This window comes from Anas acuta, chromosome Z, assembly GCF_963932015.1.
Source record: "Anas acuta chromosome Z, bAnaAcu1.1, whole genome shotgun sequence".
Lineage (NCBI taxonomy): Eukaryota > Metazoa > Chordata > Aves > Anseriformes > Anatidae > Anas > Anas acuta.
Genome location: NC_089017.1, coordinates 35,693,528 through 35,765,616, shown reverse-complemented (window position 1 = coordinate 35,765,616; position 72,089 = coordinate 35,693,528). Strand labels below are relative to the sequence as shown.

The 72,089-nt window shown below is 38.5% G+C and overlaps 1 long non-coding RNA gene across 1 annotated transcript; it reads right to left on the bottom strand.

Moving 5' to 3' along the window:
- Positions 1–36,416: 36,416 nt before the first annotated feature.
- On the bottom strand, positions 36,417–50,543 carry LOC137848412 (uncharacterized). Its single transcript, XR_011091331.1, has 3 exons — positions 50,431–50,543; positions 44,910–44,976; positions 36,417–37,793 (listed from the first exon to the last, which is right to left on the bottom strand). It is a non-coding gene; the product is annotated as an uncharacterized lncRNA (long non-coding RNA).
- Between the last annotated feature and the right edge of the window lie 21,546 nt (positions 50,544–72,089).

The following is a 72,089-nucleotide window of genomic DNA, read 5'->3' as shown; positions in this document are numbered from 1 at the left end:
TAACATGAGCAGTAGAGTCTCCTCTGAACAGTAAGATGGGGTATAACATTTCATGTAAGGACCTTCCTACTTTAGGAGACAGGCAGAAAACTCAGACTTCTACAGAGGGCAATGTTCAAGTGAAGACTGGTTGGGGAGGCCTCACAGAGCTTCTGAACTCCTAATCAAACTCTGCAACCCAGGGAATCTGCAACACCAATCCATACTCCTCTATCTGTTTTACTGGTTATTCCCTTCTTGTCCTCTCTCCTCCACCACCACTCCCCAAAAAATAGGAAGTCTGGATGTGTAAACTAGGCAGGAGATTCAATCTGCTCCTGAAAGTCTATGGTATAAAAATAATAATTTCTTTCTGAAAAACAACTGTGATGTGTATTTGCCTTCTAGGTTCTGAGCTTCACAGCTAGATGGGTTCAACTTGTTTCATATTTTCAAGCCTTTTTATTCAGTTACTAGGCTCATGGTATAGACCTGAAAAAATAATAGACAATTTTTAACTTTTTAGAGATGTTTGTACACATTGTGTTAGGAATTTACCCCCTGACTTTGTTCCAACAATTGTCTGTAATGTAAACTCTTGGAAAATTTTAAAGTGTTTTTAACTGAAACAAAATTCAATGTTACACAGCTATCCTATAATGTTACTTTGATGTCTTGATAGGACTGTCAAGGGAAGAAAAAAGAATGCTGAAAACCAGATAAAAATGTAAGCAGTTACGTCATTAAGATATTAACTCAAAATATTAAACAATGCCAGTTGTTTAAGTACAACCTCCACAGAAGAGAAACAGTCAGCGCTATTGGCTTTAGTAATCAGAAACTGGATATCTCACTTGACTAAGGCTTCCTAAAGCCTTTCAAGAATGTCTACAAATAAAATAGAAACAAATAAACAGAAATCTCCTGCCCTGAAAGTCTAACTTTTTTTTCTTCTGTTCTTATACTTTACTTTTGTTTTTGTATTCCTCCTTTTACTCCTTATATTCATCACCATAAATTTCCTTTCACAACTGTCTAGTTTTTTTTTCACTTTTCTGTTCATTACCCTCTCTCTCTCTTCTACCCACCTTTCTTCTTTTCTCTGTAAAGTCTTCCTCTCATTCATTCCTTATCACATTCATGGTAATATCCTCTTTTGCCCAGTCTCATCCCTTTCTTCTCTATCATTCCTCCCTCATAATCTCTTGTGTTTTGGGGAGGGGGAAAAAAGGCAGTTTTTCTTCTTATATTTTCCTCTTTCCTGTAACAAAAAGTCTGACTTTCTTGATCTTTTCCTCACTGGAAACTTTGCTTCAAGCTCTCCTGGGGCCCTTAGTTTCCAGTTCTCCTGGGTCCCTTAGTTTCCAGTAACAACAGGATTAACCCTGGTAAATGTGTCGTGATATTATCCAGCCAGTCCTGTTTCCAACATGCATGAACTAAAATTTGCTTCAGCTCCCTCTCTTCCATTCAAAAACAGCATACAGGGCAAAGCCTGTGGATAAACTACTTTCACAATTTCTTTAATTCCTTTCTTTCCACCGGGCCTGCTCTGCTAGGACCTTCTCTCCTAGGACCTGCTTTGCATTTCAGCCCCCTCTCATTTCTCCCTGCTGGCCCTGCTGCTTCCTCCCTCTCCTCAGGAAACACTTCCCTCTCCTCATGGAAACACCTGCTCACACTTTACTTGCCTGCAGGAAAAAGAGGTGGGGTGAAGGGAGCAATGTGGTGACTACGTGAGTAAGCCATTCCAGATGGCCATTTGTCCCACAGCTACCTACTCACTTTCCTACATTATCATTGCTACTCTTTCCCTGTTTCTCCCCCACATAACTGCTACATTCCAGCTGGAAGTGTATGTCTCAACATGATGACAGTGCAGGTACCAGCCATGTCGTTATGCCAGAGAGGAAACAGGAACACCAAGAAACTATCTTTCCCTATGACAGAAAAAAAGTCCCTCCTGCAAACAAGGTGCTCAGCAAGGTGACAGGCCTTTAGAGAGACTTTTAGTCTTTTACTGAATTTTTAAACCATAGCTATGTTCCTAAAAATCACCCATTGCCATGGGATTTGGTCAACTGATAAAATATCTGGAAGAAATAAGAAACCATATGAATATGTGAAATAGAAATGGGAAAGAATTGGCTTAATTCAAAATGAACTTAAAATTTTTTAGGAGAAAGCCCATCAGGTATAACCTGTCACTGCTACATTTTGCATTTTCTCTCTAAGAAATCAGCACAGCAGATGGTTGTTTGCTGTAATGAAAAAGAAATGGCACACAAATGGTTAATTTTGAGATGGCATGAGAACAGGGAAAGCAAGTCCTCCTAAATGAAGATAATGTGGCCATAGAAAAATGACTACATGAGAACATATACTCAGTCTAAATATTTGCGATTCTAGGAACCTTTTATTGAGTATACAAAATCAACATTGTTAAGACATTCAGCAGCTCTGTCTTCCTTCTTATTGTACTGAGATCAAAAGGCAGCCTGTGTTAGTCATGGGAGATAGAATTTCTCATATCTATCTAGTTAGTTAAATAACCAGAGTGCACTGTATTCATTTTCGCTGTGATCTTAATTTGAAAATATGCCGATGCTCTGCTTTAGTGAGTATTTCCTCATTTTACAAATCAGGTTCAGCACATGGGGCCGATTCTTGTTTCCAGTGAAGTCAAACATCACATTTATCTTTATCTGGATTCAGAACAGACCCCCCATGATGTCATCTGCTTAACTAAGAGAGACAAGAACTTATTATAGGTTCTTGTAATTATTTTTAGAGAAATTCCCAGGGTCATACCTGAGGTGGGCAGACCACCTCTGAACACAATTTTTCTTTAGAAGCAAATTCTAGTTAGCCTTGACCTAATAGCAAAGAAAGAAGGAAAAAATACAAGCAGCTCTTCACTGTGTCCCAGAGCACCTGAGCATACCTTTGCCAGTTGTAATTCAACCGCATATGGTTATGCTGGAGTTGACAGTGGGAAATCTAGTTCATCCCCTCTCCTCATGAGGAACCGAACCACAGCCCAGCGATGATCGCCAAGAAGACTGACTCCCTGGCAGCTGTTTCAGCAAAGGTCAGCAGCTAGGATCCTCTTTACAGAGCAGTTTATGTAACAGCACAGGCCCACCAACTGTGTGGACTGTTCTGTTCCATTCCATTCCTTGCAATGGCTTGGGCTTCTGACACCCATCCTCCACCCATTGACTCTATTGACATCCATCCCTACAAAAACATCCAGAACTGGGAAGAACCACATGGACAGAAAATGGCTGTAGGAGTAGCCCTCATTTAGTTTAACTGATGAGCTGTAAGCACACAAGTCTTGGTATCATTCATATCTAAGCCAGTGGATAAGATACAGCAATCACATTTGTAATTCAGATGTTAAAGTGCATGGGTGTTTTTCACCTTCCTAAGTGCTGCTTTGAACATCTTCAATATTTCAAGTTATCTTTTTAGAATTACATCAGACATCTGCAATAGCTGACTGTTCTTGTTAATTAATTCTTATGTTTAGTGCTCTGCTGTTGTCACCATTTGTTCATGGACTTTTCTTTTCATTATCATAATATTTGTTTATCTGACTAAATTAAGCAAACAATAACATTTTGAAGTACAGTACAGTAAATGCAGCTTCCAACCCAGGCAGAAAAGCATACATGAAAGTCTCTTTAGGAAAACATGTCCCTGCCAAACCACATGCAGTGATGCCTCTAAATGAGTAAATTTAGGTAATTAACACAAAGCCAAGCCAAAAAAATGCAGCAGAAATAAGCTGCCAGGCACCAATTACCTGTACAACTAAAAATGGGGACAAGAATTCACAAAGACTTCTATATAAAGCCTTGGAGGGGGATGCTTAGATTATTTATTTTTTTTTTTTTAATCAAAAGACTCTCTGGTCTGACTTATGGCCAGGTTCTCCTTCTGATTAGGCAAATCAGATGAGAAAAGCAGCAACAAATAAACTAGTTTCAGTGAAGCTAAAGCCTCACAAAACTCTCAGGTCACTCTTTGAAGCCAAACCTGGCTCCTGTGAAAAGGCTTAAAAGTGAAAAAATATTACGCATTCTCCATGCTTATAGCTGAATGGAAGTTTAAAGAACATTCCTTGCCACCTAGGGAAATGGGGGACCCAGGAGAGCCTTTCTGCAATGTGTGTATATGAAATCTATCAGCACAGCAGCAAAATGTAAGTTCACTGTGGTATCTGCTGTGGTGGAGTGTGCTCCAGGCCATTCCTGCAGAGCAGCATAAGAAGAACTGCACAAGTCTCCTCTGATGCATGGTAGCACACTCTTAGCCTGAACAAGTCAGGTTTATGGCAGATTATGCGTTATCAAGATAACAGAAAATATTTCCACTTTTTATTTCCTACTGCATACCAGACCACGGAAGTATCCCTCAAAAGACAAATTCCCTGTTTTATTCAGTGACATCAACCAGACACTAATATCTTGTTCCTAGAAAAAAAAAGCTTGCTCCTGGAAGAATGTCAAATTGGAGGGGCTGTAAGAGAAAATTCCATTGACTTCTCCTATGGCACTAATGGAGAAACCTTAAAATTTCATTCTAAAATGAGGAAGCTCACTCAAACGCTAAAAGAAATGAATATAACTGCTGGCTGGTGATTTTTCTGCTAAATTTAAATAGCTGTACTTACCAAGTCAAAGTTTAACTAATCCTATTGCTTTTTAAACTTTTTAAATTAATATATCAAGTTCTTTTCTTTGTTTTATCCAATGAGGACTCTCCACTAGACTCCAAAAGCCTTTTGCTCTACTCTTCATTTAAATTTACAAATATGAGATGTATAAATAGGCAGAGGAGTCCATTTTATCTGATTCATTCACATTAGATTGGAGGAAATCTGGCTGAAAAAGTCAGAACAAATTTAGTTTGATATCTAATTACATTATTTACATAATAAAGAAAATTATTCCTCATCTTACTGACTTGATCATGGAATAATAAGAGCTCTCCTAGGAGAAATATACACGGAAATCTAGTTCTCCTCTCATTTACCCTAATTCTACATTGATGTAATTCCACTGACCTCAGATAAGTTACTCCAAATTTCCAAACTTAATGTCTTAATGTCAGCATAAATGAGTGGAGCACTGAGAAAAAAAAAAAAAGATTGTTGGGATGAAACTATTATTCACATATTCATATTCAACCCTGAGCAAGTCTTACAGTCTCCTTCTCCTCTAGCAAAACTCAGCAAAATTGACCAATAGTCAATCAGTCTCCCAGGAATTACCAGGATACCTCCATACCACCTTGGAAGTCCAGGCATATGTGCACAGAGAAGTATCAATGAGCAAAAGCCCCTGCTGATTACAATACTGTACCTTGTCTGTGAATCACCAGAATTATTAACTCTGCCTCAGCAGTGAGAGCAAGAGCAAGCAGAGAGACCTTAATGCTACAGAGGACAAATAGGAGTTTAGCACTGAAGAATTATGAGTATAAATTATTTTACTAACACTTTTATTTCTCCATAATTATATTAATTCATTTGCTATTATTCACTGCAATAACACTGATCTCAATGAATACATTTCGTATTAATGCTGCTATAAGAAACACTTCCAAAAGAGTTCCACAGTAATTCAGAATTAGTTAAATGTACCATCAAACCAAAATGTGCTCACTTCATTTTTGTTGTTATTTTCAGGGTCTATTGAAAGCAGATTTCCTTCCAGTCAGCTTTCTTAGACATTCATCAGCCCTGTAGTTTCTAAGTCAGGGTGCACCTGTCATTTAACCTTCATCCTCCTTCCCTTTTCATCCTGATGCATTCGTATTAAACCACAGACAGATAAATGGGCATTGCTTTGGCGACACAAAAGAGCAATCATTAAAGAAACCTCTCATAAGGTATGAGTCAAAGACAGGAAACCTTTACTCTCTTTCCACTCGATCTTCCCTGGCTAGGGGACAGCCTGCAGCAGCATAGTCTTTTTTTTTTTTTTTTTTTTTTTTCCCAAAACATTTTCACCCATTTCTCAGTTGCTTTTGTAAAAGGTAATAACAGGTATACCTTTTGTTACAAGCCAGTAGACAGTCTGCTACTGATTGCTATAATATGATTTGATAGAAGTCTCTTATCAGTTTGAAATGAAATCCAGCATGAGAAAGAATGAAAACAAGAAGGGCATGAAGACAAAAGAGACAGGTACCTTCATATGAGAAACATGACTAATTAATGAAAGGAGATATGCATAGAATTTAACAACTTATCCTAATGACTTTTTTAGAATATAGAGGGATGAGACCAACAAGTTTATGTTTGCATATGCATTTTTGCTGTTTCTTAGGAACAGTTCAGACCTATTTTCTATAACCTCTGTCCCTCCATGGTCATCTGTGCTTGTCAAAATCAGTGAGAAGTTGTTAAGCCATAGCATGACCAATTCTTTGTTCTTGTTATGCCATATTGTCATGGTTTAACCGAGCCGGCAGCTAAACACCACACGGCCATTTGCTCACCTCCCCCCTCCTTCTCTGGGATGGGAGAGAGAAATGGAAAAGTGAAGCCCATGAGTTGAGATAAAGACAGTTTATTAAGACAGAAAAATAATAATAATAACAATAATGATGATAATAGTACTACCACTAATAATAATGTGTACAAACAAGTGATGCACAATGCAATTGCTCACCACCCACTGACCGATGCCCAGCCTAACCCCAAGCAGTCTGGCCCCCCCCCTTGGCTAGCCACCCCTATATATTGTTTAGCATGATGTCAGATGGTATGGAATACCCCTTTGACTAGTTTGGGTCAGCTGTCCTGGGTCTGTCCCCTCCCAGCTCCTGCTGCACCCCCAGCCTGCCTGTCGGCAGGACAGAGGAAGAAGTTGAGACGTCCTTGGCTTGGTATAAGCACTGCTCTGCAACAATTAAAATATCGGGGTGTTATCAGCTCTCTTCTCATCCTAAGCCAAAACATAGCATTCTACCAGCTACTAGGAAGAAAATTAACTCTGTCCTAACTGAAACCAGGACACATAGCTGCTGTTTCTTCTTATATTTTTCTTCATTTGCTTCATTGCGGGTTGTTTTTCTTGTAGGAATCAAAGAAGTTCATGTACCATTAGACTGAGAACCTTTGAAACAATATAGATTGCTGGTCTCAGCACTGTGATAACCTGGGAAATTCCTATGGATTGTATTACGGAGATCAGAATATATACCTTGTGGGATGCAGAACTTGCTTGACACAGTTTCCATTTATAAACCTCAGGCTTGGCCTGACTTGTAAATCAACATGGGTTCTCTGATTCCATATTATCTACACCAGTCTACATAACTGGGCAGATACATTTTTTCCTTGTTCACAAATAAGTAATAAAGACTTACATGTTATTATTCAAGACCAGTAATGCCTGTGCTGAAGTCACCAGAGTGACTGGTGAAAAACTACTGGTGAAAAACTCAAATGCAGCAAGGACTGAGCAGAGTTCTTATCAGAGTTAAATTCTGGTCAAATGCAGGAGACCAAAATTTCCAAAGAAAACTACTATATCATGCAATATAAACATGCATTTAAAAGGTCCCCCATACAAAAGCAAGGGGGGTTATTTTCAGAAGCCCATATCCAAAGATCACCAAGTGTAAATTTCTGACGGCTCAAAGCTGAGTCCAAAGAAAATAGCAAACAGCAGATGCTGCTACTGGCACAAGTATATCATAAGCTATGCCTTGCCCCTAGATCTGGGGTGTCCATTACGTCCTTGAACACTGCTCTAGAAAAGGAGTACATAAAGGAAGAGGAACCGAAACAGCAGTATAATTCTGAAATCGATAGCACATAAAATTGTTTGTGCAGAAAAAAATAACATGCTTTAAATCACATAATACCTTGGGCCCAATCCATGGTGATGTAGGTGATTATTGATTTCCACAGAGTTTATGCTGACATATTATTAGCTAAAAGCCTGGTCAAGAACTCAGAAAGGATACTAAAAGTATTAGAATTACCCTGACTGTGGCATTACCAACACCAACACATTCTGATTTATACTGGTGTAAGAGTGAGGAACCCTTGAAAGGAGACATATTATGATCTGGTAGTGAAAAATCATGTGAATACCAGGCATTCTTACTGATGAAAATAAAACTTAGACAAGCAAGAGCATATGCAATTTTGTATGAATTGTCAACACTGTCTTTTGAACAGAGGTAAATAAAAATAAGGTAAAATAACATAACGTTGTACAGGGATAAGGTGAACTGAGTCAAGAAAACCTGGAATTGAATGCCAGGAACAATTTCCTATCACTGAGATCTGGTTAGTCTTGGCCCAGTCATTCCAAACAAGTCTAAATAAAGTTCATGGGTATGATGCTAAGAAAAACTTTGCACCATCAAGAAGATAAACATCTGCATTATCAATGATTTCTAGGATTAGATAAACAGGGTAGTAGCTCAACAGTACTCAGAAAAAAAAAAAAAAAAAAAAAAAAAAAAAAAAAAAAAAGTTGGTACCATGTACTGGATATTAGAGCCAAATTTGCAATAAGATGCATTCAAAGTAGTAAGTGTTCAAATCCATCTTCTTCTGCACCCATCCAACACAGAACAGTCCCAAAGTATGTACTGCTATAAAGCCTCAAGGATGATCAAGGGTAACTGAGCCTGTTATGTACCTTCATATGTTCTCTCAGATAGGAAAAATTAGCACACACTCATGAGAATGAAAAAAAAAAAAAAAAAAAAAAAGGAAAAAGGAAAAAAAGGAAAAAGGGAAGGGAAGGGAAGGGAAGGGAAGGGAAGGGAAGGGAAGGGAAGGGAAGGGAAGGGAAGGGAAGGGAAGGGAAGGGAAGGGAAGGGAAGGGAAGGGAAGGGAAGGGAAGGGAAGGGAAGGGAAGGGAAGGGAAGGGAAGGGAAGGGAAGGGAAGGGAAGGGAAGGGAAGGGAAGGGAAGGGAAGGGAAGGGAAGGGAAGGGAAGGGAAGGGAAGGGAAGGGAAGGGAAGGGAAGGGAAGGGAAGGGAAGGGAAGGGAAGGGAAGGGAAGGGAAGGGAAGGGAAGGGAAAGAGAGAAAGTTCACCTTTAAAACCAAAGAAGAAATAATGTTTAAAATGTATTAATATTTCATTTCTGACAGATAGTACCAACTTAGACTGTGGTTTAAAAAAAAAAAAAAAGCACATATTCTTGTTCCCTACTATTCATTTAAAGGAGGTAAGGAGGCTTATTAATTTTAGACACACCAAAAAAAGGGTGCTGCAAACGCAGAGATATGCTGGGTATATTAATCAGTGAATCTATTTCTTTTAAAAGCTCCTTTTTAAAGGTACTTAAATCAGAAAGGAAGTAAGCCATCTTGTCATTTGAAGTTTATTGCAGCACCTTATCAGCAGGGAGGTAAAAAGATGTGGGAGAAGAGAATATATAGAGCAAAAGACCAGCATCAATCAATAAATATCTTATTTGTAAGTACAAGGAGAAGCATAGTCCTAGGTTCAGTTTTGAAATCTAACTTCTGTTTTGAGCCAGAATGTGAAAATTAAATATTTTTAAAACTTAGTGCTAGATTCTGCATATACAGTTGGAGGTATATTTGCTAAAAAGGAGTTGAATTCCATTTCTATAGAACTAACAGTGTTTGCTAGGTGTACATGAAAGCATATTAGAGACCATCATCTCTCCTAATAGGAATTTGTGGATATTCCAAGTGATTGCCTTTGATGGAAGTCCTGTTTTAGTGGTGTTAATTTCAGCAAAACAAGCAGCAGCCCAAAAGATGAAAACCTCACTCTTCCTTGCTAGCAAGAACTTTTGTAAATGTGGGTTCTCCTCGCTTCCTCTCTTCTACAAACAAAAAATAGTGACAGTGGAGTTCTTGCAAACACCACTGACCAATATCCATTACATTCTTTGATTTTTAAAAAGTTGAAAATAAATATTGGAATGAATATTTTTTAATTGAAGAGTCCACAAAACAAATATTGGACTTTTCTAAAATTTTGACAGGTAGGTTAAAATAATTTAATAATAATAATAATAATAATAATAATAATAATAATAATAATAATAATAATAATAATAATAATAATAATAATAATAATAACAATAATAATAACAACAATAATAACAATAATAATAATTTTCTGTTATTTTAGTAAAGACAAATGGTGTGAAAGAAAATTGGATCTAAGACACGCAAAATGAATGGTTTCATTACATTTTTACTGTCGTTGCATATGTGCACCTAGTAAATGTTTAAATTAGAAATGTAATCAGTGGCCATAAAAGATTAAGAGATGGTTAGGATTCTTTTTTTTTTCCTTTTTTTTTTGTAAAACATCCAAGAAATAAGTTTGACACTGAGTTTTGAAGAGATTTCTAGGAAGATCAATAGACCAGCTGTGTCAACTTGAAAATATAGACATATACTATTAAGATAGTAATGGCTTTAACTGTTAGTCTATTACAAAGAATGTGTAGAGCTATATATATATATGTATAAATAAAATAACAATAATTTTATACATGATCTGCATTTCTGACCTGAATTGGGAAATACAAGCTGCATTTTTTCCTTCATAGTTCTTCTGATATATGCAGGAATGGATCTTTGCCAGAGTGAGTGTACTTCTGCTGAACATGTGGATCAGCTATAAAAAAAAAAAAAAAAAAATGAGTTTCCATACAGAACTAGCTGTTTCTAACAATAATTCTGCACTTTAAAAGATGCTGGTTTTCTTCAGATTTTTATTCCATTCTTTCATTAATCTTCTGATGCAAGATCTCCTTTCTAGTCAGTACTGACTGAAGTAAAACTATTTCCAACAGCACATAAATATTGGAAGAAGTCCAGGGAAACATCTAAATATGCAGCTTCCTGAGGAAGATGTCACAAGATGTGACACCACTACTTAAATCATGGTACAGGTTTCCAGTGCAGCTTGGAGCAGAAACCTACTAGTAGTTTTGTATTTTGCTGTTTCAGTTATAGATGATCATGGTGCCTATTGTTTATTAAGTTGTGTTAATAAAAATGCACATGGTTCTCTGTAAAATCATAGGGCAAGAAACTTTCCCTGCTTCCAGTTATCTATCTTATTAAGTGGACAACAGTTCACATAAGAGAGACCAATGGTGAGAAAAGAGGTGATAGGTGGACTTACCGCTAGCTTTTGCTGGAGCAAAGAGATAAAGGCAAAGATTGAAACTGGGCATAGGGGTAAGATAACGATAAGTGTTGACAAGAATTAAGTCCCAGAGAATTTTGAAGCAATAGGTATTACAGTAAAGGACAGGTCTGAAAAGCTGCAGTACTGGGGCAATGAAGCAGAAATGGAGGAGCGATCAGACAAATCAAGAAGAGAAGTGTCTTTTTCTTCCTGAAGTGGAAAAGCATGAGAAAATGAGAGGCATTGAAGGAGAGGAATAGTGATAAGGGAGAGGGAATTTGGAGGTGGAAAGATCAAAAGGAGAGATGATCAGCAAAAGACATGGGAACAGATTTTTAGAGTGAAGGTAGGTGTCTAATTTACACTAAAATATCTCTAAATGCATGCCAAGGTCATGCCAGAAACTATAAGATGCAGATGAAAGAAGGTGAGTAGTTAAATCACCTAATTGTTAATTCAGAAAATGAGTCACCCAATGAAAGTGTACTGAACTGAAAAAGTAGGGAAAGTCTTTGCAGGAAAAGCAGGAAATCAGACTTAATCATTATCACAAGAAATACTTATAGATAATGTATTTTTGCCCAGGATTTTCCAGACACAAATACGCACACACTTTCCATTTAACACTTCTATAGTAATTTCAATCCATGGGAAAGTGTACCTATGTACAGAGTAAATCATAACTTTGTTGTACATTGAATTTACAGGCAACATGGACATGCCCAGACCTTCCAGACTTATAGATGCCTAGCTGTAACTACTAAACAGTAGAAAACTCAGAAAATATAGAGCATCCTAAAATCTCCCAAGGTAGAATCACCAGGCAGAAAGAAAAATAAGTCTAGGGAAATCCAGACATGTGGTAGTCTTCTGAATGTCAGATTTATCATTTATACAGATATTGCTGATTACCAAAGTGATTACCAAAGCTTTCCTGTCTATACACAAACTCACTCTGTCACCAGACAATTATTTTACAATACAGTGGTCAAATACTAAGCACACAGGTATACGGTGACCGTGGAAATTTACAGGGTAGCTCACATTTTTAATTGGCAAGCTTGAAATGGGAGTCTGTTTTTGAGACCCAGGCTTTCCTTTCTTTATTAACTGAGAGCAGAAGAGTTACAGACAGCATGATTTTCTTTGATAGGAGGTGCCTGGATGAAAATATACAAATGGAAACTTTTTGACTGGCATAGTACAAATAAATGCCAGGAAAAAAAAAATGTTTTTACATGCCAAAAACAGATTTCAACATATATTTCCATGCCATTCCATGAAAAATCTAGACCATGTTCCATTTCATTAGATAAACGGTTGAAGGTTATTTACATACAAACATTAAAAACATACTAAAAATATACAAACAGGAGCACAGGAATAGACACAAGACTTAGAATCAGTGAGAAATTTAAAAGAAATGTGTTTAAAAACAAGTAAGAAACAGAAGTTCAGAACATGTGAGGTCTGGAAATAATAATTACTGAAGAATTTACTATGAAAATTCTAAAGGTGGGTCATAATAGTGTTGAAAAACAAGGATTTTCTACAAAAAAAATCTATAATATAAAATAGTTGTCTATTAGTTGCTTATAAAAGTGTATAAAATTGTATCCTTAATTAAAAAATTTTGTATGCACAGTAAATTTGCCAGATATATATTCTGTAATTTTTTTTAATTAGACTCTTGCAACATAGACAGTATTATCTGGAGGAAAGAGGAGAATTGTAGAAACAGCATAGAAAACAAAAAAGTAGGTCGAGGGAGGTGATTGTCCCGCTCTACTCTGCGCTGGTGCGGCCTCACCTCGAGTACTGTGTGCAGTTCTGGGCACCACAGTATAAAAAGGACATGAAACTGTTGGAGAGTGTCCAGAGGAGGGCTATGAAGATGGTGAAAGGCCTGGAGGGGAAGACGTACGAGGAACGGCTGAGGGCACTGGGCCTGTTCAGCCCAGAGAAGAGGAGGCTGAGGGGAGACCTCATCGCAGTCTACAACTTCCTCGTAAGGGGGTGTCGAGAGGCAGGAGACCTTTTCTCCATTAACACCAGTGACAGGACCCGCGGGAACGGGGTTAAGCTGAGGCAGGGGAAGTTTAGGCTTGACATCAGGAGGGGGTTCTTCACAGAGAGGGTGGTTGCACACTGGAACAGGCTCCCCAGGGAAGCGGTCACTGCACCGAGCCTGTCTGAATTTAAGAAGAGATTGGACTGTGCGCTTAGTCACATGGTCTGAACTTTTGGGTAGACCTGTGCGGTGTCAAGAGTTGGACTTGATGATCCTTAAGGGTCCCTTCCAACTCAGGATATTCTATGATTCTATGAACACTGATGGATAACAGGTAAAAGGCAATCCACATGATCTCATCATTATAACCTGCCTGATAAGTGCTTTCATGAACACCATAGTGACTGCTTTCATTGTCACTTACAACAATTAACAAAGGGCAGCTTTATTGTATGAAGCTCTTGATTTACATCCTCTTCAGTAGGGGTGCTTATCATTGTAAGGGTGAACACCAGCTCCCAGCTTTACCTTTCTCTATTTTGACATGGTCTTTTTTGCGTGCTTGCTACCTTTTTCAGTTAAGCAAATATAGACTTCCCAAACATATCAAAATGACTCTTTTCCATATTTAGGTAAATGATACTGAAACGATCAGTCGTCAGCTATTTTCAGTGAATATGTAGGTGACATTCCTTTACCAAATAAAAAACTTCATGAGAACTTTGAATAATCAACTTTTTTTTTTTCTATTATTTACATCTAAGGTAAATCCATGTCTAATTCAAGAACACCATTTAAAACATATTCCGCTTTTTCCTAATGAGTTTTTGAGTAACTATGCTACATAGCATTTACTTGTATCTGGTTTTGAACTTTTAATTTAATTTTGAACAGGCTCAAGCTACAAAAGCAGTCTGAATAGAAATTATTCTTGTTCAGAGACCCTAGTTAGATTAGGCAAGGGCATTCTGGCCAACCTTGAAGGATCCTTTTTGAAGATGATTAAAAAAAAAATTCCAGGGAAAAAAAATTGCTTTTTTTTTTTTTTACTATAATCTCACAGAAGTTTCATTTGGGAGCCAGCAACAAGCTCAGTCTTATAAAAGTGGGCTTGCTCTGTTGTGGTAAATGTATTCTATCTCAAACTGCCCTGGAATCATGTTATTTCCAGGAGCAGGTTAGTTAAATTACTCTCTGACTTTCACAGATTTCCACCACTGCCAGAGGAGAGAATCCTTTTCCTTATACCCATCCCAGCTACCTACCTTTCAGAGAGATGTGTCAAAGACCCAGGTGTGTACTCTCTGACAGGACAACATGAGGTTGCACCTACCTATTCAGGTCAAAAATGTCAGTGCCAACTTAACCAAAAAGGGGATTTATTTGTAACTAAGAAGATAGCCTCTACTATGGTTTCTAATCTTTGTGTGCCTATGCAACAGATATAAATGCAGTCTGTTCCTGATGTACTCGAGGACTAGTTTGTCAGGTTAACAGGTGTGGGACAATTGAGCAAGTTGTAGAAATGGAACTTATCAAAGGACATATTGAAGAAAAAGCTCATTTTTCACAAATTATGGGCTTTTTATTGCTGGTAATGCAGAGAAGATTAAAGTGAAGTCTATATTTCAGAAATGGGAAGACCAAATGATTTAAAACCTGTTTTATAATGACCCGCTTTGGAGTGAAGAATCAATTTCTTTTACAGCGAGAATCTGTTAATACCACAGGAGTGAGGAATGTGAAACAAGGAGGAAAAGAAAGAATAGGTCAGATTCTTTCTTATATCTATGATATGATATGACAAATTACAGAGGCTGCTGCTATTGTCTCTGCGTTATTTTTTAAGTAAAGCAATAATTTAAAATATGGAAAGATATCTAACTATCTTTTAATTAACAAGCTACATTTCTTAAAGAAAAGCACTACACTTAATTAATTAAACTGATATTCTACAATACTAAACATGTTCCCCAGTATAGTACCTTATGTCTCATTTTCCTTATGGCAGTACAGGCCAAAACTGTTTATGTCCAAAGCTATTTTATTTGATTTTTGTCCCAGTGCTGGTGATGCAGCAGTCCCATTTTTAAATAAGAGTTTAACAAGTAACAAGTATATCATTCCTTTCAGGCTTCACAGAAGACAGGGACTGGAGCCAGCCACCACTGCAACTTGCAGCCAATTATGCAACGCAGAGCTCTGCCATCCAACACCAAGATTCACATCTTCAACCTCCATAAGCATAACTGCACCATCAAGTTACTGCTGACACTTTTGACACTAGTGGGTGCCTTTCATTAGGAAAGACTATAGAATCATAGAATCACTAAACACCCCCAGGGATGGTGACTCCACCCTGAGCAACACATTCCAATGCCTAACCACTCTTTTTGAGAAGACATTTTTCCTGATTTCCAGCCTGAACTTCCTTTGGTGCAATGTGAGGCCATTCCTTCTTGTCCTATCACTGTGTTCCGACTGTGTTCATCCCAATGGCTCTACAACCCTAAACTCCCCACAATTAGAGCATGATAAATCTTATCCACCAATACACACAAGGCACATCATATAACAAGAAAACAGACTGATAGTTGTTATTCACTGCCTAATTCTGAAGGGTATTTCCTTCAGATTTGTTATGATTTTCACACTGATCTAATCCCACTGGCTTTAATGAAGTTAATTAATTTTCTGTAATCGTTTCACATCTTCATCATCCATTGTTTAATGAATTTATACCAGTTTGAAGAGGAAATCAAGTCTTACCTATGGAAGGCAACTTGAGAAAATCCTAGGCCCACAGACGTCAGATGATACCACAGCAGACATCCATAAGGCATGTAAAACTGATCTTCTGAGGAGCAACAATACCGAACAAAACAGGTTATTTCCACGGGATTATGGGCCTGAGCATAAAGGCAATCAACTAACAGGTTATTTGTCAGATCTGATGAACCTTCTGTAAAGTTCTGCAGGAGGATTAAGGTATTTTTAAGATTTTATATAAATAATAGGTATTACAGAAATATTATACTGCTTCATTACATTCCCTTCTGCTTGCCAGGCATAAGGCAAAACAATAACAAAAGTTGTATAAAGCAATAAAAGTCATCTTTAAGATATTCAAATGACTGGTCTGTCAGAAGGATTGGTCTGTCAGAAGGGTATACTTGTCCCCATGGCAAGCAAAGAAAACTGGACTGCAGTGGCTCTTTCCATTCATAGCATAACTGCAGGGAAAAATAAAAAAATATAAATAAATAAATAAACAACTTTACAGAGTCATGACACTCCAAGAGGTTCATATTAACTCAGCCACTCAACCACAAAACATCAAGGTATCACAAGTGATGTGCATATGTCTTGCTAACTCAAAACAAGTAGCAATTGTACAGAACTTTTGGAACAAACTGAAAAGACAGCATTTAGACAACATTTATATGAAATAAATGAATCCTCTTCCAGGAATACTTCTCCTAACAATGGTGTTAGATGCATATGAACTCCAGAAAATAACTTCCTGTTTTAGAAAAGATATTTATTCCTTTTATGACTTGAGGAACTTTTGCAATTTTGCAGGAACTTCAGCTGTGACAAACAGAGGTAGACATCCTGAAGACAGCACATGAACTCCAAAGAGATTAATTGGAGGTCACCCATGTAAACCTATATAAAAGTCACTATCGCTCAACAAAAATAGATGATGACAATGACAGGTCTGATCTTAATCACACAACAGGACTGAACTTTTTTTTGCATTTCATAGGCATATAAAGGTTACTCCAATTTTACCTGTGTAGTTTTAACCAGTATCTCAGTCTTATCCTCAGACATACTTCTTCATGGTTATGAAACGCTCCAGCAGAAGTGGAAGGAGAAAACGTTAAGACAGAAACAAGAAAAAGTTGCCAGTTGCTTAGAATATAAATTATTTGAATAAATAACATACTTTGAATAGAACAAATTACCAAAATATCACTAATTTAATATTTTCTCTAAGCAATATGACAAGCAATGGCTGAGACTTTATAATGGAGCTCTAGGCAAGGCATGAAAAAAAAATTCTTTTGAAATACAGTTTAATTTTACTTCCAAATTTCCATGCTCCTTGGTGATCTATCACAAGCAAGTATTACACCCAAAACAATAATGCATCATTGAGGATTTCACAGCCAGCCACCAAGGAGCAGCAAGGGACAGGAACAATCATGAACCATGTCACAGCACCTTAACTTATTATGGATTTTGGTTTACTTTGTCGGCTAGGAGGAGAAGACCTTCAATGCTGAAAATCAGCAGATTTACATTAACTTCAAGAGAGATTTGACTGCTTACACCTCTCATAGATGTGGTGCAAAGCAATGTTCAAAGGAAGAATTTCTCCATGAAGGAGAAAGGAGTTTTAAACTGAATAACAGTTTAACTGAATAACAGTAAACTGAATAAAGGCCTTCTCTTCTGACTTTTTCCTTAGTACACCTGGCACCTTCCACTACCAAACACCTACACACACCTGGGTGGCATTTAATGCCAGAAAAAATTCCTAGTCACAGTGAAATGGCATATATATTCTATATATTCTTTGTGTCAATTTACATATCTTGTATTTTCCTCTCACTATCTAGCTGAGATAAAAATTAATGCATAATTAATATATACACAATTGGTCATCTAATCCCTAAGGACGAGCCTCAACAACTTCAGTGGCAAAGAACTGGGATAATTAAAGAAATGAAGAAACTTCTTGTACATGATCTGGTACTGATTTTTCTTATTTTGTGGATATACCAACTTTTTTTTTTTTTTCTGGATTGTCACACCATTTTACAAGCACTAGATCTAATCCAAAGTTCAAGAAAAGACAATAGTTATGAGACAAAAATAATGCAGAAAGACCATAAAGAAATACAAAAGGGTAGAGAAAAAGGGACACAAATATACATATTTGTATGTGAAAAAGAAAGAGGCAAATAAAGACCAGTGCAAAGAAAATTTACAAATTTGGAGGGGAGGGAAGGAAAAGGAAGACAGATTCAGTATGGAAGACTTATGTACTAAATGCTATAGCTTGTCAGTTCCCCAAAGTATAAAAGCTCTCTATGTGTATACAGCACTTAAAAAGTCACAAAAGAAAATACTAAATGAATTCATTGCACTTGCTTTCTTTGATTTTTTTAAGAGTAGATAAATGCTGCTAACAGAGCTCTTTTCATGTTTCAAAATGAATAAATAACACTCTTCCTGCCAACTGTCTTTTTTATTGTGATGTCTGTCTCCTGACTTTTTAAATGCTTTCCTTAAAAATGTTTTCACGCTTTTTTTACACTGAATGTTTTACAATTTTGCCTTCCTAAATTTCACCAGAGACCTGCACATCAAGCCAAATCTCACTGATTTGATAGCTGCTTTTATGTGGCCCAGCGGAACACAATGTGTTAGGATCACTCTTTCTGGGAGGGGAATTTATTAGCAAGCCCCCTCTGCCCAGCTTCTCCTGCAAGGCAATGTGATTAGCCACAGCAGCAAGGAAGTAGTTGGCAGGTGGCTGGAGAAAGATGTAAGGTGTCACTTGGCTTTCTTTGCTTGTGACCTTCACTCACATGACAATGAAAACAAAACCACATCTTTGACACAGTATAATTAGGACCCTTGCATTTCACCAGGTCAGGGAGAGAGACAAAAGAACAATACTTGTTTTGCAGCCCCAGTAATTAGTCCTAGAGGATTTCTCCAACTGCTACTGTTGGCAAGGAGAGCCTAGGAAAAGAGCCACCACTCTTCCTGTACTCACTGACTGTGGAGTCTGCTTCCTGCTTGAAATTCAAATGAGCACATCTCTGACCTTTACTGTCACATTTTTTATTTCGTAGACAGTTTACAAGGCCTCTCCACCATGCAGGTCATGTTTTAGTTTAAACAGAAATACTCTCGTAGGTGTTAGATGCTAGTTAATGATTACACTGAAATCACTCTAATTAGGCTCTGTTGTTACATGCTGCCCTTTGGGGGCTGCTGCTGTTGTCACATAAAGTATTTTGTAGAAAAATAATTGGCCTGAGATCTTCTCTCCCTTATTTTTTTTTTCTTTTTACATTATTGATCTATTCTGTACTTGATCATCAGAAATACTGCACATAACTTTTAGCAATGGCTCTTCCCCCTATGGTTAAAAAAAACAGTGGGGAGGCAGGAAGACTTAAGAGCAGCATGACATTTCTGAAAATTATTAACTACGGTCTGAGGAGGAAAATGTGCATTGTGTTCTTTTTCTAACACGCTATCCTGGCATTTCCATAAGATGTTGGCTCATGGTGCATCCAGGGGAGGTCTGCAGACAGGGAAGGCACTGCTATGCTTCATGCACTGATGGGATGACTGGGATTAGGGAAAGCTGGAGGGAACTTGGGTCTACTGAAGAACTGAAAAACAGGACAGAAAAGAGTACAGTAAGCAGTGAGTGAAAAAAATGCAAATGGAGTGGAGAAGGTTTCACTTCAACCTTTTATATTTGGCAAGGGACATTAATGTCATATGTTGGAATGCTAGAAGGGAATCTCAGCTGTTTCTTCTCTCTCAAACATGTCCTCTTTGGAAAGATAAGTCATGGAAATGCCACTCATTTCTGTGTAGCGTACATTTTTTAAATGTGAAGAGCTTTTGGGTGGGGTCTAGGAAGAGAGAGAGGAAGAGAGAGAAGCTTCCAGCCTGAATTTCAGTAACTCAAATCACCGTGTTATAAGAATGACACCCTAGTTTTAAGAAGCCCAGAATTAGTCAGTCTGAAAAAAAATCTGATAAACACTCTGAAGATGTTAGGTGCCCTTTGAATGCAAGCAAAAATACTATTATTTTATTTAACATGGTTTCCTCTCTCCTTAATTTTGGAATGTTCTATTTTGTGAGGGAGGGCTGGCATTGCAAGCAAAATGTTCCTAGCTCAGGCTGTAGAAATGTAGTCTTTTCTCTACCAGCAATGTCATTTACTGCAAAGATATCAGGACAAAATCTGCAGTATTTGTATGGAAGTAAATCTATAATAACTGTATTTAGGGGAAGAGATTTCTACTTTGCACTGTAGTCATAAAGTAGAATTGGCTGATCACCTGCAAGTATCGTCTTGGCTACTACCACTACCAATCTACAGCCATGGCAATACATCACTAATACCTTTATCACTGCCTAAATGAAGCATCAATAATTCAATTCCCATTTAAAAACAGGAAATTATTCATGCCATCAGCACTCACCATCAATAACAGAAGTAAACCTAACTATCTCATTATCCAATTGCAATGTGTGCAAACAGAACTGCCCGTTGTTGACAATAAATATTTGATAAGTGAGGAAACAGGAAGGATAAACCAAGGATGTATGGAGTGGCCACTTAATAGTTACCACAAGAATTGACCCAGATGGCAATGGTTTACCCTGTTTATACCTCAACTTATTTTCTTTTCATTTCAACAAGAAACTGATCCCAGCTGGGCTGGATGTCATCCATGGATGTAAACCATCTGTTCTCATCCTGTCTTTGTTTATGGTATTAAGTCAAGCTAAATACCCAAGTTCCTATCAATTTCCATAATTCCCATGTTGTTGTTGTTGATTTACATTAGCAGCCAAATTATAACTGTAGGGATCAATTAACAATTCAAAATATTTACTTGATAAGGGTGCTTGAGCATGCTGTGATTTTACCCAGGTTCAGGAAATGCTGTTGGTGATTTCAGTATAGACTTGGTTTTATGGTTACTAGTGGAAGCTAATCAATCTATTCCTGTACCATAGAGTTAGGTTGAATGTGGTATGTTTCATGTATCAGGTATAGGATTTAGCTAGAGATTAGGAGTCAGCTGGTGGAAACAGCAACTAATAATGGATTTGGATGTCCAGGATTCAAGAATCAACTTCTCTCCTACTTACAAGATATTTTACATTTAACCATTTCCATCTGGATATTCACCATCAGTTTGCTCAGAAAATAATAGTTCCTAGCAACATATCACATTTATTACTGAACTAAAATCACCTGGTTGCTGATTCAGGCTATACTCTGATAAGATACACAGATAGCATAATTTTCCAGGAAAAGAGGTAGATCTTTCACACCAGACAACAACAAATCTTAAGTAAGATCAAGGAACATCATTCACATAGCTGAAAAAGTCATGTAGCCTAAGCAAAACCAGGTTCACTGGGGGGGGGGAGTAAGGCTCTTTACCTCCAAGAGCCACAGAAGTTGCCTTGTGCTGAAAACATCCAAATCAGTAAAAACACCTGGAAGCCTATAAAATAAGCCAGCATTGGTTCACCTCACAAGTATTAAGGGTACTTTACAAGATGGAGAGAACAAGAACAGGTGCCACTGGTAAATTAGCAGAAAAGAAAAGGAAAGAAAGGAAAAGAAAAGATTGCTAGTATTTATTTTGCAGGCAATAAAGCGATGCTGTTTCTGAAGGAGCACTGCAAGGTCAATATCTGACTGCTCTATGTGAAGCCTAGATAACTCTTACAGAAGAGGTCAGCCTGACCCAGGGAACTGTATTCTGCCCTGTAAAAATGGCTGGGAGCAGCTGTAATAACAGAGCTTAGGTATGTGTGTACTGTCCACCAAACACATGCTCTGGATGGTGTTATTGTGTTGATAAAATTGTTTACTGAAAGAATAAACCAAACATTTTTAAACATTTAAACATAATTCATTTATGAAATATTCATCTGTCTGAAAAAATTCCATTATAAAATAGTAAATAAAATAAAAACAAATAATTGAATGCAAATAAAACAGAAAATGATAAAGACAAAATAAAGAAGGACAAGTTCCAGCCTGTCTATGTGGAATTACACAACAGTAGGGGAAAAAAGAATATAAACAGATCACCATACCCATAGCACAAAAAACAGCCGTACTCCTTGATCACTGCTCTACAGCACAGCCTAAAAGAACTACGAGCAGTGCATATAGCTTGTACATATATATTGTCCCCCTGCATGTGAGGGTCAGTCAGTGCTGGGTGAAAGCACTTTGGAGAGAAATCAGTGACTCCTAGGGCTGTTTTTCTCACCTTCAGCAGACACTAACGTTTTACTTATGCAATGCTGTTCCCAGAATGTCCTAGTGTTATATATGGAGTGGTCATTTGTGTTGAGAAAATGGTTGATATTAATAAAGAAGGGGGAGATTTGGGAATGTGGCCATGGGGGTTGGAAAACCCCATGATTGAGATAACATTAGACTCTTAACGATGAGGCCATCAGGAATATAAAAGAGTTTGGAGGGAACAAAGAAGGGTGATTCAGGAGACTCCATGCAGTCTTTGGTTTCTTGTTCCCCACCTGGTTCTCTTGTTCTCCAGCCGTTAAGGCATGGATGTTTCTGGGTGTTTGCTGTTGTTGTTACATTCAAAGTTGTTTGACCAATGAAAAGTTGTTTGGAAAAGAACTGCTGTGGAGAGAAGGGTATAAGAGGGGAGCCTGTCCTCAAGATAAAAAAAAAAAAAAAGGCAGCACGATGAAGTTACATCAGTAAAGAAGCAGGAAAAAGTGAAGAGGAACAGGCTGGGAGAATGGAGACCAGGACTATAACAGGCACGTTGAGCGCCTCATGAAACGTTCGGCTAAACTCAGCAAACTGCTCAGAGAAGCTCGTACAGAAAGTCGCTGAAAATGGACGCACTGGAGCTGGAGAGAAGCTTGAGCTGAGAGAAGTGGAGCCGTGCACACAACTGCCCCTCGCTGGTAAGCAGCTGCGCATTATGGGGAATCATACGTCCTTAGGAACAAAGACTGTGCTGGTAACCTTACAGCTTATTCTCCTTATGAACAATCGGACAGTTTATGAGCCTGAAATATGGGACCAAACTGAGGTCAAGGTGTGGGACTCTGCTACTAAAACAGACAAGGTTGCAGTGGGATTGCTCGGCACCTGGCGAGCAGTCTCTGAGGCCTTAAAGAGCCATGTGGAGCCACAGTCACAAACGCGTGGCTTGCCAGGCAGTGAGGGAGCTGCGGGCTCCTTTACTGATCCGACTGCTACGCCATGGGCCCTCTGCTGCTACAGGAAGGCTTTTGCTGTTCCTCCCCCTGGTGACCTGGACGTGCCTTGTGACCCAGGCCTATCGGCCATGAAAAGGGGATGGATATGCTTTGCTTCGATCTAGGAAGAACGGGATACATAAGGCCTGAAGACCGACTTGCTTGACAACTTAAAGTGAGACATACTGTTCAAAAGGAATGGAAAATGGAGACTTGTTTGTAATCAAGAAAAGGAATGGAAAATGGAGATTGTTAAATCATGGAACTTAAAGGTTTGTTTGTTACCTTTTCTGAATGTGCATATGTATAGGCGTACTCGATTTTAGTAAGTTATGGAATTTTAAAGGATTGTTTGTTACCTTTCCTGATTGTACATATGTATAGGCATACTCGCGTTTAGTATGTAAAGCAATGTTCTGTATATTTAGAATGTTTGATGTTCGTGTGTGTGTGTTGGTGGAGCTTAGACTCCCCACACACCCAGTGCTGTTTACTTGCCTTTTATACATTTTATAGCTTTTATACCTTTTATAAATATTTGTTTTATAAATATTACAAAATTCAGACTTAGGTTGAGACTTCATTTATAACATCAGTCTGTGCACCAGTACAGCTGTTCACTTCGATGGTCATAGACTGATACAGAAGAAGTGGCTGTATTTTAATCGTCTTTACCTTTCCTCTTTCCCACTGGTTCTGTCCCCTTTTCACTCAGCTAATGAGTAGGGGAAGGCTTTTTCATGTTCATCTTAGATATTAAGTGACAAGAATAAGTTGTGACAAGAATATGTTGTATAGAATATATATAATATTTAGATATATATAATATAGAATGTAGATATTTAGAATATATATAATATAGAGAATATATGTTATAGGATGTGTGTATATAGAACAAATGTGTTCTCTATAATAGTTCGGACTATTTCTGGGAATACGTGTAAATGAATGAGGCAGAGTGGGAAAGGAGAGCCAAGAGCCCAGGTTGGGTGAAGAGAAGACAACAGAGGTAGGGACCAGGAGGTAAAATATTGAATTTCAAAATAAATAGAAAATTTATATTTCTATAATGTTTTCAACATTATTGCATGCACATATTTTTACGTGCAGTAGGAATAAGGACTGGATTCCTCAATGGAAAGTAGGAGAGAACTGCATAAGCTGACACTAAACTGTGATCAAGCCACCCTGTCAAGACCATGTAGTACCTAAAATTGGACATGCACAACAAATGTGGACATTACTGGTTCTGCTGCAAATAAAGGCATTGAATAAGTCAGATGACAGAAGCTGGGCTGAAATGTGATGCAGGCTGCACTCAGAAAAAATAAATAAATAAAATTGTAAAAACAAAAAATTGAACTAAGAATATGAAAGAAATAGTCAAAACATTAGAAACAGAAAAGAAAATTAGGCAAGCTCATGCCTAATGTCATCTATCATAATTCTGTCGATGCATTAACATGAGTAGCTAGAAAACAGCAGTGCCTTTTAACCGTTTGTGAAAACCATAGTGATCTACATCTATCCTGTGTAGACACAGTGTTGCTAGAAGGAAGCAGACCTTTTCAGATCAACAGCAGAAGGTGTTGGATGTGTTGGATATGTGTCAAATGATAACCCTATTTTTATTGAATCTGTTGGGGGTGAGAGGCTATACGTTCAAAATTAATATTTCAGCATATTCAGTCTTATTCAGGGGAATATATTTCCAGTTATTAACAAGCTTGTTTACTATAATGTTTATATTTTTTCCCCACAATGAATATAGACCATGTTAATTTTTTAAAACATAAAGTAAAACTGCTGGTGTTTTCCAGCATTTACCACCTCAAGATATATATAATCATGCAACTTTTAATTTTATTTAAAATTAAAATTTTAGAAGGAAGTAAAATTCCCAGATCCCAAATCAATATTTTTATAACCTCCTTTTCTTCCTCTTCTGTCCTTTCTTTCATTTATTTTCAGTCTTTGCCAAATGTAGATTATTGCTAATCTCTTTGGTTAGCACCAATTTCCTTCTGCTCAAACCTGTCCTAGCCACCAGCTTTTTGTACATCTCTTTTTCTTTCCACTCCTGACAAAGACAAGCACCGACTTAGACAGCCTTGGCAAGTTGCTAATGCTGTGGATTAGTGTGTTCTGCTCTAAGTGAAATCAGGTTCTCTGCCCTTTGGGGATAGCACAGACATCAGGTTTAATTTCATTTTCTGATATTTTAGCAGTCATGTCGGGACTCCTGCAGACAACTGAGAATGAAACGCCTTTTTGACAACAGTCTTCAGCACATACCAGGAAAGGACATGTATATGATTTTATATGAGAGAGAGGAAGTCTGAGACTATCAAACACCTAGATGATACAACTAAATCAAACATCAAAGTGACAGATCTCAAATATAACTGGATATGTACTTGATACGCTTTACAGTGTTTCCTTTTATTATTTTCCATTTTGACCACATTCAGAGGGACAATTTAATTCAGTGCATTTGTCCAGAAGTGAAATTGCTACTTTTTATCTTCCTAAAATGCAAATGCGTAGTAAAGCTAAAAAAATTAATTGTATCATCTCAGGGGAGGGAAGGGGATTCTTACATTTTAGGGGTCTTTTCCCATGCCATTTCCCCCAGTCAATATAAATCTACCTACCCATCTCAAACATCTGGTGCAGCATATTATATATATAAACACCTGCTGGTGTTTCATTTCAAAGCTGGTTAAATTAATATTCTTTCCTTTTCTCCTTCCATCTGAAAATGAGTTGCACTTCAATCTGTTCATAGACTGGGAAAGCAGGGAGGTGATGTAAAAAACAGTCTGAGGTGCTGATGTAAAAATACCTCTTTCCCAAGCTGGTGAACAAGTCTTTACTTTAACCTCTGGCTGGAAAAGATTCAGAGTTTTCTGAATAAATAACAGTAAGCCAAGACAACCATGCCAATATTTAGGGTAACCACTGTGAACTCTATCTCTGCAAACGGATTGAGATTCTCAGATCAATTTTTTTTTGTCTTAGAAAATCTCTGTGCTCTTTCACCTGAAATGCATGTTCACACAGTGAGCTTCTTCACATAAATCCACAAATTTCCCCCTCATCGTAACACACGATTAGGATTAATTAATAAAACACAAATGTAATATCATTACCTGGGATGAGTGTTTTCAACACTCACTACCAAGTAGCACCTGACGAAAACATGCAATACACAGTGTCACACTAAATTATACAGAAGTGGCAATACTAAGTAAGCAGTTGCTTGACTTTTGTATCTTATGACGGGAGAACTACTGGTTTTAACAGGTTGATTTAATAGGCTTCCAAACCAAATGCACTGAAGTCAAAGGTAAAACATTCAATGACCTCAGTAAACTTTGGATGAGACTCTATAAATATGGCTAGGGGAATTGATTCTTCAAAAACAAATGCTTTTGGAGATGTAGCCCCAAAATTAAGACTACCTAAATGTCATTCTTTAGTTTATAGAGAAAAAATAAATAAAAAGGAAACTAAATTAAAAGAAAAAAAAAATTCAAGCAGCCAGGCACAAAATCTGTGATATCAATGCAATCAATCTCTGTATACGCATGATCATAGCAAAAAAATTTCTGTGGGCAATAATCTTCCTAAAAGAAAGTATCATCAAGAAAAACAGCTGCTTACTAGTAAAATGACAGATGAAAAAGCCTAAAGATCACTGGGAAAACAGATTTCTGTGCTTTGGATCATAACCTCTTCTCTGGGAAATACTAGGATATAATCAAAGAAGATGTATGTGAAAAATAAAAGAACAAAACCCATGCATGTCTGCTAACCCAAACTTCTCTCTTTATGCACTTCAGCTCTTCCCAGTGACTGCCACAATGGTTTGGTGGTATGGCAACTCAACCCATGATGCAGGTGTGGGAATGAAAATGTTTTTGCAGAGTTACATGGTTTAGAGGAAAGGAATGTGGTATGAGATATGCTTACAGTGATAAGAAAGCTTAGCAGGCACCTTGTAAAATGCAGACAACCAGACTCCTTAGAACAATTAGATGAAAATCATGGTGTTAAGTCAAGTCAGACGAATGAAGAAACTTTACCACTTCAAGCAGTAAAAAGTCAAAAGAAATTTGAAATTTAACAGACCGGCAACTGAAGGCCATACATTGTTTGTGAAGCATCAGATAGATTGTGAACCTGGATTACCCACTCTGTGGGGAAAAAGGGGAGGGTCCCATCATCAAAAAGTATATAAACTGTGTTTTGGAACTAGTAGGTGCACTCTCCTGCTTGTGGGGCACCCGCCATTGCAATCATGAATAAATTACTACTTCACTGAGATCTTCGCCTGAGCCTAAGTTATTGGACTCTAAGAATAAGCTGTGGAAGATCACCATCGACTGCAGCTGTTGCCTCTGAATTGTAGACAACTGGTTTTCTGGTTAAAATTCCCATTTCTGTGTGTCTGCACAGGCTGGACTGCAAGAGGTCCTGTGCTTGGTGGGTCAGATGTGCTGTGATGTGCGTTTTCCTGCTGATGGTGATGGGGGGAGGACTGCAACGAGGTGTTGGAGTGTCCCCTGGCACAAAAATTTGATGCCCAATTAGGTTTAGAAATAGTGACAAAGAGTTGATGCCCAATTAGGTTTAGATAAAGCTCTTCTCTGTAAACCTCAATTACCTGTGATGCCTTATGACATTCAGCGTTTACAAAGTATAATTACACAATAGTGTCTGACATTTAACGTCTATGGATAATTTAAAAGACTTCTACTTCAAAAGGGCTGCTCATGAGCAACAGTAATCACTTCAATTAGCTTGGCACCATTACAATGTAACAGGACCATTTGACTGCCTATTAGAACCAGCCAAGCTCTTCAAGTGTGTTAATTTAGCAGTCATTGCTAATTTCTGGGCTTTGCTGCATTTGCATAGGAAAACATAGCCTTGTTAGCCAGAAAGGGAGTTTCATTCCTGCAGCAACTTCCCATTCTTAGTGAGGTTTTTATGATGTTTTTGTTTTCAGCCAGAAACATATTTCAAACAGTGAACTATTGAGAGAAAGAGGTTTTTGTTTCACCAAGGGAGTTTTTCAGAATCTATGTCCAAATTATTAATATAGCTTTCAAACTTTTTTTAAGCCGCTCAAGACAAAACAGATCCCTAGGATAAAAAAATAATAATAATAATATAAAAAAAATCTCCATCCCTATCATTTCTGCTTTATACAGTATTAAAGAATTTGTCCCAAGGGACTGTCTGATTTCTTAGGGTTTTCCCCTGATCTCATTGAGTCATCTATAAAAATTACTGTCAAGTCAGGGTTCTCATCTTGTATTATCAGAACCAGGAATAGACAGAGTATTACATCACCACTGTCATTTCTTTCTTTTCAACCAACACTTAATATATTGCAGGATATTCTGCACAAGCAGGAAATCTCTGTAAACTGGAAGAGTTCTCCAGGGACCAGTCATACCAGTTTATTAATTCCCTTTAAACCACTGGGACAAACCAGAAGACCAAAGTGGAAAGAAAAGTCAGGATTATTTCTGCCTGTAGCTGAAATTATGTAAATAAGTTTAACTACTGGCAACCAGTAAGAGCTAAAGGTTCAAACCATTTAAAGCATCAGTTCACAAAAATAAATAAATAAATAAATAAATAAATAAGTGAAAAGATAGTATCAGGTGTAACTGTCCTCATAAACAGTCCCAGCACAGATGAGGCACATGAATATAAATTGAACTATCCATTTATTACTTGAAAGACTTCAACAGCAGGTGGCCAGTATGTGCAACCCTGCCATTAACTCAAGTGTGTCTTGTCTGTGGTTTAAGGGAATTTCATAATATCATCACTGATTTCAGATGCAGTGATGCTAGATTTTTTTAAACGCTACTGAGGCACCATTTGAGTAAGATGTTATATGTGGCCTTTATCTGTATTTTTAAATAATTCTACAAAACCAGTGAACAAGGTGAAATACCATAAAGCAAAAACCCTAAAAAGAGGCAGACTCTGACAAAAAGATAGCTAAAGCAAAAAGCATCCCAGCTCAACTAATTCAGGGGAGTGGGAAGGGGGTCTGGATATTACTACCATTTCCGTGAAGATAGTAGTAGTACAAAGCAAATTTGTACCACATAAATATCACTGAAATCTGCTCATCTGAAAAGCACAATGGAATTACAGTGGACACCAATCTGAATGCAAACAAAAGCATGTGCAGAACAAGAAGGCAAACCACATAGAGACTACATTAGGAGCTTCACAAGAAGATGGAGGAAAATTGGCATTGCTAAGGTTGCAGCTGCAGTTCTGTATTCAATTTTGGTACCGTCCTCTGTATTTTATATATAAGTAACTGGATTTAATAAATAAATAAATAAATAAATCTCAAAGATAAACACTATTAAAGCTTTTAGGTGTGTACCTCTAGCCTGGAATACTTACCAAAAAAAAAAAAAAAGTTTTTCTCATGAGATTTTCTGAACTTCCTGCTTCAAGTTAATGTGTATCATGACAAAATTTTCTTTTCCTTTTTTTTTTCTTTTTTTTATAGAAGCAAAGAAGATTGCCAAAAACATATATGACAAGTCATTCAATTTCCACCAGCTTCCAATGAAGGATTAGCTCTAACCACTTTCACGTGTCAGCAGGAATTCCTTCTTTTGATTCCAGATGGGAATCAAAGGGAATCACACTGGTTTTGAGCTAAAGACTCGATGACTTGAAGAATGAAAGAGTAAAAGACATGTAGTGTGCCTTCCTTTAAAAACTGAGGTGAAGTCACGATCCTATCATGTACTTTCATTTATGTCATAGCACTTGAGTGAGGGGAAGAATTCCTTTAAATCACTTTGGAGTGGCAAGATGAGGAATTCAGGGAAGATTTCATGGAAGAAAAGTTTCCTGTACCATTTTCTATTCATAGCAGTTCACCTTATCAACTAGAGTAAAATTGATTTGGTGGTGTTTGTAGGTTCCAATAAGGTAATATTAATTTCTGTCCATCTTTCAAAGACACCATAAAAGGTTACAGAGGTTCCAGATACATTACAGTTGTAGAGTACAATACATGAAAGTTACCTAATATCATTACGAAGATCAAAGATTTGTTATACCATACCATTTTCATGCACACAAGGTTGCAGCAATATAAAGTTTTTGTCTTTTCCTAAAAATGGTAGGTACTAGCAACTCTCATGACCAGCCTTAAAACACAACTTGACATAAGCTTAATACAGCACCACACAATATTAATCTAGAAATTCCTTCTTATGAAGGAAGTTCTCTGACATCCCAAAGCTGAAGGAATGCTTCCTCTTCTATATTCTGATGGTAAGATGCAAACAGAGGAAAAAGGAACATGATCAGATCCCAGATGATTGATTTCTGCACTGAATGCCCACCAAATATATAAATTAATATATTGGGAGAGCCAGGACTAAAGTAAATTGAAAGAGATGCCACCCCTGATCAGGTCTGGGACTAAACAGTGGAAAATGAACTGCAATGGATATTTTCTTCCAACTCTCCAGCGTAACTAGAAACATAGTTTGCACAAATTACAAGACCTACTTTGAAAAGTATGACAACCACTGAGAGCATTCCAGAACACATTTTCTCTCTCCACTTCCTTCCTTTGCAAAGTAATACAACTCTGTGACAGAAAATATGGAGAGAAAAAAAGAAAAAGAGATCAGTTTTATTGTGCTTTTCATAGGAACAATCAAAGCAATATCTTTTTCTTATTTTAATTCATTAAAAATATATATTATATACACAGTCAAGAAACAAAACTGGTGCATGTCTAAGGAGGAAAGAAAATACCAGCATAAAACTGATTCATCAGCAAAACTTTTATGAGAAAAGGGCATCTGACATATCTGTTCAATATTGGAAATTTTCTTTAATTTACTCACTGTAACAACTCTCACAAACTTGCATCTTTTATAAGAGACAAGGCTCATCAGGACGGCATTTTACAAATTCCTCTACTGCCCTTCTGGCATGTATTTCCACTTATTTCTTACAATAAATCCGCCAGTCTATGATTGCTCTTCTCAGCACAATTTTCATGGAGTCGTATGCTCATTTCAAGGTCATGCTCATTGCACTCCCCTGAGGTAATTTGTTTGGTACAGACAGGGACTCTGCTTTTCTTGGAGTCTTTGTGTTCACATGGCCAGAACCTAATCTCATCTACGTAGCAGCTTTCTCATTCTGCTGTAATTTCCAGACTGACTTCTCAAAGCTCTCTGCAGACTTTATGAACTTATGCCACCTCACCCCTTATTGGCCGTCAGAAGTGGGGAAACTGCAACGGCCAGACTGAGCATCCTGCCTGAGGCTGCACAATAAGTCTGAAAAAGAAGCAAGAAGCAAGCCTGGATCACAAAATCTTATGCTTTGTTGAACGGAATGGAAGAGGTTTTGATAAATCTCTGTATGCATGAACTTTTTACTTCCAGCTTGCTCCATGGGTAAAAGTGGTTCTCTGGGTATTACTTTCAAAGGTTTGTGTGTCTGTAAAAGACATGACAAAAGACCAGGGAGAGACAGCAAGAAAGCCAAATCATTAGACACAGCCAGAGTAGCAATAGCGATGTAACACTGAGAAAAAGCTGACCAAAAAAAAAAAAAAAAAGCAGGATTTGGGGGCAAACTATGGAGAGAAAGGTGACAAAGCTGCAAGCGAATAAACTGTCTCCTGCTGTTCTGTTCCTACTGTACTGAGGGAAACAGAACTTTTCTGTTCAAATACACAGGATTGCAACAAAAGTACCTGGCTCTGTCTTAGGTTTCTCCCATTACTGCTTTTCACAGTCTGACCTTTAGCTATCCAAATGGCAACTACACTCCAATGTAAATCACTGTAATACTAAAAAATATGTGACAAGACAAATTCTTCTCTCACATTTTCATAGGAATGAAGAATGATTTGGGAGGACTGTTGTCTTGGCTCAATGAATCACTTTTTTCCCTATTAGTCTCTCCAGACAACCATTACAGTCTTTTACTCTTGTGTCTCCTTGCTCCAATCATGCCAGCGTATATTCCCTTGAATTGTCTCAGAGTTTGGCATCTCAGAGTTCCAGCCCTCCTCCTCAGGACTCTTCATGACTGCCTCCTCAGGAAACCTTTCAGTTTCTCATTTCTGTACTGTATTCCTTGCCAAACCATTGTACCCTTCAACTCATTTCAGACTAGAACATGGTGGTCTTCAACACTCCAGGTAACCAGGAGATGAACATATTTTATTTCTCCCATCTCAGGGAAGGAGATAACACAATCCTTATTTTCCTTTCTTTTATTCTATTCTCCATCCAAGTAGGGATGGTGCCATTTCCTTCTAGCCAGTGTGTGAAGACAGGCTGTGACCTAAGCCAACACCTCAGCCTCTGACTGTCCACAAGCACTGCCTTTTCACACAGCATAAGCTGATATTACATTTGTTCCTCCTGCACAGCTGACAGACACCAAAATGTTCAAGGGTTCCTGAATTACAGCAGAAACATTGCTGTGAAAGGCATAGCCGTATTTTGTATGCTGAACAATCCTATCCATCCCCAACATGGAGATCAAGAGGAGTGTGTTAGGCAATTGGCACTGGCTGATTGATTGCTGTGGGGTCACATTTAACAGCTGACTGGTCTGATAATGCATGACCTTTTACTTTCAAACGGCTAGCACCAGGAGTATTGAAGGTGAACAGTTTTGCTAAACCCAATTTTCTGTTTCCATAAGTACGTTCTGCATATGGTTAAGGGCAGCCCAGTGACAAGCCACGTGGAAGATTTCACCACCAACCTCCCGTCTGGAGTCCAAACTACATGACTACAGAATTAGCTAAGTGCTAAAACAAAACCTCTCAACCTGGTAATAGCTGGTGTTAATTTACTGACTCCCAGTCTAAGTCTTTTCAGCAGCAGACTGGAGAGAAAAGCTGTCTTGTTCTTGCCTGCAGGGGTGTTTTGATCAGCTGAAACTTTATCTACACTGACAAGGCAGTAGTGAGCAAGTGTCAGAGCATTTTTATTCAGATCACCACCACACCTTAAGAGTGCTTTCTGCATCTCTGGGGGCTACAAAAAAAAAAAAAAAAAAAAAAAAAAAAACCTACAACTACTCACACATCTTTGGCAATGGCTAAACATCTAATAGCCAGGATATACTGTCACATCACCCAAAATTATATGACCTTTTCCCTCTCAAGAAAAGAAAGACCTGAGTCAAAGTCCCTGTGTATGTCTTTGAAGGAGTATGAAGAGGGTAGTGCTTGTGTTTAAGAGCCAGAGGGAGAAGAAAGTAAGACCATTCTACTCCAAGAAAAGAAATAGTTAAGTAAGGAATAAAATATATATGAAGAGAATCAATTTAATTTAATCACCATAAGTAAGTTGTAAAATCACTTCATATCAGATGAAATATTCAATAGGTTTCCCAGCCCTCTCCTGTTCTTTCAGCTGAGAAGACACAGAGCATCTTTGTCAGCAGAGGCAGCTGCTCACGGGGCTGACAGACCTGCCATCTGTCCACAGCTGATCAGCTCATCCCTGATGCAGGTGAACATGCCCTCATCAAACAGTGGGGGAAATCAAAAAACAAATGCACTGACTTTACACCAAACAAACCTGAACCACATTGTATGAGGAGAGACACACAGGTACAAATAACAGGTACTAAACTGAGTACCTGTTTTAGTGCTTTACAGTCAGTCAGCAAAAACCTGCAGGACTGAAACCCCTATCATAAATGCAAATAATTTCTGTGACATCTCTTGTTGAAAGGACTAGAAATCTGAGAGAAACTGACAATACAACTGTATCAATTTAAAAAAAAAAAAAAAAAAAAAAAACAGAGCAAATCAGTACTTCATCACATTGCTATTCTTCCCAGTACACCTTACTGAAGAGCAGCACACAATGAGCTCATTTCTACTTTATAGACTTCTCTCAAGACAGTGAAATTCATAGACCAACCACTTATCAAAAGATCCTAAAATGTACGTCATTTAAGCATCAACATTACATGGCCCTCTAGTCCAGTACATCTTATATGTGTGCAGTGCACTGAATGATTTTAGGTTAGGTCTCACTACACAAGCCACACCACACAAAGTGGGATATTTCAAGGGATTTCAAATCCCTTATTAAGTGAGTATTGCCAAAGTATAAGTTTCAAATGGTATAAACACATTAACTATTTCAGTGTTCTGCTTTATAAAGATGGATAGATAGGTTAAGAACATACTGCACAGTAAGACCTAACATATGATTATTCCAAATTTTTAAAAAGTCTCACACAAGGAGCAGTTGAACTCCTTTACTCGAATAAAACCATTCCTCTCTGTAAACATCTAATATATAATCACAGCTGGGATCCATTCCAGCTGTCATGCTAGGAGATTGACATTTCATGGGATAACGCACATGCTTTTTATCATATGCCAATGGTAAGGAATCATAAAAATACAAATTTACCAAACAGCCAACAAATATATTTAGTAGAATACAATCATATTTAAAATGATACTATTTGTAAAGTTGGTACAACACTAGCCATCTCTGAGGTAAGTTCTTTTATGAAACTCCTTCTGTTTCCCTTCTGGCGGCTTTCTTGATCCATGCTCTCCATCTCTAAAAATATGCAAACAAGTTTGGGATCTAGCTACTACCACAAGCAAAATTTGTGTTTTGACCACCAGTAATGTTTGTCTATACTGGATAGCTTGTGATCCTGTTTAAGAAATACTCAGTTACCAAACACCTCATACTAGGCAAATTTGGTGGCAATTGAAATTCAGTGTTGGTAAGTGCAAGATGGGGACCTTTAAGGAAAAACTTTACATGTAGATATATATGTGTGTGTGTGTGTGTATTTATTTATACACGTATATACATACATTTATATATAGTTATATATATATTTAAAATATATATATTTTTAAAATATATACTATAAATAAATAATGTTATGATATTCTAATAATATATATTTATATATACATTTATGTATATATTTCTTTATTTATGAATATATATACACACAGAGTGATGGACTCCAAGTCCACTCTGAAAAGAAAAGGCCTTGGACTCATACTGGATGGTTTGCTTAAAATGTCATTTCAAGAGTAAGAATCAAGAGCCCTGGAAACCAGGGCAGTGGCAAGGTCCTGGCATCCAGCTGAATGACAAAAATTTAACAGTTTGCTTTCAGGAAGCAACCAAAACCTAACAGCCTGATTGCAATGCTCCCATACAAAGGCATTTTAATTCATTTAGGGCCTGTGTTATCTCACTGGGCCAGAAATAATGGTCCATATAATCTGTTATCCTGCTTCTGATTCTTAGCAGTACTAAATGTAATGTACATGTATGCCATATTCTTCAGCTGCTTGAGATTGGAACTGGGAAGAGCTCAGTTTAATAATTCCTCTGAAGAATGCACTATCATTAGCTGTGGCAGTTCTGCATACTAGTTAGCTATCAGCATCCTACCCTTTTGTGACTCATTTTAACTTTGGTTTCAACACCATCTTACAGCAAAAAGTTCACAGTTTTAATTAATGTTGTATGAAAAGGCATTTCCTTCCCTTTGTTCCTAACCCACTGTAGAATTCAGCTGTAGTGAGTCAACTCCCAGTCTGCATTTTCTAAAACACTGGGTTTTGTCTACATTTCTAAATATATTTTCTAGAATCAGCCCTAGACTTGTGGATCCTAAACCCAATTCATCTAAATTCAGTCATTTTACTCAAGAGAACCAATGGCTTTTCTTCATCCTCTCTCTCTTTTAACCAGTCAAGCATTGCCAAAATAAAGGACAATGAACTCAAAACAGTATTTTTTCCCCATGGATTTTTCCCATTTTTTTTTTCTTTCCCACAGCCTCACCCAGGCCACAAATTAACAATTAAGAGTTCAATTAAAGCAACTCTTTTTTTCTGGAGTGAAATCTATCAACTATAGAACAGCTTATTCCATAAAAGAGACTGCTTGGCTATGTAGACAAGATATTATTTATCCCATAAGAGGGCTTTTTTCTGGTTTAGTTTATACAGGACATTGCAGAACAGGAGAAGCAGGTACATCTTCAGGTAAGGATCAGAGTTTTCCCTAACTCATATCCAAGCTAACAGACAGAGCTCTGTCTGTTTCTGTGAGTATAATATCTTCAACGACCTTCTCACTCTCACCTGGCTGAAGCCAGTTAGGCTGGTAGCAGTTTTTTTACTTTTTGGGCAGCAGTCCTAGTTTTCTTGCTGTACTCCTCAATTAAGTGTATTTTGAGAAAGAGTGTAGGAGGGAATAAACAGAGGGATTTTTTTTCCTTATTTTTGTTGTATCCCATCACTTTCATATGTTCTGAGTTGAATGTAACAAAGTCTTGCTGTTGTGTTTATCACATCTGGATGTTTATAACCATACAGAAATTGACCAGTTTGAGTCCCTACTCTGAGTCTATTTTGCCCATCATGATAACTGTTGAGCAATCTCTCTGTCCTTACCTCAACCCTTGAGCCCTTTCCATCTTATTTTCTCCCTCTGTCTCGTTGAGGAGGGGGAGTGAGAAAGCATCTGTAATGGAGCTTGGCTGCCCACCCCAGTAAAGGCCTCTCATGTCTGGCAACAAAGAGAAATTTCACTGTCCTGAAACAGATTATTAGTCTTCTTTTAATTATGACATGACATACACTTTACAGGCAGAGTCTGCTTCACTTTGCCTGATGCAGAGCTGAAAATACTCAAGAAACTATGTGTGTATAGATATACAGTTGGTATACATATGCAGTACGCATCAACACAAGCAAAGAGGGCCAACTACCCAGAAACTTTTAAAGGCAGCTAGCCCCCCAAAACACCAGCCTCCTGTCAGAAAAGGAAGAGCAGATTATAAAGCCAGAGTAGTCTGCATGAGGGAAAAGGAGCAGAGCATGAAAACTGGGCAGAGGCCCAGCCCATGAGCCACAGCAGACCAGGGCCCTGGCCACCTCAGCCCCTCAGCCACCACGTCAAGCATGTCCTGTTTCCTCAGGCGCTCTTGCCAGGTGAGAGGCATGCAGTGAGTGGTATCACCAGCTCTGCCAAACGGACAGAAAATTAACACGCGTGCTCCCCGTCCAACTCCGGGCAAATAAACCTGCTGCCTGTCAGCTTGCATCCTTGTAGGCGAGAGGCAGCAGCTGGGGCAGCCGCCAGTACACGCTGTATGACAGCACCCTCTCCAGAGGCCTGATATTATTACAGCTCGCACCTCGCCCTTCACGCATTGAATTAACTTGTTCTGACTGCGTGACAGCTCTGACGACTGCCTGCACCGAGGCCAGGAGCCGGGGTCACATGCTGCTGCATGCACAGCCTGTCATCAGCCCCGCTGCTAACACCAGACAAAACCTTGTCAAGGGAGATAAACTCCTCCTGAGACAGAGGTAAGCGACTCAACTCATAGCATGGCTTGTGAGGGCTTTGTTCAGTTCAAAGACAGAATCCTCTGACAGGAGAGCTGGATGCGGGCAGGAAGGTGCGCGTATGTGTATGCATACTGCATGGATGGAGAGGCAGGCAGGCTGGGCTGTCTGAGCTGGGACAGGATTGCTGGCAGGGCTGTGGAAAAGAAAGAGAACAGAAATGAACAGGAAAGAAAACAAGCCACATCCTCCCACTTTATGGTTATATGTTGGAGAAAGCCCTAGCCTAGGAAGAAGCTATGAACTGCTGCAGTGGACAGACCTTTTTGTGGCACAGCCAGTCCAGTCTTGCAGAAAAACAGCCTGATGTTCAGTGCTTATTTCATCCCCATAATTCATGAGCCTACCACCCCATCGTTCATGAGCCAACAGATTAAAAATGAGTTATTTTTAAAGGGAGCTCCTGCAAGGTATTGCCTGCCCTGAATTTTAGTGGACTGTACCCCAAAAGGGAGGGAGCACTATACTTAAGAACAAACACAGGTAAACAAGGAGTTTTTCTCCTCTTGATTTCAATTATAGAAAGTTTCCACACTACCATCTACTCTAATATATTGAGGACCCAATTTTACCCACTGTATTATTTACCACTAAAGTACTAGATGATGGAGACATACCGCTTTATTTTATTTTTTTTTTACTCAAATAAAAATGTTCACCTTAGCAAGCAAGTTTGATCAGGATATATTGAAAACACCTGCTGCAAATAATGTTTACTTTTGGAAGGCATATTTAGTCCAGAGTTGGTCTGGCTGCTTTACATTGCTGCAGTAACACAAAGAAGCTTTTCCCCCCAGGTTAAACTCCTATGTAAATGAAAGTTACAGCTACTGTACATTGCCGGTATAGCACAAAACAGCTGGTTTGTTTTGTTTTGCCCTCCTAGCTTTGCTGACATAAGGAAAAGGGAATATAGGCCTGACACAGGTAACATATTTTTTTTTTTACAAAAATCCTTTTTTTCATGAGCTCTGCAAATGAAATTTATCTATGAAATAGGTTTTATCAGGATCCGTAGAAAAATTAAAGTGGTTCTATATATGTGTGTGTATAGATCTTTATCCTATTGAGAATATTTTTTATAATACAGTAATCAGCTTGCATTAAAACTCGTGTTAAAAAAAAATAAAAATAAAATAAAATAAAATAAAATAAAATAAAATAAAATAAAATAAAATAAAATAATAAATCTTAATATAGCAAACAGGGAACATTTAATATAGCTAACAGGGAAACAGCATCATTCTGAGAGAATTGGTTGTAGGACAGGATTTCTATACCTTTAGTCCCATGGCAGCAATGACCAGATGTTATTGTAACTGGCACACATTCTGGCATTTCCAGACAATAAGTCAAAAGCTCAACAGATTTGAGACCATGGACCTCACTCTAGAAGAAACTTCACCTGTATATGACCAGTTGGACAGTATGGGTTTTTTTGGTCTTGCCTGTGGCATACTGTTCTCTGCAAACATCAGAAGTAAGAGAGCTTTCCAGGTTTTATCTCCTCTGAAAGACCTACTTGTCAATGATCAAATTAATAATAAGGCTCTTTCTGATTATATTTAAAACCATACTCAACAACTGAAATTTTCTGTTAAGTTAAATGAGTTAAAGGCTTTTTTGCCAGTTGGTGGTTTATTACAAGCTTAAAATGCAAGGAAGAATACTAATGTTAATATTAGTCTGCAAGATTACCTGGGCTAAAATGTTGCCAAAAATTATTATAGATAGTAGCAACATGTACAACCCAAAAGCAGGCATCCAACATACCTAAAACCTTGACTGTTTTTCTTTCTTTGTTGGAGCCATATACAACATGTGGTCTTCCAGAAAAGAGCTCAGGAAAACAGTTCCACATTCCATAGCATTCTAATGGCCAACTATAACTTACAAAACAAAGAAAAGTGAGAATTAAACTACTGTCTTATTCTATTCATTCACAGGAAGCCCTTGATTTTCAGAGGAATGTCTGATGAGCAATAAGTCAGGAGCTTCAGAAGTGGAGGAGCCTGTTAGCATAATTTATTTTCTTTTTAAAAACTTTGATTAGCAGGTATTTTGTTCCATGGGCTTAATGAGTTGTGACCCTTTGTTCATCATACCTGTCCAAAAGAAAAAGCATAACTTTGCATTGATTCCTTTCATTTTTATATTTTTTACCCATCTTCTAAAATAAAATACTCCCTTTTGTTTGGAGGAAAAAAAACAATTAAGTCTATATCTACTCATTATGTTCATGTAATGAAATCCCATAATGTGTGCACTTATGTCTGAAAACAGAAAAAGACCAAAACTAACACATCAAGTTTTTCTGTCAGTGTATCACTGAAACGATCAGGATACTCCTGATCCACATTTAGCACTCAGGTGATACAACATACTTGGTCTGTAGGAGACATTTAATATACCTTGATTCACATGGGGCAGTTTGCTCTCCAAGCCACCCATCTTTTTCATCTCTGCTGGCCAGAAGTTGCAAATTGCCCTCAATTATTCAGATTCAGAAATACCTTCTGATTTTACCCTCCAAGAGAACAGCCTCCCTGCCATTGAGCCCTCTGTCATCAGTTCTCTGGTTACAGTGATTTTAAACTGCCTGCAAATAATTAAAGATTTAATTATTGTAAAGTCTTAATACATTATACTGATAGTGTGATAAACCCCCTTGATCAGTGTTTATCTTCTACCTATCATGGTTTCCAGACAGAATAATACCTGTTGCTTTTGGATTTGCAACTTTAGACACTACTGTTGGCTTCAAGCAATTGAAAACTGCAGTAGGGATAGTACAGTGTAACATATTGTCAGTGAACAGAAGCATTGTGTGATAGCCTCCAACAGAGCATTGTGAGTGTACAGGAATGACTGTACACTGCATTTGAAAAAGTCTGCTTCTTATTCCTAACTCCAAAAACGTTGGAATACATTGTAAAAAGAGCTACCCACCTCAAAAAACATGTAGCAATAAGCAAGGAGAAGACAGAGCCAGAACAGCTGACCCCAACTCACCAGGGCAATATCCCATATCATACCAAGGAATGATAAATTGATTTGGGTTGGAAGGCATCTTAATGACCATCTAGTTCCAACTCTACTGCCATAGGCAGGGATATCTTCCACTAGACTGGGTTGCCAAAAGTTAGTTGCTTTCAGTTTTAAATGGCAAATGCCATAGAAACACAGAAAAGGACACATGGCACAGGTGAGATCACCTTGCATGCTAAGCACTAAATCCATGCAGTAAAAAAATCCCATGCAAATCAAAAATAAATAAATAAAGACAAAAAAACACATGATCCTGGCACAGAGGTGGAAAACAACTTCTTGCTTCCGAATCTAATATGCTACACTGCAATGTAAAGGGTGGCTTTATCTTTTCATCTGAAAATTCTAAAGTAGTCTCAGTGCCTGCTACAGTTGAAGCAATTTCTGATGCCTCCTGGCAGAAGGAAGGGGCTTCCTTCTATATAGTACACTATACTAGTGCACTGCCCAAGCAGCAGAGGCCCTGCTACACAGCTCCCCTTTGACAAACGCCTTATTCAAACAAAAGAGTCAATTTATATGTAGAAATCTGAGTTGGATTGTGTTAGCAGAATATTTTTTAAAGGAAGCCAGTGAAGCAGCTACTCTGTCATAAACAAAAACCTATCTGTAGAGCTAAGGCAGCTGAGGATTATAGCTTTCTTACATCTTTATCAGAGGAAGCTGGACAGTAATATTGTCCCACTGTTTTCACTCAAAAGCCACTTTTCACCTCAGGCAGCAATTTTTGCACGACTTTTTCCAACTTTCAGCGATGGCATGCTCAGCCATAAAAGCTCAAGGAAAGGCATAAGAAGGGAGACATTTGTGGTTATGGTGTTCGTCTTCCCAAACACCCACCACACATACTGAGGCCCTGCTTTCCAAGGAGTGGCTGGACCCAAGGAGCTACCCACAGGAAGCGGTGAGTGATATCCTTATTTTGCCTGGTGAAGCTTTTGCTTCACCTCTTAAACTGTCTTTGCCTTGATTTGTGAGTCATCTTGCCTTCTTTCTATTTTCTTCCCCATCCCACCGGTGAGGGGAGTGAAGGAGCGGCTGTGTGGATGTTTGGCTGCTGCCTCGGTCAACTCTCCACACACAGCCCACACTTCCTGTTTTCAGTGGGAACTCCTAATGACTACAGAAATCACCCAGAACAAATCAAAGATAATCCTTATGGTTCTTATATAGTATTTTAGATCTCTTTTGACACCTCCCTGTATGTGGTGGAACTGTGGACATGTGTCTCCCACTCATTTCTTATTGCTGAAAAAAGTCTTATTGCTGAAAACAAGACAAGTGAAGTTCATTTCACTAGGCACAGAAAAAAGGAAGGGCTGAACAAACCTTCCTACGTTCCTTTATCAAAATTATTCTATTCACATCCAGGAACAGACACAGTAAACTGGGAGAGAGTACCATGGTTAATTATGTAGTTTGCATCAATCTAACATTAGAGGAGGCATTCTAGACACCCTATAGGAGGAACTTCCCTAAAGTTGCTGCTGCTCTACTTCCATGTCCACAGTCTTTACAGTAATCCCACAAATGTATTTTGTTATACAACTTGCACAGCCAACCATGTTAAATTTGCAAATTTTACCAAAAATTGATTTCTTTATTACTGTCAAATTCATACAAGTAAGAGTATTTAACCACAATGGGGGAAAAAAGTGTTAGGACTGTGTGTCCTTGAATACAGCTTCTTTAAATGGGATTTGCAGTGTTATTCCCACCCTGTGCAAGTGGGGGTACCCCTATGCAAGCAGCTACTCCATATGTTGGTTTGCTGTACATCTGCTGCTCAGCACAAAGATCTCTCAATGACTTTTTCAGAAAGAACAGAATGGCACTTGATACAGAATAAAGTTCTTCCTCTTGCTGTTACAGGCAGTTGCCTAAGGATTTAGCCAGCTAAAGTCCTAAAGCCGCTGAAAGAAGGCAAATAATATTAGTAGCCACTCTACCTGCTCAACTTTTGGCATCTTCTCATGTCGCAAATGTCTGGGTTACTCTACTCTATTAACTTTTTAGTCCTTCAAATCTTCTGACCTAAGAGGATGCCTCCCAGGTGCCCTATTAGAGGAACTTCACAAGGTTTCTGCTACTCTGGTTTCACCAGGTGTTTCATTTCATTTGGTGAAAAGCAACCTCACGCAGGGTTAATTCTCTATGTTATCTCACAAAGCAACTGAAAACAACTGATGGAGTGCCCACAGCTGTGGTATTTTGACGGTCATTCCTTTTAAGCATATTTACAGTATGAACATTTTGTACAGTGATATATAACAACTGTTGCAATCTGCATTAACCCAATCAATAATGCTGTAATTCATATTCCAGTTCATTTTGTAATTGGACTTGGCAGCAAGTGGTTTTATGATCACATACTATAAAACAATTAGGAACCATATAAAAATAGTACTTTTGACGTTTTTACTCATAGTTAAGACTCCCCTAAACACCTAAGTTTCATTGGATTATGTTACAAACTTACTTATTTCAGAATTCCCAGCAGGACACCTGAGTCCAAAAAAATATTGCTGTAATGTAATTATGCCTATTAATGAAGTTCCCTAAATTTCCATCAGCCTGGAGCTTTATGGTGTACTTCTGAATGTCAAAAATCCTTTTGCATATCTGAATCCCATTCAGAATCTGGCCTTGATGAAAACTCATTTCAGTAAATTAGGCTGAGACAAGCTATGCAAATTTTAGATCATTAAAGGGAGAGGAAGTCCTGTGAAACAAAGTAATTGTTACACCATTAAATGTTAGCATTAATAAATACATAAATAAAAAATCCTAGCATTAATTATGTAAATTTACTTTTTAAATAAACAGAAGAACACAGTCTCAAGTTAACTTAATACATGGTGACTTTCTAGGTATATCAGTCTCAATAAGCACAATATTGGTGTAGTAAAATAAATGTTTAAGAAATTCCAGTTTGTCTTTTCTAATTGTGAAATTAGATCTTTTGTATTTTCCAAAAACAACAAAGAAAAATAAACGATAATGCTCACACTCATACACATACATCTCCTATTTCAAAACAGACTTGTATGCTAGTATTATCTTCATACCTCTACAGGCTATTCAATTTTCTACCACTTTGAGATACAAGATAGGAAAAAGCTCCCTAACAAATGCTGGTCCATTTTTTACAAGAAGAAGATGGGAGAGTTCTGCTCTTTTTTATAGTAATAGATTACGCATTTCCAGAACCCTGCATTGCTCATGTTATTTAGAAGTTATATACCACAGAGAGAGGTAAAGTCCACCTTTCTCTCCTTTTACTATTATGATAATCAATTCATAAAATATTTACAAGTATTTCCTCTCTTTTTCTATTTTGAAGGCAAAATAGATAATTTTCTTTCTTCTCAAAGGAGTGTGTATGCATGAACACAAATGTGAGGAGATGTAATTAATTTACTTTTTACAACCTTATTTGTAATTTAGGGGACCCTATCATTACATCTTGATTGCATCCGCAATTATCTGATACCAAATGTTACTTCTATCACCTTCCCACTGTTCTCTCTCTCTCTCTTTTTTTTTTTTAAACAGCTTATAACTATTTCCTGTTGCATAGTGGCTGTGAAAGCTCTCTTAAGCCCCAAGTGCAAATCAATAAGTTATAGTGATTCATAAAAATAAGACTGTCATCATTATTATTCAATTATTGCTGGGTATGTGGAAAGGTTCTTCAAGAGCTGGATGTTTCTTCACTAATATTTATAATCTGCATTGAACAGTGTTAATGAATGTGTGGGTGTACATTAGGCTGAAATGCGGTGGTATTTGATTTATACTAAGTCCAGGTCTGATTGTTAATGTTAAATCCATTAAAGTGTCTCTTAGATCTGCCTTAATGTACTTCCCTGCATACAATAGACATTAAACATTAGCATTTACCTAGCTTTTCATTATTGGTCGGGTATTTGTCTTTATTACATCACCCTAGGATACATGGGACTTGCAATATTTTGAAAAATAGCACTTTATTAAAGCCTCACTTGTCAGAAGCCAATATCTTAAAATTTATCAGTGTGTTTAGCAAAAAATAATCAGCTGATGCTAACAGTGTAAGACGGAATGCTACTTAACCCTAGTTTATAAAACCAGGATGCTCAAGGAAAAAATCCACATTTGATCTTGAGGGAAAATGAATTCACAAACAGTTTGCATTTGGAAAAATAAAAGATACTATGTTTACCTAAGCTGCCACCTTCTGAGCATCTCCAAGGGAAGAATTTTTCTCTCTAGCTCAAAATTACATTCTCCTGGGGAACAAAACATAACAAAACAAAACAAGAAGTGTAAATAGGAAAAACAAGGTAGGGAGAACATATAGGAAATCATCAACTTCCAGATCAGGTCAGATATTTCACAATATTTCTCAGCAATTCTGCAAAGGCTGTTGAGTATTAAATAAACAGGCTGAATACAGCATTCTTCCCATCTACAAGAGTTTTCCACTCACAATACATAAAAACAGGAACCCAGACAAGGCCAGGTCAATCTAGGGTATATTTCTGATACTGTCTCCATGCAATACTTCTGTTTTTCTTACCTGAGAGTTTCTGTTCGTGATCAGAGCCAGTCATTGTCACTCTTTAGTTATTATTTTCAACCACTTTTGCTGAAGGACTAAGCTAAAATCAAAGCCTCGTAGGCTTTATTTTATCTTAAAAGGAGTGATTGGTATTTTGATAAAATGCAGTTCATTTACATGAAGTTCTTCTCTGCTGCAGGAGACATTAAACAATATGCTTTCTTTGCTCATATTTTTAAGGCTTTTCCAGCCAAATACTTAACTTGCATATTCCATCCCTCTCCTCTCACCCAAGTATTTTTTTGTCCAAATTGATATCCAGCAAATCTTCTCCATCCAAATCCCAAATAGTCTGGTATAGGTTTGTGTAAGTATAGGAATAGACTATTAGTTGTCTGCCACACACATTAAGTGAAATTCAGCAACTGAATTTTATAATCTTTGTACTGCTGGTGTTGTACAGTAGATGTTAGTCCAATTCAGAATTGTGCCTTTGCAGCAGTGCAAAATGGTTAGAAGCACACTTTTATCAGCTCCCTGGGGACCTTCAGTAACAGTGTATAAAATGGATATTATGTATAGAACAATATGTGTCAGGATAAGGTTTGGCCTAGAAGTCCCATGCACTTGACCAACCCTGGCCAAATGTCAAAGGGCAGCTCCTGCATTTTGGAAAGAACAATTGTCACAGCTGCTCCCAAAGGACAAGGCAAGCCTTGGTGCTTCGTCGTCTGCTCTTGGATTTGAGCAGTTTTCGTATTGTTTCTCACTCAGAACTCTGTCTAAAAATAGTGTAGATCCAAGTGTATATGCCACTGCAAATTATTCCAGCACATTTGGAGAACACATACAAATGTTCCAACAACAAACATCGCCTTTTATTTTGTCAGTTATATAATAATCTAGGCAATCATTGACATTATGACTTTTTTTTTTAATTGGGCTTTCAAAAGCTCCCTTGCTTTGTATTTTTACATTCTTGTCTCTTTGGAATCTAAGCACTGAGCTCAATCTTTCACCAAATGATCCTGCCAGCAAAGGCAGTCTGGTTCTTTTTGCCTGTATCATTCTGGACTTGGGTAACTTGGAAGTATGTCTGTTTTGACTGGTAAAACTTTTGGGTATGTCTGAACATAGCTCTTTCCAAAACTTAACAGGGAATTTCCTTTAAATCAACTCCTTAAATTTGTTTGGGATAGAAAGGGATGTGATTTATTTATTTATTTATTTATTTATTGGTCTTTCTTGTTATACAGGGATTTTCCGTCTTTTTAGTATGCAGATGGGTTCTTTTTTTCTTTTTCTTTTTTTTTTTTTTCCTAGGCCTGACAAAATTTGGCCTCAATCAGAGAGGTCATCTGCCTTCCCAAGCTGGAACAAGTTTTTTTGACTCCCAGAACTTGGAGGCAAAATGAATATGCAACTGATACATCCACATTACCACAAACAGAAGAAGCTACTTGCAGATTAATGTTGGTTCTTGATAGTACCATGGATCCTGCTGCAATCTGTCTCCCAGATAAGACTCCAACTTGTGTAAAATGTTGCCATCTCTGTTTAGTGGCAATTTAGCAACTAGACAGCATTGATAACAACTGAATATAGATCACCGAAGAGCAGTTCTGGTCACATAAAGGGTATATAGTTAGATTCTGAAAATGTCAGTACATCCTTTTAAAACATCACAATCTCTTAAATAATCCGTTTTAAAAAAAGAGAAATCCAAAGAGAATGGACCTTTGGCAACAAAACCACTTTCTCCCTACTACGACTGATGGCCAATTTCCTGCATCTTGCTTTTCAGTGATTAGCAGAGAAATTTTGCACCAGAGCTGCCAGGGAATTTTGATGTTTCTGAAGCATATTTGTACCCTGCTGATCCTGTCCAAAATTATTATTATTATTATATAATATATATAATATATATATATATATATATAATATATATATTATATTATATATATTATAATATATAATATATAATAATAATAATAATAATAATAATAATAATAATAATAATAATAATAATAATAATAATAATAATAAATTAAATTAAAAAGTCAACCTTAGAGTAATTAAGCAGCCATTAAGTTGCACAGTCACCCCTGCCTGGCCATGTTGCCTAGGAAGTCCTCCCCTAACCAGAGTCCAGAGGGATTTTAACATTTCCACCATCCCATCCTGGTTAATCGGTCAGCTTCAAGGAGCATAGTCATGAGGATCTCAAGTGGTCTAACACTACAGAACTGAAAATGCAGACAACATATTAAAGCTCTTTCTTTAAAAAAGAGGCTTCACTCTCTTTTTAGCTAGAAGTAGAACACATGCTTTTTCATAGACTATAAAGTCATTAGCAAAATCCATAGCATTGCCATTGTCAGTTTAGGAATTTGTTTCCCTTATTGTCATAGGAAATTTATTAAATATATATATATAAATATTCCCAAATTTCAGTGGCAGCATCTTGTTTAACATCCTGTCAATTATATTACTTTTAAAGGTTTGGGCTTTGGTATGCAAGAGTATTCTTTGTTTAAATTTCTGCCCCAGGCAAAATAAAGGTTATTAATCTGTGCTTAAAAACACAGATGTTTCTGTATATTTCCTTCTTCAGACAAACTGGTAGACAGTGCCTGGTATGAGAAAGATCAGGTACATCGTGTTACAAGATTAGTGAAAGCACTTCCTAAATAAACTATATGTTCATGAAATTAATTTCTTCTTATTACCAACAATAATTCATATGTTTGCAACAATCTAAGTGGAGAAAAGCTAAGGCAAAGATGACAAGACATAGAATCTGAGGCAAAGTGAGATACAAAACCTGAACTCTTCTCTCACCCTTGTATAAGATCCCCCTAAGGGAATGCCAAGGTTCATTAATAAGACAGTGTAGGAAACTTGCTATGACAAGTTACTTTGCCTACAATTAACTTGCACAGGGAACAGTGTTTGGCTTTGGCTGTACTAATTCACTGTTGCTTCCATGTAGTGTGCTTCTAGAAGGTCCATCAGTGCTATGAGCATAAACACTCCATTGCTCCTGCACTACAGAGGTTCAGGAAGTGTTTAAAAAAGGGAAGTAGCTTTCGATCAGGAATGCACTCTCTATCTCAACACATATTTGCCCTCTTATGGCTTGATCCATTTTTCAGTGCAGATAAGTGTCTTTCCATTTATTTCAGGGTTGGCTGGACAGGAATTTTAATTGTCTTTCTATGGCAAAGAAAGTATTTGGGGCTAGTGAGTTATAAAGATACCTCTTACTTGTGTGTGCCCTAGAGTTCCTGTTACAGTAAATCATCTCTTGCTATGTTCTCCTGTGGTAAAACCATACACTGTGCAACAGGTTTCTCTGGTGCCACTGTACACCTGAACACATCTGGACACAACCCAGAGGTAAGGACATTATCAAAATAGTACAAATAAGAAACAGCAATATAGTACAAATAAGAAACAACAAAACAATACATAGAGAAAGTTATGATACTAGAAGTCCAAATTTCAGTGATAAATATGGTAATTTTATTTGAATAATTATTTATAATTCATAATTTTAAATAACAAGAGGAAACAATTAATATGCAAAAGTTGAAAAAAAAAAAGTTGCAAAGGAAAAAATTGGTGATAGAAGAGCAAAATCAAACTCAGAGGACAAACCAGACTTAGAGAAATAAATGGGCTGTGATAGTACTTAATGTTTATCAAGTTTAAAAAGAAGCATGACTTCTGGAAAAAAGCAGTAATATCCTTTTCCTAGCCATATATTTCTATTCTGCAGCATGCTTTAAAGACAAAAAAGGAGCCCTCAAACATATATCCTGTCTTAGCGCATACCACACTGTGATACAAGTTTAGAAATCGAGTCCTGATGGAGGGAACAGCTGGCAAAGGACAACTGTTTAATGGGGAATGCAGTTCTGCAGAGACTTCTCAGGAAAGAAAAGCAGAACCTGACCCGATTTTCTATTATGTACTTGCCAGTAAATTAGAGAGTTCCTGAAAGGCTGGCTTTCATTTGTTGAATTCGGTCCCAGATGTCCAATGACTATCAAGGAAAATTCAGTTCTAAACCTGCAAACAGACAAGCTTCATCATGTAGGCTGTGAAGTCCCCTTGAAGTCAACAGGACCAATAAGAGTACATGAAGATATACATCATTAATTCTCTCAGACTAGTGCCTTACATAGAATTCATGTTATACCTTGAGTTTTATGAGCATTAACCAAGTAACTTTATAAGGAATACTGTTAGTTCATCACCAGAAATTGTTGCCAGTCATATACGCAATGATTTTGCTTGCAGCGGTATTTTAGCAGTATTGTACAGCTGTCCTTATTCACTATATCAATAATTTAGTATGTTGTCCATTAGACTGCAAAAATATTCATTAAAATTATCTACAAGTATTAACGCCAAATGTTAAAAAATAAATAAATAAATGTTTTTACATTCCCCAAGTGTTAGTTTTTTGCATATCACCTAACAAATAGACCCAGTTCTATTCTCCATTATATTTTATCTTGCTTTAACTTTGTGAATTTAATTAGTTAATGTAATATCTGTTAGTAAGTGTATAATGTTAAACATTTGTTTCTCTTCAGAGGTACAGAAAGAGTTTGAACATGAGACCAGATTCACTGACCAGAGCCACTGACTCACTCAGGACATATAGACCTGTACCTGCAAAAACGTATAGATTTCTAGTTCCAGCTAGATTCTTAAGTTCCAGTGGTCTGGGGTTAAAACTGGCCCTTTAAAGTCTTTTATGGTTTCAGGCTGTATTGAATCCAAGAACACGCACTTTCCCTACTGTCAATTAAACCGTCTTTGCCCACTGTCAGTGAAACCTGTCCCAGTGACTGCTTTCAATTATTCACGATGAGAAAAACCTTATTCATACACATACATGCACACATGCAAGGGCTTGGATTTATACATGTGTGTATATATATATATACAGATATATACAGATGTATATATGTATACATGTAAGATAAGATACAGGACAGACATGAATGGATGAAGGTAAGGTTTAATTTTTGAAAAGTTTAATCCAGGATTAATATTGTATCCAAAATAAATCAAAAAAAAAAAAAAAATAGTTCTCCTGTCTCACGAAGTTATTGGCAGCAATATTCACAGAAGAAGCCTGCTTAAGAAAATAATGCACGGAACTTACAGTGAGCAAACTCCACTCCTGCACAAAAAGCCCTGCTCCCAGGACTGTCTCATCCACCCAGAGATAGCAACATTTTTCACAGTACGCCAGGAGATATTGCAGGTGCTTCAAATACATCTTGAATTAATGGAAAACAATTAAATAGGAAGGAAGGAAGGAAGGAAGGAAGGAAGGAAGGAAGGAAGGAAGGAAGGAAGGAAGGAAGGAAGGAAGGAAGGAAGGAAGGAAGGAAGGAAGGAAGGAAGGAAGGAAGGAAGGAAGGAAGGAAGGAAGGAAGGAAGGAAGGAAGGAAGGAAGGAAGGAAGGAAGGAAGGAAGGAAGGAAGGAAGGAAGGAAGAACAGATGCCATTAACTTATGGTTAACCACAAATTTGAAGCAAAATATTGAAACAATAAGGTACTTCTGGACATCTGTAGTTTATGACAGAAGAAGTTTGACAGGCAACTTAGCCCTACAACTGTCAGACCCCCAAACCAATGAAGCGGAAAATAAAAGTGCTCCCAAACATGTTTAAAATGATTCATCTCACTGTTTTGCTTTGAAACGAGGAACAAAAATGGAAGCATTCCTATTCCCTATTGAAAGTAATCACAGTTTTATATCCCTCAGTGTTTACATAAAGAGAGCTGTTTATTTAGAATCCTTGGTGATAAGGACACGGCAAGCTCATAACTTATTATATATTCTCTTTTCATTTTGTCTTTTTTGGGGCGAGAATTATGTATATTTTATGATAACCCAAAATGACTTATACATAAAAAATACAGACTTTAAAGATAAAAAGGATTAGTAGCAGGTAATGCATTTTCCATGAGTGGCTATAGGGCTCTCAGTTCCAGAATGTACAGGCTGCATACAAATGAATTGATAAAAGTCTGAGGCTGCGGATGGGTAGAAAGGCTCATGCTTTGCTGGAGATGATTCTTAAAGTTACAATAAATCAGACAGACAGTGTCGGCCTTTGAGGATAAACCTGTGATGGCTTGTTGTGCCTCTTTGAATCGCCTCAGAGGCCCAGGGACTAAAAAGTGCCTAGATGTCACATTAAATCTACCGGGAGGATGGAGCACTTCAAAGAGGAACGCAATCAGATCTGATGGAAAATACATTTTCTGAAAGCTACTGACAAAAAAGTAATCTTTGATGTGGATGTTGAATAACAATTGATATTGTCTTTCCTGACATTTTTCATTATTGCTGTCTTATACAGCCTACTTCATGTATTAAAGCAATATTAACTGTTTGACAGGGACAAATCCTCAAACTATCACATAAGCAATTGTTTCTGAATTGTCTTAGCCCACTGCCTGTAAAACCTGTCCCAATAACTGCTTTTAAATATGATGGTATACTCTTTTCCTTGACTAGCTAGACAGTGTCTGAGCCTTGGCATAATACAATAGAGTCTAGGGGATATTAAAAATGGTTAGGTGGTTATGAGGTGTCGTTTGATTATAAGCAAGGAGCAGCAGTGTTTTCTGAAGGTGACTTTTAATGAGAGAGGTCTATAAAAAGTTAGTTCTTATTATTCCCAATCTACAATACACATTTATAGCAAGTATATGTACTCAGAAATTTCGTTTTTCCTGCAATTCTTACAGCTCAAAACAGAAAAATAAGAAACATACAGGAGATCTTTGTTATTTATGCAAGGAAATAAAGCAATCTGTAGCTGTACAAAATGCTATAAAATATACTGCAGAAAAATCCCCCAGTTGAGAATGGGAAGAAATTCAAGCAGCTCTAGAAGTTACATGTCATTTCAAAGGACTGGATCCTTTCTGAGGTTTGATGTCTTAACCTCCTACTATAGCAGTGTGCATCTTTACCAAAGGTATTTTTACACCCAGAACCCCTGATTTCTAGATGACCTCAAGCTTCTAAGTGGGCAGCTGGAAAGGCAGCTGTGGTTCTAGTCAGCCTGGTACACAGGGGTTAACTACATTAGCACCAGGGAAAGTCACGGGTACAGAAAACTCAAGTTTAAGAGTAAATTGCAACACCAAGATAATCTACAGCTCTCAGGCTCTCAAAAGTTACTGGCAATTCTGCTACACTATAAAACAGTGAAGCTGTGGCTGAGCCTGTTTACTTCCAATTCCCTTGACAGCCTTCAGTTTTTCACACTCCTGGAAGATGGTTTAACCAGCTTTCTCTCCTGTTATCATGACTACCACTACCAGTGCCACCACCAGGAGCCTTTTGCAATCACTCACTTGTTACAGTTGATTGCTCCTTTTTATGGAAGAGTCCCTTGGTATGGTTTGTCTGTGGAGTCCCTCCCCAGGGAAAATGTTTAATGGTGTACAGTTAACCTGTTGTACAGCATGACAAAGAACCGAGGATAGTTCACTTAAGAGGCTCCGCAGAGTAATTGAGAGAGTATCTCTGGCAGGGAAGAGTAAGCAGCAATGCTGTCCAGCTGCACACTGTGCATCTGTAATGCATTAGATATTTTCATTAACATGCAGAAGAGTTTGAAAGACAGCATTTGGCTGCACCTCTCTTTGCTACACAGCTACACAGCTCTGTTGCCCTCCAACACGTAAAGGAAAAGCTGGCATGTTGCTACTTTTCTGCTGCCCTTTGCCATGTCTGTGCTTTTGGAAGGCACATGTGCCCTGGAAAGCAGCTGTCCCCATACACACAGGGTAATGCCCACCACCAGTGGCATTTCTGCCAAATCCATCCCACTCCTGGTCAGTGCTGAACTGTCAGATTCACAAGAGAACTGGGCATTCAGACATTATTTTTTTTTTCTGTACAGAAGACTGCTGCCATCTTCTCATGAAGTAGAAAGACAACAAAACCTTCTTCTCTTGGATTATTTGCAAACAATAAATAACCCGCCCCTCCCCCCCCCCCCCCCAAAAAAAAAAGGGGAAGAGAGAGAGAGAGAAAGAGAGAGAGAGAGAGAAAGAAAGAAAGAGAGAGAGAGAGAGAGAAAGAAAGAAAGAGAGAGAGAGAGAGAGAAAGAAAGAAAGAGAGAGAGAGAGAAAGAAAGAAAAGAAAAAAAGAAAGAAAGAAAGAAAGAAAGAAAGAAAGAAAAAAAGAAAGAAAGAAAGAAAGAAAGAAAGAAAGAAAGAAAGAAAGAAAGAAAGAAAGAAAGAAAGAAAGAAAGAAAGAAAGAAAGAAAGAAAGAAAGAAAGAAAGAAAGAAAGAAAGAAAGAATTCAGCAACATTTTCATCTGTTTCAAAGGTTATTCTTCCTTATCTCCCAGCCCTGACTGTTGCTTTATTATTTCAGAGTTGGCTAAGACCAAATATATCCTGCATACACTTCAGCCTAAATTTTGCACAGGCCCCTTTAGCACTCCAGCTCCTTGACACTTCAACCCCAGCTCTACCAGGAGGGATTTATTTTCTTTCATGCTCTCCATCGTTCTATCCCTGATGGGAACTCCCAGGTTTCCTTACACCTTCCTTCTGAGTTATTGAAATGAAGCTGCTTGGCCAGCTGAAACTTCTTTGAAGTCTGGGAACATTTCAGATGTCAAGTCATGAGATTTCCTCTCCCTTTATTTTAGACTGCTGCCAGCACTTGTAAAAATCTATGAAATACTAAGCATTAAAACCCGATATACAGTGAACTCCTGGCACTGATTTTGCAATCCTACAGTAAATGGAAGAGAAAAACACAAAAATTATCATAATGCATCCTTTGTGGAAATATTAGAAGAATTATTTTTGTTGGGGGATGGGGAAATAAATAACTATTAGTTGGCAAAAGATGTGTAAAAAGCTTTTAGTTCTGTTTTTATGCCACTGAGAGGATACCACAATCCTCTATCCTCTCTCCACACAGATCACACTTTGACTGGTTTGCACCAGATTAGAAATTCTGCAGCCCCATTACGCAAAGTAGCCAACCAGCATGGACACATGCCATTGCCTTACATTTGTGCAAATTTTTCTGATGGGTTAGTATTGTACAAGCAGTCTTTACGACAGACCTCATACTGCCTTTAATCTTACAGCCAGGAAGCCTTTCATGTCATACGTCCTGCATTTGACAGACATGCTAACACATGGAACAGGCTGCCCAGGGAAATGGTGGAGTCACCATCCCTGGAAGTCTTTAAAAGACGTTTAGATGTAGAGCTTAGGGATTTGGTTTAGTGGGGACTGTTAGTGTTAGGTTAGAGGTTGGACTCGATGATCTTGAGGTCTCTTCCAACCTAGAAATTCTGTGATTCTGTGATTCATGTCTCCACGTGACCTGAGCTGCTGCTTGGTCTGGTGGCAATCTGGCAGTCCATTGTTCTTTAAATACAGGGCACCTGTGGCTTCCCTTGCTGGTTTGGGGCTTAAGTACACCAAGCAGAGGTAGTGTGACAGCTAACTTCAAACAAAGTCAGAAGCAATCAGCAGGTCAATGTGTAAAACCAATGCAGTCTTGCGTTGACAGGAAAAAGAAAAAAAAAAAAAAAAAAAAAAAAAAAAAAAAAAAAAACCACAGTTGTGAGGCAGAGCAGATTTTCAAGGGGAGCAACCGGAGACATTGCCCAGGGCTGCAAGCTCATTGTGACCCTTCCAAAGCTGAGGTCTGGCAGCAGTGGAGGGTCATCCCATGTCACAAAAGTAAGAGAACGAGAGGAGAGGGCTAAGCTGTGACTCTTTTCTATGGTCCTTATACATTATTTTGTGCTGCAGAAGGAACCAAGCTGCTACCAACAGCTAGGCACTGCCCCATATAGTCCTCCACTACCACTGGCCATTTTCATGTGCACCACACAAAGGAGGGCCATGACAACTTTCTGGCTTTGAATCACTGCTGCCCAAGGGGAGGTGCCCAAATTTAGCACTTGATTTTGCTCACACCACTTCACAGCCCCTGCATACACCTCTGCACATTGGGGCCAGGCTTAGAGATTCACAGCTTTCCTGTGAGATCTGTGAAAGGATGCAAATTGCTCCATAACTACTTGGATGTTTTGCAGAGGTCTGTGCTACTCAGTGTCCAATTTATAGCCAATCAGCCCTGTACAACAAGCAACTCCACATACAATAACAGCTGATTCTGGCTTGCTTTCACCTCTTAGAAGTTGCATCCCCACAGGATGTAACAAGACAGTTCTATAAAGCTGTGTGGGTAAAAAGAGTCATCAAGGTCACCATTCTCAAAAGCACCTAGAGCTGAAATGAAAGGCTCAGCATATGGTGTGTGGCACAGATTCAAGCCTGTCCTAAGTATGGTCCTCTTCTCCCAGCTCCTCTGACAAAAGCATATGTGAGAGTTGCCTACATAAAATCAGCTCTGATTTTCAATATTTTGCATTAAAATTATATCTTTTATAAATTAGGTCTGAATTCAATCTGAATTTTGTAATATTTATACAGCAAATAGTTCTAAAAGGTATAAAAGCTATAAAAGGTATAAAAGGCAAGTAAACAGCTCTGGGTGTGCGGGGAGTCTATGCTCTACCAACACGCACACACACACATCAAACATTCTAAATACATGTATACAGAACATTGTTTTACATAATAACACGAGTATGCCTATACATGCATACAATCAGGATAGGTAACAAACAATCCTTTAAGTTCTATAATTTAACAGTCTCCATTTTCCATTCCTTTTCTTGCTTCAGGCCTTATGTATCCCGTTCTTCCCAGATTGAAGAAAAGCATATCCATCTCCTTGTGAAGGCCAATGAGGCCTGGATCAAAAGGCACGTCCAGGTCACCAGGGGGAGGAACAGCAAAAGTCTTCGTTGGCTGTAGCAGCAGAGGGGCTCATGGCGTAGAAGTCGGATCAGTAAAGGAGCCCGCAGCTCCCTCACTGTCTGGCAAGCCACACGTTTGTGACTGTGGCTCCACATGGCTCTTTAAGGCCTCAGAGATTACTCGCCAGGTGCCGAGCAATCCCCACTGCAACCTTGTCTGTTTTAGTAGCAGAGTCCCACACCTTGACCTCAGTTTGGTCCCATATTTCAGGCTCATAAACTGTCCGATTGTTAATGAGATTGAGCTGTAAGGTTACCAGGACAGTCTGTGTTCTAAGGACGTATGATTCCCCATAATGCACAACTGCTTACCAGTGAGGGGCAGTTGTGTGCGTGGGTCCTCTTCTCTCCGCTTGAGCTTCTTCCCAGCTCCGGTGCGCCCATTTCCAGTGACTCTCAATATGAGCTTCTCTGAGCGGTTTGCTGAGTTTGGCCGAACCTATCTCAGTGAGGCAATCAATGTGCCTGTTCCCATCCTGGTCTCCGTTCTGCTAGCCTGTTCCTTTTCATTCCTTCTTTCTGCTTCTTTATTGATGACATAACTTCTTCGTGTTGCCTTTTTTTATCTTGAGGACAGGCTCCCCTCTTATACCCTTCTCTCCACAGCAGTTCTTTTCCAAACAACTTTTCATTGGTCAAACAACTTTGAATGTAACAACAACAGCAAACACCCAGAAACATCCATGCCTTAACGGCTGGAGAACAAGAGAACCAGGTGGGGAACAAGAAACCGAAGACTGCATGGAGTCTCCTGAATCACCCTTCTTTGTTCCCTCCAAACTCTTTTATATTCCTGATGGCCTCATCGTTAAGAGTCTAATGTTATCTCAATCATGGGGTTTTCCAACCCCCATGGCCACATTCCCAAATCTCCCCCTTCTTTATTAATATCAACCATTTTCTCGACACAAATTACCACTCCATATATATCTATTAGTATTGTGATGTTTTCAGTGACCGTCTTACGAGCATTTAGAATATTTCTACAATATGATTTTACCTTTGGACAGGGGATTTTTTAATATATAATTTGTATGGCAGCAAGTACTTCAAGCGCTATCTTTCAAAATTTTGCATTTCACATTTCTTTCTGAAATACACTGATTTACAGAGCACAGCTGCTACAGGAACACAGAGTATCTCCTTCACACACAGGTTAGACTGAGGTTATAAATCAGTATTCTTTTCATCACTAATTTACTCTTTGATTTGGGGTTTTACGTTTGACTTTTTGGCTGTGTTTGTTGTTGTTTGTTTGTTTGTTTGTTTTTAATTCATATTATAAGTGTAGGTAATTCTGTAATTTGCAGTGAATTATTTGCATGGCAATAAATACACTATGTATGTGTGGAGCATTGACCCAGGCAGCAGCCAAGCATCCACACAGCTGCTCCTTCACTCCCCTCTCCCATGGAATGGGGAAGAAAACAGAAAGAAGGCAAGATGACTCATGAATCAAGACAAAGACAGTTTAAGAGGTGAAGTGAAAGCTGCACGTGCAGACCAGGCAAAATAAGGAACTCTCTCACCACTTCTCATGGGCAGACAGATGTCCAGCCACTCCTTGGGGAGCAGGGCCTCAGCACATGTAGTGGAAGACAAACACCATAACCATAAATGTCCCCCTTCTTCCTCCTTTTCTTGAGCTTTTATGGCTGAGCATGCCATCATGGCGTGTGGGATATCCCTCTGGTGAGCTGGGGTCAGCTGTCCTGCCTCTGTCCTCTTCCTGACTCTTGCCCCCCACCCACCCCAACCTGCTCAATGCTGTGTGAGCACAGTTCAGCAACAGTGAAAACACTGGTGTGTTACCAGCACTATTTTCAGTACAAATCCAAAGCATTGCATCATACAGGCTGCTATTGAGAAAATGAGCTCCATCCCAGCCAGACCCAGTACAAGGAAATGGAAATGAAAATTAAACCTGGGATTTCCATTCCTCAAGCTGAATTGCGCGGTCATATTGTAGGAGCAGATGCACTAGCCCCCAGAAAATGTGAGGAGCCTGATGATTATTATTATTAATTATTATTTTCAGCAGATTTTATTGACAACATTGTTTTTCCAATATGCCATTCCTCCAAATTGATAGCTCTTCAGGGAATATTTCTTCCACCTGAGAAAGTCTCCGTACACTCACATTTGAGGTGAACTCACTGCCAGTCTGAACAAGCTATGGAAGCTGCCATCTAGTTTCACAAAAAGCTGTTTCTTCTCTCCTTTGGGGGCAGGTGGACTGAGGCCTTTGCCCCAACAGCATCCTGACATCTGTCAGCTGGGGGAACATAAGACCCAGCTTCAATTTTTTATTTCAGATTCATGTAAATGGATCTGCTGCCCTGTAATTAATTTGCTGCTAATTACACAATTACTCTCATTTATAGTATCATTTTAAAATGAATTGATGTTAGCCCGGTCTAATTTGCAAAATAAATTAAGCAAATTGTCACTTGATTTTAAATCAAGTAAATCAAGCCCTCTGCTCAGGCTGCCTGCGTGGTGCCACAGCTGACTGCAGTGCCGACGGATGTTGCCGCTGTTCGTGTGGCCGGTGTAAATGTCGGGAGCCCCACTCAGATGCAGCAAGGGGAGGATTAGGGGCTGCCACCGCCTCTGGTTGTGTGGCATTTTGCCTCTCCTGTTCAAGCTGCCCACTTTGGTCGTGCTCATTATGAAGATTTATACCATCATCTAGTGGAACTCCCCTTAAACTACAACCCATTAACTCTGGTAGTCTGCACTTTACATGCAGTCTGAGATGGAGAGAGTAGGCAATGAGGTTCTTGTATTCAGGTTACTAAATATAGGAGGATTTTTGACATCTCCCAGAGCAGGAAAATTTGCCATAACCGCTGTAATTAAAATCTCGCTCAATATTTGCCTAATGTCGCATTAAATCCATGTAATGCTGCTGCTTGTCTCTCTCCCCCCCCCTCCCCTCCCACCTTTTCCACAGTGTTATTTTTCAAGATCTAGAGACACGACTGCAGCAGCAGCAGCAAAGCTAAGTTGTATTATACAAGAGAGGTAAATTCTCACTTAGAAAAGCACATTAAAAAACAAAAGAACAAACATACAGCCCATGCTCTCCACATAGAATGATAAACCCTGCCTGAATAAAAATATATATTTCACCCTAATTTTTCATCACAGTGGAATAGAGAGCATTTCCTCTTGTCTTGTTGCAATCACTCTTGTCTAGAACTACATATATAGTTTTACCAAGCACAGAAATGAGTTACAGTTCTCACAGTTAATTCTCTCCACTCTGCCAAACAGCATCACAGATCTTCCCTTCCTTAATCCAGGAGTCCCTCCAGACATCTTCCAAATGAATTTGTTTTTCTTAATCCAAAACAAAAGCTGGGGAATCACCTGTAGTCCCACACTACATCAGGGTATCCAAAGGAGCTACAGAAAACCTGAATCAGCAGGAGCAGCACACAGTATTTCTGTGCCATCGAGCTGATTAAGAGACTAAACCAGAGACAGTGTGGCTTTGCATGGACAAATCAGTCAGGAGGAGTGTTTCATGTTCAGGGCTCACTACTCACACGCTGGCTCCTGTCTCTCTATCTGCATCTACAGCCGGTGATTGAATTTAATGGACACCTCCCAACAAACCCAGCAAGCTGGGGAGAAGCCGGGCATTCCCTGAGTGCTCATTAATTGCGCACAATGAGGTGCACGCAGCCTGCCTCCTGCAGCACCACTCATTTCCAATTTAGATGAGGCTGCTGGGCCACCAGGGACTCGCTGAGCAATGACAAGGACCATCCTCACATCAGTGGGCTGGGCAGGTCAGTCTGCCCAGTTGTACCCAAGTCCTGCACTGAGCAGCCTCTCCCTCTCTCCGTTTTGTGGTGGTTACCCAGTGCACAGCCTGTGCCAGTGCTCACACCACTGTTCCGGCGATGCCAAATCGCGCCTTCTCTTTCCCTGCAATACACATGGCTGCTTGCCTCACAACACGAATTTTCTCCCTTCTACTATCGCAGCAATAACCAGCTTGTGCTACGGGGAGCCCTTCTGGGAAAAAGCGCTGACCGTGCATCAGCGTCGTGGATTAGTTTGCTTTTGCTCTGATTTAACACTAACATAATTTTCTGTGACCAAATGGCTGATGCCTCCCTGCCCCCAAGGGCATGATTATACCCCTTCAAGCCCCAGCGTATGAATTTCACAACAGTCAAAAGACAAGGTAAAGGAGAATAGTAATCCAGTACAACAGCACTTGTTTTATAATAAAGTGTACTACAGAGCTACAGTGCAGCTGTTTCATCTAATCTGAAGCATGTGCAGTCCATATTAATAGTTAATTTAGCCTGCTTTTAAAATCACAGCAACCTTAACAACAACAAAAAGGCGTGACCTGTCTTTCCTGGAGGAGCCTAGTCACATTCCTCTCCAAGTTCTCCATGTGACAGAGCAGTGCTACAATTAAAGCACAATAATTTGCTTGTTATTCAAGTCAGGCATTAGTTCTAGTAATGGGGTGCTTGGTGGAGAGATGGATTTCCTTGTTAGGAGCTAAGCACAGGATTAGCTGAATTCTCCATGGAGAAATCTTGATTTGTTCAAGGTCTTTCATGTTTTCTACAGAGAAGGGATTATGTCTACTTAAAGAGGGGGCTTGCTTAAAAAGCTACAAAGTATAAGAAAAGGATTTAGGGCAGTCGGGCCTGTGGTTAAGTAGCTGAGGGGTAGAGGGAGTTTTAGAGCAGAGGATTATTTAAAGCCATAAAGTTCAAAAAATAATTGGTTTAGCACTACTGGGTCAATGCAGGGTAACATGCTGGAAAGGCAGTTAAGCATAAGCTAATATTCATTTTACTTTGGCTAATTATTGCAAGGATTCAGAGTAGAGGGTGAAAGAAGAAATGTTCTAGCTCCTTCCTTTGGGGTTCAACCATATGGCTCATTTCTGTGCTCCTCTGCTTTTCTATATATATCTGTTGTGACATATATTACCAGCCCTGCGCAAGAATCGCAAAGGGCTCTTTTTAAAGCTCTGACATTGTTCACTTAATGAGGCCATGAAGTAGACCATTAAAAGCCTTCCAGAAGAGTTGTAGAAATCACAGTTCCTATGCAGCCTATCTCACAGGCAGCTCCATCTCCCCCTCCTGCTTCCAAGGCACCCGCAATGTTATTAGTTAAGCCTGACTCCAGGTAGGCCCTCGCATGTCAGTGCCTGTGACAGACCTAGGTGGAGGTGTTCCCCTGCCACCTGGTCCATGCCAGGAGCTGTGACAAAGCGCTGCGGGATCAGGGGAAATGAGGGACACAGCTCCTCAGCACAGAGCATCCCTCAGCAGGGAAGGAAGGAGCACGGGGTGCCTTTGCCTCGGTCACGCTGCAGATAAATGTGAGGCCTCTGAGGGCAACAGAAGCAAATCATTCCACCACAGCTGGAGAGTCTGACGGACTGAGCAGGGGTTTCTCCAAGACACGTAGGCCAAGCCTGATGAATTAAGAGGCTGTGGGCAGATAGGGGAGAGAGACACTTGCTGTGGGTGGAGTGGCAGGATGAATCACTGCAATCCGAGCACAACACGCGCTAAGATAAAAGTGTCGGAGGGATGGTCTGAAGCAGCCGTTTGAAGCTGCTCAGGATGGACAATAGCTCAGCAACCAGAGGGTGGTGAGAAAGAAGGTGTTTTAGTAATTTACTGAGAATAGTCAGAGGGTTTAGTGAAAGCTAGAAAAGAGAAATAAGCATTCTTTAGGTATGTGCTCTCCAGGTAGAAACGCTCAGCATGTATTAAACAGGAGGGAGTAGGTACAGGAGGTGGCAATGCAGCTAGTGATGTTACAAAGCAGCAAAACAAGGCAAAACACTTGGATTTGGGCATCATGGAACAGATTTGTTCTTCCCTTGTGCAACGCTGACACTGATGTGTTCACATTTGGTATGTCATGTTCAGTCCACTACCCAAAAATGTATTGAGAAATGAGAGGGAGTTTGTGTCAGAGCACAAAAAAATGTAGGTCCACCAGTGGATGATGAGGCAAGGTTACAAGAGCTAGTTCTGCATGGTATAATGATAACTATAATGATAACCTAAGTGATAACTCAGTGCATGGTGGGGAGACATAACAGAAGGTGCCAAATAGTTGAAAGATAGAAAAACACAGACAATAAAAGGAGTTACCGGGAACAATACATAAGGTATAATGATGTGTGGAAACCGAATCAAAAAGATGTGCAGACTGGATGTCAGAAAATTTTCTGGGGTAGCAAGCAGTCTGCAAAAGTGAAAATGCAAACTTGATTAGTATGGAAAATTAAAGCCTGTATAGATGGTATAGATGTAATACTTAGAAATATACATTAGGGAAACTACACAGGTGGTACAAAACAGTAAATCTCTGTGTCTAGTATGCACAGTATGAGTCCAGATACATGGGAACCTAGACAAAGTAGATAAGATACTCCAGGAAAACACATACTGTGCTTATTGCTGAAGTTGCAACTGAGCACCTGAAATCTTTTAATGTTCTCATACTTACATTCATCCTTGCAAGAGCCCTGCAAGGTAAGAGGGCACATTCATGAGTCTCAAGCTGACATGGAGACTGAGAGCTAAATCCCCAAGATCTGGCATTGCCATGCTTGTAATTACAAGCCTGACCTAGCTCAAGTCATAGGCACAGAGGTATGCTTACCAATAAAGTTAATGTCTGTTTACCTTCATTGTACTCTCATTGCAGAAATACCTTCAGTCAGCAGGTGAGTTTTCATCTTCCGCCATGACAATTAGACTCTGTTCTTCACAGGTTTTCCTCTGTGTGATTTCATTTCCCAAACCCAGTAAGTACATTTATTTTATGATAATCCGGGTACTATTCCTGACTCTAGCACACATTACATGTGTTGGACTTTGGAAAAACTATTGTTCCTTCAGTCTGTCTTGACCTTCTCCACCTTGAAGCTGAAATATCAACATTTGCAAACATCATACTACGAGGGGAAACTAATTTATTCGCTTTTTGCAAAATGCTTTGGATGAAAGGCACTATAAAATTCAAAATATTGTTTTTGTCTTGCAAGATTCATGCTACTGAATAGGTGAAAAGGTTCCTTTGAATAAAAGCAGATGATTTATCTACCTTTTAGCTGCTTCCTTTGTTCCCTGAAGCAACATATTTAAACTTTGCTGGGCAGGAATTTATTATAAATACAGGAGAATAGAGCAGTTCTTTCAGAACTCAACCATTCTCCTCACACCAAAGTTCTGTGATGAAGTAAAATTGAATCCACCATCATTATAGGCATTAGCTTTTTTGATTTCAAGTGTTTTATGGATTTAAAAAGCAAAACAAAGCAAAACAAAAAGAACTAACTTCAGTAGAAGTCATTAAGACTGAGGTAAGAGCATCAAGCCCCCATTTATTACCTTTTCCTATACTGGAATAGTTTGTAATCATCTGATGACACTCTTTAAATTCCCACTTTGATACCCTAACACAATAATTTGCCATCACTGTCTTCCAGCATCACACATGGCATCTCTTCTGCATGAATACCCGACAGTCATACTAGAGATGCCAGTGAGTTGTCATTACTGGCACAACAAAAAAGCATTTGGCTGAGTCATAACTCCCAGTTCTCAAACCAGGCATCCATTTTTCACATCCTGATTCCTTTTCAGAAGTGGAAGTAACTGCATGAGAGATTGCAATCAAGCAAAAGCATCCACACTAGTAATGACTTACAACTACTCTGATGGATGGGTAGTTTTCTGACAAATGGAAAATTCTGTAGTGTAGTTGTTTATTATTAATTTTCCTTCTTCATTTTTAACTTCGAATCAAAACTGGACTGGACAAAACAACATGCGTCATATAGCAGACGTTTAATCCTGGGGGATATACAGATTATCCACTCTACACGACTCAAATTGCAAAGTGCTTTCCTTTAACAAACTAATGCACCCTGATGCACTATACAAACAGCCCCTCAAAGGAGATGGTGGTGGTGCAGGACAGCAGACAAACAAAAATAGCCTGATGTTGAAGCACAGCTTTTGCCATACCCCGTGAGCCATCTGAATGAGGATACGTCTGTAGCTTCTCATCAGGCACCTGGAAGTGCTGCTGCCACTGTCTCAGGAGTGTCGTGAGACCCACCCCTCAAAAACCACACAGCCCTGCAATCCTTCTCACTGGAAAAATAGCTTGAAGGGACAGCCAGAACAAATCATGTGTAGCCATGGTGACTAAATCCAGCTGGTATCTATCGGAGGGCTCGTCCCCTTTCCCCTACACATAAAAGCACACAGGCCGTGTAATATGTTTGACACCCCTAGCTATTACTGTCCTTATGATTTTATCCTTCCCATTCTAAATTGCTTTGGTCCTCATGTAGCTTTTTGTTACTTAATTAACATTTAGTCTTTCCAGAGGAGTGCCTCCATTATCCCCTGTTCATGGCAAAGGATGGCAAAGGAACAGGACATTAGGAAGATGTTCCAGGCAGGAAGATTAAAATTTAAATCTGAACGCTGTACAGCTGAGTTAACGAAATAAAAGCAAACAAAATCACTCTGCAAGAGATTTGTGGTTTCCTATAGCTCTGAAGAACAGGTACCATCTAAATTAATAAAAAGAAAAGGAACTTCCAATTTTAAAGGAGTGGATTGAATTTTGTAACTTCTGTGTTTCATAGTATATACAGTGAGAGATCCATCTCAAATCTCTGTCCCATCATTTCAAATATCACTGTGTTCAAATTGCCTTCCTTTTTAAGTAAGCTTTTATGCCAGATATATATCTTTTAACTGGACTTGTATGGCACAGTAGAGACATCCAGTGGTTTGTTAGATTATTAAACTCATGACTGTCACTGAAGATATAGTACAGAGCTATTTCCATTAGATAATGGTAATTTTAATTTGACCTCAGACGCAAATTTAAGATTTGATATTAAGCAGCACTAATTCAGGAACTTGAAGTAATTTGACATCAGATATTTAATTTAATTTGCCATACATCTAACTACTTTCTTGTGATTTATGTGAAACACAAGCTCCATTTATACTATGGGGTAAATCTTCAGCCACCATAAGTCAAAGTAACTTTGCTGAAGTCAATGGAGTTTTGTCAAGTTACTGTCAGAGGACATGGCCCTATCTATTTTGGAGAATTGGAAAAGCATTTCTATTAGGAGTTTCAGATTCCACAGCAGAAAGTGCTGAGTTTTGGCTTATATTTATCATGCTATCCATTTAAAGATGCTGGGAGACAGAATGTGAGTGTCAGTTCACCCATCTTGGTATCTCATTAAGTAGTAGCAAATACATTATGGCACTTGAGGAGGGGAAGAAGATTGCTGGGAGCAAGGAAAGGAAAAAAAAAAAGAAAAAAAAAGAAAAAAAAAGAAAAAAAAAGAAAAAAAAAGACCTGGCAGCTGAGAGGAAGAAGGCAGCCCAATAGAGAGAGAAGACAGAGATTTAGCAGTTGAGTGATGTGGGCAGAACTCTGGAAACACAGAAATAAGAGAGAAATGAAATTCTGAAGGAAAAAGGTGGGGGGAAAGAGACAAGCTAGCATGACAGTGAACCTTGGATCAGAAAAAGACAACATCAGAGAATCGGAGTCAGTTCTGACTTACAGTCTGTAAAACTCCATTTACGTTCAACGGGGCTGTGCAGAATATAAGTCAGGGTTGCTTGGGTAGAATAAAATCCTTAAAAAGACAAAGAAAACCCTCAGACTAGCAGGCCATAGAGAACCACAAGGGTATGTATGCAGCCTGCCAAAGAGGTTGCAAGGCTGTGGTTTATTTAAGTTCTACTTTTGCTAAGGGCTTCATCTAAAACCTGTTTAACCCAACGTGAGTCTACCTGTGGATTTCAGATCATGCTCTAAAATAGAAATGCATGGCTAGCTGATAAAGTGAATAAGACTACATACTTTTCCTAGTCCCCAAAACAAGGAGGAGATTTTAAATTGTTTTTTCTCAGACAAGCTATTTACAAATAAGAAGCAGTGCTGAGGCATGCACACTGCCTTGTTAGAAGGAGGTTGAGGGGAGTTAACACTAATCATTGTTAATTAGTAGTAGGCGTGAATTGACAGAAAAAAAAAAAATGAATGAAACTCTGAATATATTCACTAGTCTCATTGTTTTGTCAGCCTTTTAATAAGTACACATGCCTATACAGGAGAGCTGAATACTGGTTTAAACCAAGGGTTCATCCATCCCAGCATCTTCTTTCCAGTAGTGTCTGTAAGCAGAAAATGGGGAGAAAGAAAGGGACAAGAACAACCCCCCTGCTCTACCACGTTTGCTGGTCAGTACATATCTTCCCATGGCACACTTATTGAATCTGCTGGGCAAATGCAAAGGGGCAAAACTGTATAGGAAACTAGAAAGCAGTATGAAAGCAGAAAGGATTATTCCAGGAGCATTTTCAGCTCGACCCTTTTCTTGCAGTCAGGAGTACATGCAGATCGTTTGAGACCCCCTCACTCTGCAAATAAAGCAGAGCGAGAAAAATTGCAATGCTTTTTTATCTCACGGGCTTTGGAAAGCTACATGCTAGAGGGCTGCAGAGAAGCATCACTGCAATGAAAGAATTTGGGTTCACTCTGGCCTTGATTTAGTCATGTGCAATTATTTGCAAGTCCTTCATTTCTGCACCGTGATGGATTCCTTAACCCTGGAGCTTTTCATTTACAGTTGTTAGCATAAGCCAAGAATTCTTCCACCCACTATCAGATGTGTGTTCACAGTCCCAATTTTGATGGCAGGTAAATGGAGGGATACTTTGTTTGACTGAACAAAAAGAGTACTGCCTGCAGTAATACTTTTTAATGTCTTTAAAGCAAGATCCTAGGCTGAACTTCAATAGTTGACAAAGTGCTCTGTTGACAGAGGTGACAGGGCAATAATTTCATTTTTTATTGAACTCTGCCTCAAAAATTCAGTAAGGGCACAAATTATAAACAAACATTCAGAGTGAAAAATAGATCACTGGGTTTCCAGGACAATTAGCACATTCTTTTCAGGAGACGATCGAAATATTACAGGTGACATGCAGCACTAGTTTTTTTTTAGTCTCTAGTAGTGTTTATGAAAGTCTATGGCTTGGCATAGGCCAATAGTCCATGTCATTTTCTTAAGGACTGAGCAGACAAGAAACAAAGCAAATATATATATATATATATATAGCCTACCCCAAACTTCCCACTATCCCCCTGCATCACTTTGGCAAAGTAGGACTATTTCTAGTGACAAATCAAATTCCAGTCTCCACATTTATTCACATTTTACCCATTCTGCTGTTCCCATGATCATGTTGCAAACTAGTCCGTTTTCTGACTGTTATTTTCATGAAGAGCATAATTGCTTTGTGTCTGCTAGTTCATTTCACATGGAAATCAAATGAAATAGTGTTCACTTCTAGCTGTGCACATGGTCAGTAAAAGCAAGTAGTTAGACTATTCACAACGTAGAGTTGTATCACAATATATATTTTCTTACAGACTAAAACTCAAATTTGTTTTGTTTGAACAACTCTTCTCTTTGGCTGTTGACCACCATATAGAAATCTGGTCACTTCATAGGCCCAGCCTTTAATCCACACATGGATTGTCTTGGTTTCTATTTTCATGCTTAGTTTCCCACATATGTCACTCAAAAGTAACTATGAAAGCAATAATAAAAATAGGTAGCAAATGTTGAGTTAAATCTGAATATATTCAATTATTCTGATCTCTTCCCAACTGAAATTCTATTACTCGTAACACAGATCAAAAGATTTAAGGCATAATTTTATTCCTGATGGGCTTTAACCCACAACGCCAAAGGCACAGAAACTGTGCCTTGACCAGAGATGCCTCCAACTCCAGCTGAACTGAGCAGCATTTATTTTAGTCCAGTTTTGGCAGCATCCCTTTCAAATTATATTTCTAAAAGATTTCTGCTAGAGCTTCTTAGAAAAAAAAATGGTTTGGGACACATTTTCTTTATTTTGATGGCTGAGCAAAAAGACAGACTACCATTGCTAGGGTTTACAAAGGCTTTATTAACATTAGAGTCCATTTAAAAGTAAAATGTCATATTACAGAGAGTAGAAAATTTGCTGTAATCTGTGCATTTTTCATGAAAACCTGCAGAAAGGAAACATAACACTTTTAAATAGATGTCCTTTCATTACATACCAGCTACAGAAGATTGTAACAAAAGAAAAACAACCGTTGAATACATACTGAGTACAATTCCCTTCCTACATTCAAACCACGGGGCATCCCAGGATACAGCCAAGTCACCAGGAGATTCTATCTGGCCTCTCTTCTAAACTTATAGGCTGCTTTCAAATAACCAGGGCTTTGACCCCAATCATTGTATCTCTTGAAAGTCTATCACAAACCACCTCTGTTCTTTGTGACTGTCAGCCTCATGACACAATATGTCTCTCCACTCTCCAGATACTTATTTAAATCTTCTGAATTATATGTAGTTTGGTAGGTGGTGTAGGAAAATTGTACTCTTTGCACATTGGGCCCCAAAAGGCACAAAGCAGGTTAAAGACCACCGACATACATCCTACTGCCTTTTATCAACTTGGAGGCTGAGCACTCTCTGTCATTACTGGTGCAGTTCTTCCCAGCACCCTTAAAACAAAGAGAAATTGCTCTTCTTTTGCAAATGAGGACCCTTGAGCAGAAGGGAGCAAAAGTGACTCCCCAGGTCACAGGGAAGCATGATGCTCTGCCAAAGGCTCTGTCTAGGTCTCCTCGGGTTTCAGTTCAGGGCACAGAGGTCATTGCAGCTATCCTCCTAATAGCTACCTCTGTGGGACACCTGCAGGCTTTCTGGGCTCTGTTTAACATAAGGCTAGTTAAGGAGAAGGCTAGGGGATTTTTCAGTAAAGTAAATCTGCAACATATCCAGTACTTTTAAAAAGCCTGCTTTGAGTGGACTGGACAGCTACATTAGAAGAGCTGTGATATGATGAATAGAAAATGCAAGGCTCAGATGAAGTCTTGATTAACTTGTCATCCTAATCGCCTCTGGAAACAGAGAGAAGAGGGTATTTTATTTTTAAATTTTCATCTAGGTGACATCTAGTGCAGCAGAAGAATATTTGCATTGTTTTCCACTAAACGTGTGAGTGGGAGAATATGAATGTGAGACTTCTCTGTGTTTTCGGTGTGACAGAAAAAGACAGAATCAGAAAAGTGGTTTTGAATCTGTATGCATGAGATCAGGCTTTTATTGTAGGACTTATGCTTTGAAATTGGTTTAGAAGAATAAGTGCTGACTGGAACCTTTCCATATAACCAAACCAAATTTTCAGATTTGGAAGAATTCAATCTACTTCAGAAGGACAGAGAAGGAACAAGAAGTTTCCCAGCCCTTTCTTCTCCTGAATTGTTCTATATTAGGAATTAACTTCTGTTTTGCCAGCTTTCACAGAATTTTCAGGCCTATGATTCAGAATCAAGTGTTTCACGGAATTAAAGGGCCTATCTGAAATGATTCTAAGATGAAAAAACAGATATAGGTAGGAAAATTTGACTGACATGACAGAGCACAGGAGAAAGCAATCTTAAGAGGAAAGTTGGAAAGAAAACAAAATAGAAAAGAAATTTTGTTAAGTAGGGGAGAGACCTAGAGCAATTAATATTTACCAAAAATACTTATTCCTACCTTTTCTCTACCTAGAGAATAACCGAGAGCTCAGGGCCATGTTGGTTTCTTAGCCTTTTTTTCAGAAGAAAACACGCAAATGCTCCATGTACAATCCTCCAGTACAATTTATTGTACTGTAAAGTAGTGTCCAGTAATACAAATCATTTTGCATTCATACTGCATGAGCATCAAAGCAACAGTACTGACAGAAGAAGCAGTTACGAAACAAACAGTTACCTGATTCTGGGATGATGATGATTTTATTGTGTAGTCAGATTGATATACTTGTACCCTTGCTCAGGGATGGCAGTTATAAAAAAAATTACAGAAATACGGTCATACTGGTAGTAAGTATTAGTAGGTATTGCCTTCTCTGTCTCAGTGCACCCTTCTACCCTTCTGCCATGGCCTGGGCCCATTTACAATCTATTTAAGCCCCTTATGCTTCCATATACATCCAATGCCATTTGAAACTGGTACTTCTTTCTGCAAGGGAAAATCAATCTAAACCCATCCCAGATGCAAAAGAGCTATCACTTGAGGGGAGTTTATGCCCTATTTCCCTGCTCACCAATGTGAAGACATCTGCCCTCCTCTGCCTGTACTCATTCCCACCAGCTAGCCCCAGCTGCTAGAGAAAACCTGTCCACTTTGGGAACAGAAAGGGAAGCCATCCTCCAGCCAACCGCTCTCGATCATTGTGTTAATAACCACATCCCCATCTGTCCTCTGTATCCATCTGCTGTCTTCTGTCTTACACTGAGATTGGAAGATCTGTGCCGAATGCTTGGTGAATGTATATAGTCTTTGCTGACTATGCTTTTGTTGTGATGAAAAAAATAAAAAGTCACTTAGCAGTAGGAGAAGGAAGAGCAGTATCACCATAAAAAGCCACAGGTGCAGCCCACATGCAGTGTAGTTCAGGAGATGCCACCACCTATCTGCTGCCATTCTGTCTTGAGGAGTGACCAGGAAATGGAGAACCTCACTTATCTTCTTTCATCTTGGATCTGGGATAAAAAGCCATAACTTGCCAGAGAGCTAGAAATCCAGTGGATTTCAGGGGCCCCAAAATCAGCTAACAGGTACCATAAAGCAGTAAGAGCTAGGCAAAGCATACAATCAAAGACAAGAAGATCTGCTGAATGAATACAATGTGGAATCCATGGAGGATTTGCATGTTTTCTTCTCAGGAAAAAAAAATAAAAAAATAAAAAAAAATAAAATAAAATAAAATAAAATAAAATAAAATAAAATAAAATAAAATAAAATAAAATAAAATAAAATAAAATAAAATAAAATAAAATAAAATAAAATAAAATAAAATAAAATAAAATAAAAAATAAAATTTTATTTGAAGGGGTTGTAGCAGTTGATGGGTGTAGAAAAAGTAGGGAAGTATGTTCTGTATACAGCAAAGATCCTTAGTACCAAGTATTGCCATGCAGAATTGCTTAGATGCGAGGGTATTCTTTGTGACTACTTCAATTACAGTTTATAAGTCTTCAGGTAAATAAAATTTATAACACTGTAGTACCACGTTCTTAACAGCATCTTGCTTTGCAACTCCTTCAGTGGCACCAACTGTACAACTGGGAATTCCCAGAATGACTCCCTAATTTCCATGATCCCAAAAGTATCATTTTGTAATTCAAAAACTGCACCGAAGAAAAAATACTTTTTTTCTCTCTGAATTTATTCTGACAAAGTGATCCAGTTGTAATGGTTGCTTACTATTTCTGAAATCTGGAAATGTACCAAAATATACAAAGACAGTAACATGAAATACCAAAAACACAAGGCATACATTTCTCTTGCTCTATCCATAGGAATCTGTTACAGAACAAAGGAATTTTGGGAAAAAAAAAAAAAAAAAAAAGGAACGATTCCCTATGTTGGAAGAAAAACTGCAGACACACAAACAAATAAAAGCAAGGAAGTTCTGAATCCAGGTCACCGAGGAGTCCTAAACACAGGCCTATTGTGTTTTGATGCAGCAGCAGCCCATATGGTCTTCCATTAGAGGGTCTCAGAGCAGTGGGCAATGTTACCGTACCATATGTGCTGATTGAAACAACTGTGTTGATTTATGTTAGCATGCGTAAGGATTTTTTTCCCTTCCCATTTTTGTTTGCTATTCTTTTTCTGTTAGCAGAAGCCTGAGAATGGACAACCTTGTCCTTACAGGTTTCCAGCACAAGTATTAAATTTGTCTCTGATAAGAACTGAGCAAAATGATTCTAAGGCCAACAGTGCTTGACAGTGAGGTCTCTAACCTGGAACT